At 34.3% G+C, this 58,107-nt stretch overlaps 2 protein-coding genes and 4 non-coding genes across 6 annotated transcripts; all 6 read right to left on the bottom strand.

The window, feature by feature from the left end:
• Positions 1-30,686: 30,686 nt before the first annotated feature.
• LOC129901876 (U1 spliceosomal RNA) lies at positions 30,687-30,841 on the bottom strand. The gene has a single exon (XR_008769974.1). It is a non-coding gene; the product is annotated as a U1 spliceosomal RNA (small nuclear RNA).
• Positions 30,842-32,550: 1,709 nt separating this feature from the next.
• On the bottom strand, positions 32,551-32,712 carry LOC129901869 (U1 spliceosomal RNA). The gene has a single exon (XR_008769967.1). It is a non-coding gene; the product is annotated as a U1 spliceosomal RNA (small nuclear RNA).
• A 914-nt stretch (positions 32,713-33,626) lies between these two features.
• Positions 33,627-33,742, bottom strand: LOC129901906 (U5 spliceosomal RNA). Its single transcript, XR_008769992.1, has one exon. It is a non-coding gene; the product is annotated as a U5 spliceosomal RNA (small nuclear RNA).
• A 587-nt stretch (positions 33,743-34,329) lies between these two features.
• Positions 34,330-34,447, bottom strand: LOC129901908 (U5 spliceosomal RNA). Its single transcript, XR_008769994.1, has one exon. It is a non-coding gene; the product is annotated as a U5 spliceosomal RNA (small nuclear RNA).
• Positions 34,448-49,426: 14,979 nt separating this feature from the next.
• LOC129899950 (uncharacterized) lies at positions 49,427-49,939 on the bottom strand. Its single transcript, XM_055974943.1, has one exon. The coding sequence runs from the start codon at positions 49,937-49,939 to the stop codon at positions 49,427-49,429; it is 513 nt and encodes a 170-aa protein (XP_055830918.1).
• Positions 49,940-53,066: 3,127 nt separating this feature from the next.
• LOC129899948 (uncharacterized) lies at positions 53,067-56,069 on the bottom strand. The gene has a single exon (XM_055974941.1). The coding sequence runs from the start codon at positions 56,067-56,069 to the stop codon at positions 53,067-53,069; it is 3,003 nt and encodes a 1,000-aa protein (XP_055830916.1).
• Positions 56,070-58,107: the final 2,038 nt, after the last annotated feature.

Here is a 58,107-nt window from a genome sequence, read left to right as displayed (position 1 = left end):
TACAAATAGTCTACGATTTTCCTTTCTTTAGATTGAGCCTGAATGTGTGAAAGCATGTTGAAATAGTTGGAATTTGGGTTGGGTAGCTTAATGGTACATATTAGGTGTTAGAAATCACACTTAAGACTTGTTATTAGGTTTTTTGGGGTATTTGGAAGCATGCGTGTCTTACTGTTATTTGTTAGCATTATAAGAAGAGTTGAATGAGAATGTTGCTAATATTGTGAAGTATGTTGGCCTTAGTATAGGTTGTAAACCTGCTTTAGTTGCTCCGGCGGACTTAGATACTTGTAGAATGGAGTAGCGGGCTAGTGCTTAGTAGTTGGCCTTAGCCAGGTGATACCCTTGCTTTTAATAGCACCCTCATCCATAACTCGGTATGATCATGACTTTGGGATGCGGCGGCAATACTAGAATTTGTGATCATTTGACTTCGGTTCTAGTTCAAGTTCTAGCAGCTTATCAGTTGATACATTGGGGAGGAGATTCTCGGTACTATTGTTGTCTAGTTGGAAAGGAGAATATTTGACAGCATGGGATAAATTATCTGCGAGCATCCGGGTACCTAGTCTCGGCCTCCATTCTGAATTATATGCGAGATCCTGGTACCTAGTCTCGACCTCTGTTATATATTATCGAGGAGCATCCAAGTACCCAGCTCTGTCCTAAGCCGGCTTGCTAGTATGACGAGAATCTGGGTACCCAATTCTGTCCTTGATCATATAGATGTTTTACGGCGAGCTTTCGGGTACCCAGTCTTGGCCTTAATCGCACCGATGTATTATGGAAAGCACTTAGATACCCAATCCCGACCTTGGTCACGTTAGACATTCAAGCGAGCATCTAAGTCCCAGTCCTGGCCTTGACCCGTAAGGCACCCTTTGTTCTTTGACTCTTGGAGATTTTGGGTTTGTAAATGATACATTTCTTTGGTTCCTAACCGCGCAAATTCTTGGTTCCCAGCCTTGGTAGTTGTAGTTGTTCTGTGTACTCAGTGGACTTATGGGGGTTCATCCAGATGTTTATTTAACTTGCGCACGAGTGTCTCTACTGGGCTTATGGGGGATCAATTGGGTATAGTTAGTTGTAGTTCTCATAGATAGTACTATTTTCACTTTAGATTCTTATGTTGTTTCCTATTTAGGCTTATTCCTATTTTTCATATTATTTTACCTTTTTTGCTCAGTCATCCTATGATGCCTACTAGGTACTTGTTGTCTTGATACTCATACTATACTCTGTATCTATTTTTGTGATGCAGTACCCAGCACCAGCTACCGTTGTGGATAGATCAAGCCTGTTGCAGTTAGCTTCGGAGACTAAGGTAAGCACTTGGCATTTTTGGATCATTTATGTCTCCTTTAGTATGGATGGACCATCTTTTTGCTTTTGAAACTAGCTAGTTGTTGTATATATAGTTTCGATCCACTTTCGGGACTTGTACTCGTCTTTTAGTTTGTAGTAGCTCTATACTTGTGACTTCCAGGTTTTGGGAGGGATCTTTAGTTTTTTATATCATGTTTTGGTTTACTTCCGCTTATTCTTTATGCTTATCTTTATAATTCATCACTCTTGTTTAGTTTCTGCCCTTAAACCATTACTTGAAGTTTCGGATTGATGGGTTGGCTTACCTACTAGTGGGTTATAGTTGGTGTCATCATGACCTGAGGAATTTGGTCGTGACAGATATGCTGATAATGAGTAACGACCTTGCTAACATAAATGCTACTAAACATATGTTTTCTAGTAAGTTCGATCTGAAAGATCTTGGAGTAGCTGATTTGATATTGGGAATTAAGATTCTCAAAAATTCTTAAGGTCTAGCATTGTCTCAATCTCATTATATCCAAACGATACTTGAAAAATACAAGTACTTAAACTTCAAAAGTGCAAAAACACCAATTGATTTGAATCTTGATGTTGCAAAGAATTAAGCTAAAAGTCAAGATCAATCAGATTATGCTAGAGTGTTGGGAAGTTTGATGTACATCATGAACTGTACACGACCAGACATAGCTTGTGATATAAGTAAATTGAGTCGATACACAATTAATCCTAATCAAAATTATTGGATGGCAATGAAATGAGTTTTGGGATATTTAGAACACACTTAAAACTTTGCTTTGCATTATAACAAATATCCAATAGTTGTTGAAGGATATAATGATACAAATTGGATTAGTAGGTCAACTGAAATCGATTCCACAAGTGGATACATTTTCACCACTGATGGAGGAGTGATATCTTGGAAATCATCCAAACAAACATGTATAGCTCGCTCTACAATAAAGTCGGAGTTCATAGCCTTAGACAAGGCTAGTGAGGAAGCAGAATGGCTCTAGAATTTCTTAGAAGATATCCCATTTTGGCCCAAACCAATAGCTCCTATATGCATAGATTGTGATAGTCAAGCCGCAATAGGGAGAGCTGGGAGCATTATGTATAACGGTAAGTCTCGTCACATACAACGAAGACATAATATTGTTAGGCAACTACTCTCTAGCGGAATTATCACAATTGCCTATGTAAAGTCAAAGGATAATATGTCGGATCCACTTACAAAAGGCCTAACTAGAGAGGGAGTTGAGAGACCATCAAAGGCAATTGTACTATGGCCGAGAAAAAATCATTGTGGCGGTAACTCTACCTAGAAGAATGGAGATCCCAAGATATAGGTTCAAGGAGATCAAACAAAGTCATTGATGATGGTTCAACATTGTCAAAATAATTTTTATGATCCATTCGCATGATGCAACAATGTTCAATAACAAGGATAAGGCATTAAAACCTTTTAAAGATGTTTAAGTTTGATACAGGGCATATCAAATGGTGTTTTTATGGGATAACACATTTAGATATCACCTATGTAAGTATGAATTGTAAGCCGCTTCAAGGAAAATCTGGTAAGGCTAATTTTCTACGCACTTATGAACCAGGACGTGTTCATGGCTAAAATGAATAAAACAATGATAACCAAAAATAGTTCAGGGATTAATTGTGTGACTTATGTTGTCTAGGTATACATCAAAGCTCAACGGTTCAAAGATATCAAATCTACTAATTGACCGAGTATATCTGATATATGTTCACTATGAAAAGTTTAAAGGGAAATCTACTTATCCAGATGCAATTAATTATTACTTATGAATCACATAGTTTTTCATGCATATATTTTAAACAATAGTCATTCCCCATTTATGTAGGGTATTGTTGGGTTTAAGTGAAGTGTGAATGAAAAATAAGAATGAGGAAATGTAGGAAACCAAATAAAGAGAAAATGAAAAGTCATTTCTCCCTCATTGATAGAAGAAAGGAAATGTTTTGTACTTATATAAGGAAACATTTACTTTTAACTCTTAAAGGGTTAAATAAAGGGTGACCCCTCGCGCCGTCGTTGTCGTCGCTTGGCTTTGGCTTTGGCAAATGATGTGATTGATTGATAATTTTTTAGATAAAATTTATTTATTAATCTCATTAATTGATTTCCTTTTTTTGAATATTAATTCAGTAATAATTCAAAATTATTGATTAAATAACTAATTAATTAATTCGTGAGTTAATTAATTTTGCGAAATTAACTAATTAGCGAATTAACTAATAAACGAAATTTAAATTTCTCAGATTTAGAAAGGACCTATTGCTTTTGAAAAGACGTCTCTTTCCTAAAAGACATCATGTCTGTTCTGAACATATGAGACTGTTATGAACAAGTTTATTCACAACCTTTGTTGTCTATATATAGAGAGGCCTCCTCTCAGTTTTCGACATTGAAAATTCTCCCTCTTCTACATGTATTTTCTTACAAACAAAGTTACATCTTTGTGTGATTGCGTCTTTGTGTGATTACGTTACTGCTTTCTAAGTTCACTGAAATTATCAAAATTTGAGGTACCACTACTTCTTTAACTTTATATCCGTTTTATCTTGTGTGGAAATAATTCATAACCTCGAATACAGTAAGGGGATTAAATTGCTTAAGACACACAGTGAATTGTGTGGACTCGGATACTGCTTTTCTTTACATCTTTATTGTTTCTGGTTTACTAATTTTAATACAGGAGATAACATATTTTACTTATTTTTGAGTACAAAGATGTTGCCTTCCCATTGTTTTTAGTGGCTGATTTTACCAGCCGTTGGTGGGCATTTTATTGTGAGTTATACTCCTTATTCATTGCTGCATTATTCCTTTCGAGATTAATGATATTTAGGCTTGAATGCCTTTTGGTACTGGCTAACTTGGTCAGCAATGACCATTACTACTCCTCCATTCAATCTCCATTAACTCATTCTTTATTCCTCCATTATACCTAGTAACTTATGTAATCTTTAGGCCATTTATCTTCTCTATTTACTTCCCCGTTATCTTTCTATTCATTTCTAGGAAGACTTTCTCACCTATAAATAGAGATGGTCTTCCTTTGATTTTGAGTACAAGGAAATTTAGAGTGCATAAAGGCTAGTCAAAAGAGATTTCTTATCAGTTGAAGGTAGGTGTTCTTTTGTGGAGCTTTAGACACAACTCTTGTTCAGAGTTTGTTGAGTTATACTTTATGATTAGGCTGTGGTATCCTCGAGGGGACAAGTCAAGAGGACTACTGTTGGACCGGTGAAATTATTTACTGCAATGGGCTTGAATCTCCTTAAAGAGAGTGAGATATCCACGCGTCAATCTGAAGAGATTTTATTTTTCAATTATAATTTGTAATCTTATAATTTCATCAATAATTTTAAGGAGAATCAATAATGGCAATAATTGAAAAATCCGCTTTAAGACGAGAAATCTTAACAAGCCATTTTGGTTCAATGGTAACCATTTCAAGATATGGAAGGGTAAAATATTTTTCTACTTAATTCTTCTCAATGTTTTTATGTGTTAATCGAGAAGAATCCTAATAAAGTTGACATCCTCTCTATGAATAATAAAGAACTTATTTCTCATCAAGAGAAAGTGAAACAGTACAATGATGATTACAAGTGTCGGTATTATATTTTTAACAGTCTATCTGATAATTTTTATGATTATTATGATAGAACTTACTCTCATGCAAAGAAATTTTGAAAACTTTGCAGAGTAAGTATGATACCGAAGAAGCTGGAGTGAAAAAATATGCTGCTAGCCAATTTTTTTGTTTTCAAATGGTGGACGACAAATTAGTGGTAGACTAAGCTCAAGATTTTATAATAATCGTTGGAGAGCATAGGTCCGAGGAGGTTAAAATTGGAGATAACCTTATTTTTTGTGGCATAGTTGATAAACTTCCACCTTCTTGAGAGGAATTTCAAAAAATTATATGCCACAAACAAAAGGAAACCTTTCTTAAGACGTTGATAATGGAAATCCATACGGAAGAGAAGGCGAGAGGCCAAGATGTACTTTTACAATCAGAAGAGAGCAACATCATGACGAAGGTAAATTTAATTACTTCAAATAATGCTACTCCTGATTCTAAAAAAAAATGCTTCTATGAAGCCTAAGAAGAAAAATTTTAAGAAAAATAATGGTAGACCTACCAAGAAAAACAATGGTGGAAACAACCAATCACAAAATCAACAAGTTCAAGATAAGGGACCGTTCTTTGTCTATGGAAAGAGTCGGCATATTGCTCAATTTTGTAGATTCAGGAAACGTGATCCTACACCTCAAGCAAGTGTTACCGAAGAGTTTTTTTGTGGCGGTGATTACATACATAAACATGGTTGAGAATGTTGATGGATGGTAGGCTGATTCTGGGGCAAACCATCATGTCTGTTATGAAAAAGATTGGTTTAAAAATATACTCCTTTCAAAGAGCCCAAAACCATCATTCTAGGTGATTCTCACACTACTCAATAGCTTGAAACGGGAGATGTCAAATTGTGTTTTACTTCTGGAAGGTGCTAACTTTGAAAGATGTACTTTAAACTCTTTCCATGAGAAAAAATTAATGTCTAATTTTCTTCTTAATAAAGCATGCTTCAAACATATTATTGAATCTGATCAATATGTAATTGTGAAAAGGTGTATGGGAAATAGGTATGCTTGTGATGGCTGTTCAAACTGAATGTTGAAATGAATAAAATTTCTACTTCTGCGTATATGCTTTCTTCTACTAATTTTTGCATGAACGTCTTTGTCATATTAATGATCCTTATGTGGGAATCATGAGTAGTTTAGGATTAATCCCAGTGATTAAGTGTGAGGCTTAAAATAAAGCCAAAATCACTAAAAAGCCTCATTTTCAAGTTGAAAGAAAAACTGATTTATTAGAATTAGTTCACATTGATATTTATGAACATGGAGGAATGTTAACTCATGGAGAAAATAGATATTTTATCTCTTTCATTGATGAATTTTCTAAGTTTACATATGTTTACTTAATAAAAAATAAAAGTGATGGTTTAGAAAATTTGAAATTTATCTCCATGAGTGAGAAAATCAGTTTGATATGTGTTGAATTGTGTGCCTCATAAAGAATAAATTGACACCATTTGAGTCTTGGAAATGTCACAAGCCAAATTTGGGATATCTAAGAGTATTGGGTTGTCTAGCCTTTGTGAGGCTAATGGATCCCAAAATTACAAATCGGGTAAGAAAGTTATTACTTGTGCTATTCTTGGTTATGCTTCAAATGGTACAACCTATAGATTTTTTAATCTTGAAGATAATATTATAATAGAATAATGTGATGTTATTTTTTATGAAATAAATTTCCTTTTGATTTTAAAAATAGTTGAGATCAAAGAATTGCTTAAAACATTTTTTCACTACCTAGTTCTTCTACTTCTACTTTGAAAAATAATAATATTAATGATTTTGAGTTAAGAAGTAAAAGAACTAGAGTAGAAAAATATTTTGGTCCTGATTTTTATATTTTTAATGTTGGAGATAACCCTCTCAATTTACAAAAAGTTTTATCTTCACATGATGCATTTTTTGGAAAGAAGCTGTAAATAATGAAATGGAATCACTAATTTCTAATAAAACATGAAAGTTAGTTGATTTACCACCGGATATTAAAACAATTGGTTGCAAATGGATCTTACAAAAAAAGTTGAAATCGGATGGATCTATTGATAAATATAAGGCTAGAGTAGTTGGTAAATATTTTAAGCAACTAGAAGGCCTAGAATTTTTTGATACTTTTTCTCTTGTAACTAGAATTACATCCATTACAGCTTTAGTTGCAATTTTTGATTTGCATATACTTCAAATGGATGTAAAAAATTGTTTTCTTAAATGGAGATCTTAATGAAGAAATTTATATGGAACAACCCGAGTATTTTGTTGAAGCAGACCAAGAAAGTAAAGTACGTAAACTTAATAAATCCATATATGTAAGACTCCAGAAGTTGAAAAGTGGGAAAATGGAGTCTAAAAAAACCATAGAAAAGTTGAAGCTTTTTGACCTTCATGAGCCCTTCACGGACCGTACAAGAGACCACAACCCTTGGAAAGGTCGTGGAAGTCGCTTGGAAGAGGTGAAGTTTGGAAATGGGTTATACAGACCCTTCAAGGACCATGAAAGGAACCACGGCCCGTGAACAGGTTCCGTGGGAACGACTAGGAGAAAGGGAAAATAGGTGGTGTCTACAAAGGGGTCTACGACCTGTAAACATTCCCACAGAACGTAGAATGGTCCGTGGAACTTGAACATCAAGATTTATGAAACAATCCTTCTTCATGAACCTTTCTATGACTCGTAGAGAAGACGACAACTCATAGACCCTATTATAGAAAGGAGCGTTCAGACGACTGATTAGGGGGTGTCTTCATGAGGGATTTCACGGCCCGTCGTTCTCTCTATGAATCATACTCCCTTACATCAAAATTCCCTTTACCTAGACTTGACCCCTTAGTTTCTACAGACTATTCCATGGCCTGTGAAAGGTTTCACGGACAGTAGAAGTAGGTCGTCGTCCAGTGCACTTCGACAAATTCCATTACGTGTTTTGGTTTTTTCCCAATAGTTTAATTATGTACTTGGACATTTTTGAAGATTGATTCCTAGCATATAACTAATTTCTAACACTCTTAAACCCTCATTATTCTAAATCACAAGATCAAACCTCTAAAGTTTCTCCCAATTCCTCTCCAAGTCAAGAGCTAGGGCAAAATCTCCAATCTTCCATTAAAAGGGCTAAATTCAAGCTTTCTAAGTCTATGTATGGGGTAATTCATCCATGGATCTTCTTTCATCCATGGAGTCCCAAGTTTTCATCAATTCTCTTTTCATAAATTTCTCTTAACTTATAGTTGTGATAAAATTCCATATGGGTCAACTCAATTGACCCTTTACTCAATGTTAATGGTATATTCATGTATCATTTCAATTCAATTACATGTTTTCAATGTATTTTACCATGACCTATGCATTCTCCTAACAATTTCAAGTATCATGAATTATGAATTTATGATCATGAAGTTTATGAATTCTCATGTATGATTTATGAAAGTTATGTATTATGATTCAAGTATAAAACTATGAATTGTGAAAGGTTTTCTTACAATATGTAAGTTATGATGATTTGGAGGCTTATAAAGGTAACTATCCACAAGTTCAAGTTATGATCATGGTTTTCAAGGAGCTATTCTTATGATGCATTTTATGTTGTTGGATTGGTTGATTTACCTTTCCTAGTGATTACGTTTTAAGTATTCCTCTAGGATTAACTAAGCACCGAGCGAACTTTATGGTAGGGATCCATGAGGGAACCCTAGTAGCAATTCTTAGTTCCAAAACTACGTGCCACTGTAGGTTGCCTTTATGGCTTAGCTAGTTGATATATAGCTCATGTTTATGTGTATGATATAGAGTCTACCTTGGCTAGTGGTCTCTCTCTTCTCGGTGTGAGAATTTTATCAGATTCCATGTTATAGCTGACATGGTCTTAAATATCGATTAAGGTTAATATTCCACATATGTATAAGCTTATGATGATGTTTTATGATGCATTGACCACATGATTATGATTTTCAAATGCTTTTAAGTTTTACTCATATTTTTAATATATTGGTCATGCATCACATGTTCATATTGACTATGTCCGATTATCATTGTTCATGCATGCTTATCACATACTTAGTGCATTCTATGTATTAATGCATATTTTTTATCTATATTACATCACAATGTAGGGTCCAATGAGCATTACGCACACTTCACTCATAGCTAGATATTAAGCTTATTTCCTATTGTTGGTGAGTCCTCATGATTCGAGGATGAGACATTTATATTTTCCATTGCTCCTTATGATATTTACTTGGTGAGCTAGGAGATTATACTAAGCCCCATCTATAGTATTAGAGGAATGTTCGATTATTCATTAAGTCTATCTTGTCATGTTCTTTTGGAGTTGATTTCTCCTTTATCGAGATATTAATGTTGATACTTTTATTCTGCATTTATGATTTGGTATTGATGTCCTATTTACTTTGTGTATACTCATGTATGATATGCTAAGAGTCTTGGTTTGAGTCCTTTGGGATTCTAATCGTCGTGTCACGCCTAGGGCCTAGCTTGAGTCATGACACTATATGCCTTGAAACAGTCACCAAAGTAATGGCATGAAAAGTTTGATACTTGCATGATTGAAAATTATTTTAAAAACAAATGAGTGTGATATATCATAATTCTTGAAATAATTCACATGTTATTATCTGCCTATATGTTGATGATTTATTGATCTTTGGCTCTAACGTGAATGTTATTGGTGAAGCTAAAAATAATCTTAGAAACCATTTTGATATGAAAGATCTTGGTGAGGTAAATTTTATTCTTGGAATAAAAATTTCTAGAACATGTGATGAAATTTTCCTTGACCAGTTACATTATACAGAGAAAAGTTTGAAAAATTATAACTTTCTTGATGGCAAGCATGTTTTAACTCCTTTTGATTCAAGTGTACACTTGTTTCCTGTTCAAAGTGAAAATGATATGATAAATCCAAGGGAATATGCTTGCTTAATTGGAAGTTTGAGATATGTGACTGATTGCATTAGGTTTGATATTGCATATGCAGTACGAGTACTAAGCATATTTACAAGTAAGTCAGGTAATGAATATTGATATGCTATAACAAGAGTTATGAGATATTTAATTGGGACAAAAATGTGTGGTTTGTTCTATAAAAAATATCCTACACTACTTGAAGGATTTTTCTACACATATTGGAATATTTTATTAGGTGATTCATGTTCTACCACTGGTTACTTTTTTACATTGGGAGGTGGTGCTATTTGTTGGAAATCAAAAAATCAAAATATAATGGGATAATGCATAGTATCCCCTGAACTATGACAAAAATTTTAGTGACACACATTAACTTAACTAGGGTTCTATTCCCCCCTCCCCCGAACTCATTTTTTCACATTTTCATGCACCTTTTGTGATAATGTGACACCTTCAACCAAGTAAGTTGGTTGTGTCCGTACCGTCGCCTCACTACTACTTTCATTTTTCAATTAATTAACGGCTAAGCGATTTCATAACCTGAGCTTTCCTTAACCACCACGTCACTAAATAATTTTTTTAAATTTTTAATTCTTTTTAAATCTTTTTATTTTCTTTATCTTGTATTTAAATTAAGTTAATACACATAAACAATTTGTTTTAAAAAATTCCTTGTATTTAAATTTTTTTTACCTTCATTCAATGTCTTTCTGTAATAACCCTAAAAGTTATTTTCTTTATTCTCTGATCTTTTCAGCATTTAGAGCTTTTCTGCAGCGACCTTAAGTCATTTTTAACTTGCTAGCACTGACTGTTCGGTCAAATAGTCGTTCGTTTGGGTTTTATACCTGTTTTCCTGTGCTGGAGCTTTTATAACTTGAAAAGTTGATTTCGGTCATAACTGTAGGTAAACAACCTCATAACAGAATTTTGATTATTTCATCAGCTCCAAAATGACCAAATTAGGCTAGTACTATAGTTGGCACGAATATCGAGCCAAATCGGTACACGTTTAGGACCATTTGGTGCTTTTGCCTTGGAAATTTGGCCTATAGTTGAATTTGGTCAACATTCATGGAAAACGCTAGAATGAAAATTTTGACAGCGCAGTTAGTTCTAGAATATCGAGTTTGTTCTAGAATGTCCCTTCATTCACTTTCCGAGGGTTTTGGTCTAATCCTGAGGCCTATTATGGAAATAAGCTCAAAATGGCACTTGGGTGTGGGATTCATTTTCAGTCGTAACAAACTTGTATGGAAATTTTGACTACTCTATTCAGTCTGGAACGACGTATTTAGTGGGGTGACATATATCATTTGCGCGCATGGGGTTCTGAACGAGTCTCGAGTACCCTATTGGAGCTTTTTCAAAGCTCAAGTTTGAGCTGGTGCAGCCCTTGTTGGTGCACCTTGAGTTGCACTCCACGATCGCAGGCATGGTCCCCACGTTCACAGAGAAGAGGAGGTTTTCCCTATGCATTGGTGGACCTGGTCCCCGCATTTGCGGAGAAGAATGATCCTAACTTCCGCATTCACGGACCTAGTCCCCGCATTCGTAGAGAAGAAGGATCCTAACCTCTACGATCGTAGACCTGGTCCCAGCATTCGTGGAGAAGGATAAGGTTAACCCTCTGCGTTCGCGGACCTGGTCCCTGCATTCGCGGAGGTCTGCTGAGTGATATTTTAATGAAGACCATCAGCTATTCTTCAACTCGACTTCATTATTGTTCATGTGATTTTGGGAGCTAGAAAGCTCCAAATAGGGCGATTCAAAGTCCAACTTCAACAACTTTTCGCGAGGAATCTATTGGTGAGCTCAGAATATTGAGGGGAGGTTTTGTGTGAGGTAAAATCTCGAATTTACCAACTGTTCATGTCATTTTTGAGTATGATTTGCTATGAATTTTGGAGTTTGATTTTATGAGCGTTTCAACTTTATTTTCAACGATTCTTGGGGAACAGTTGTGGGTTTTTTTGCAAGGAATGTCATGGTGTGATTAGTTTCGTTTGTTGAAGCGTTGTTCAAGGTAAATTCTATCCCTACAGGACTGCCCTCTTTCTTAAATTATCCATTAATGATAAAAATTATGCATGGGCTGTTTTCCTTGATTTTGAGCATCAGAATGTGTTGAAATTTTGAACACAAGTTCATTAAGCTCAAATGCACCTTTTCACAAAGTTAAATTTGGGATTCTGAGTGTGGGTCCCACAATCTTAGACCCAATTTTGGCTCTGCCTCCGAAAAATATGAATTTGTTATAAAACATCCGTATTGATGAGGTGGTTACTATTTTATTAGCGTGGCAGCAATTGGAGGTGTTTTCGAGGTCGGGAACTTCAAATTAGAGGATTCAGAGAGTGCGTGTTCCACTTCGAGGTAGGCTATAGTCTCCTTCTTTTAACTAAACTCTATTAGATATCGTGTAGTATAATTTACATGTGACTTAGGTATGTATTTGTCGAGATTAGCATTCTCCTCATCTGATTCTATTTTCTTGTTCTAGAGTGAGCTTTAGGCTAGAATAGTCCCGTAATATTCTTATATTAGTTTGTGGGCCTTGGTTGTGGTGTTGACTTAGTATTATTATCCCGTTTAAGATTGCTATTGATGGCCTTAGGCTAAGTTTGAGTCTTAGGCACTTTATCATGTAGTATTTTCCCTCTTAGCTAGGCATAGCTTTCGGTAGGGCTTATTATAGATAGGATACCCTTTTATGCTAGTGCCTGAGACCTCTGGAGCTCGTCGTAGCTATAGGTTTGGCTTAGTTGTGCTGGTTGGGAGTTGAGGTGGCTTATTTTAGGGTAAGGCATCATACCTAGAGATATTTGTCCCCTTTTATGATTTCAAGCCATGCCTCGATTGTATTGCTTTTGTTTTGCGGTAGGCTTATGATGCTATCTTATTTATTATCTATTATCTATTATTGGGCTTGAGGCCGTATTCGAGGAGCAATTGAATCCTAGATTAGTCCCTTGACTTGTTTGGATGCAGGTGATGGCATGCTTGCATTGTCTGAGCATATTCACTCATTTTGTGGTACAATCTCGGTATTGACATTGGAATTTTCACTACTTTTTAAGAAGTCTTTCTCTTATTTTTACTATTTAAAACTGGTTTTAATATAAGTCGTACCATATGGATACTTGGTCTCTGGTTTTGGAAACTTATGTAGGGTTGGGGACGTACTTCTTTCTCTACTTGAGGCATTAGAGGCATCTAGAATATGCTCAATTTTACATGGATATTCGACACGTCGATGCCCTTTATTGGCCGATCGATGCCCCCGATTTTACTCTTGCTAGCTGAACCATATTCCTGGGAATTTACTGGCTGGGTGGGAGGGCCCTTTTAAGGGTTCTCACAGTTGAGGCTACTAGTTTACTGATATTCGGCACTGCGACGGGCTTTCTAGATTGGCTTGGTATCTCACTCTCCGATACTACTACGGGGATGTTATTTGTCTATGTAAGACCTTGTTCAGACCTAGGCAGTGTATATGTACTTCCTGCATCCCCTATGGGCCCTTCTAGCCAATGCACCACTGAATTGGATGAGAGAGTTGCATAGGTCCCATCTGGCTGGTCGGGGTGGGTCTATACAATTGTTGTTTTTGTTCTCTAAGAGCCACTGATGATGTCACTGGTGTTTACTATAGACTTGCATCCATTAGCATAGCCTATCACCAGCATACTAGTATGGTGTGGTCACCCAATTTTATGGGCGTCGGGGGTATGTTTCTCATTGTTTGTACCTTCTAAGGGTATGGGTGACCGATCGGTTATTGTCTGATTATACTTGCTCTATTTTCAGGCTAAGGATTAAGGGTTAGGCTTACCTATTGGTGGGTGTTAGCAGGTGCCATCACGGCCTAAAAAATTGGGTCATAACAGATAATGTCGATGATGGGGCAAAAGTTTGCCGAATTGGTCAATATGGGGGATTTTATAGAGGAATGCATCAAATCTGGTAAAATTCAGTCCATGTCCATACTACAAGCTGCAAGTAAGGCCATACAATCAGGTTCCATTGGTGGCATCAAGATGAAAAGAAGGATGTTTCAGCCGTCACTTACCAGCATGGAGGACCATCCCACCGATACCCCAACAATCCCCATATTATTGCACATACTCCATACACCTCGTATTCAGTATATAATACCCAAGCACACTACAATCCACCCTGAGAACCAGCATACCAAAATCAACCAAGACCACATGTCCTAGTCCAAGTACCAATCCACCAAAATAGACCAACTTATGTGCTAAGACCACGTCGAAATCTTGAAGCTAGAAATACTCGCACCTACACACCCATTGCTGAACCTTATACCCAATTGTTTGAAACGTTGAGGATAGTAGGAGTGCTATATCAATTTGAAGGAAAACTCCCCGATCCAATCCCTCGCAACTTTGATGGAAACAAGCGATGCCCTTACCACTCGAGAATCCAAGGACATAACACAGAAGATTGTTATGGCTTGAAGAATCATGTGGAGTCTCTGATTAGAAGAGGAATAATAAAATACACTCCAACACCTTCGAATGTAAACAACAACCCTTTGCAAAATCATGAAAATGGAGAATTCACCATGATTACCCTAGAAGAAGAGTACAACTTGGGAGAAGCCATCGCGCCTGTCTGAAATGCCGAAGAAGTTGCCATTGCATCTCCAGCACAAACTGTTATCACTGTCCAATTGAGGGAACCTATGACTGTCCAAACATACCTCCCAAGAGTTTTAGTGACCACTATGATTGCTAGAAAGCCTAAGTTTGACACCAAATAAGTCACATTGGACTATAAAACAGAAGCCAAGGACGAGATGATTGACACTACTGTGGCTTATGGAATGACTAGGTCGGGAAAGTGTTATGCTCCAGAGGATCAGAATCAAGGAGTTCTTGGGAAGATACAAAATCAAAAGAGGAATGTTACCGATGCTGAAGTCACTGAATTTTGGAACAAAATGCATCTGAAAGACTATTCAATCAAAGAGCAACTGAATAAGACGTTGGCCCACATATCTATAATGTCTTTACTAATGAGTTTTGAGACACATAGGAATTCTTTGATGGAAGTGTTAAATGGAGTTGCATTCCAAAAGAGACCACAAGTGAAACTTTAGCTACAATAATTGGACGATGGTGAAAGCCAACAAAATCTCTTTCCATGATGATGAGCTACCGGCGGAAGTGACTGGACACAATAAAGCACTTTATATCGCGGTCAAATGTTATCATAAGATTATGACTGGAGTTCTGATTGATGGCGGTTCTGTATACAACATCTTCCCTTTTACAACGGTGAGAGTTTTAAGTTAAATATGGGAGATATAGAGGAAAGTCATGTGAAAGTTAGAGTTTTTGATGAAGCGCAGAGAATCTTCATTGGAGAAATCTATCTCACATTACAAATGGGGCTAATATAATTTCCCATCCTATTTCAAGTGATGGATGTGTCATCCAACTACAACCTATTTCTTGGAAAACCATGGGTCCACATGGAAAAATCAATTCCTTCGACTCTTCATTAGTGTGTAAAGTTTGAGTAAGGTCACACAGAAGTTACCATTCATGGGGAGCTCAATCACCCCATCTATTCTGTCAATTTTGTTCCAGTCACTAAGGAGTTAGATGGAGCCACTTTTCACACTTTAGAAATCATGCAAGCTGTGAGGGTTGAAGAGAAAGTAGAGTCAGTTGATGTGAAATTGTCAAGAGCAGCGAAGATAGTCGCAGACGAGATATTGAAATATTGGTATCAACCTAAGACAGGGCTTGGACCCAAGTCCAATGGTATAGTTGAACCAATCCAGCTGAAGCATCAAAAAGGTACCACCGAACTCAAATATGAACCTACATCGGGAGGAGTCCACAATGCAAGATCAAGCAAGACAACGTTTGTACCAGAATAAGCTCCAATTCTAGATCACGCAACTGATGATGACATAGTAGAAGGATTAGGAAATTTGTTCATGGCCATGATTAGAGAAGAGGAAAAGATAGATCTCAGCAAATTGACCATCCATGATTCCAAGCCTGGAGAAAGCTTGCAGAATTGGACCATCAGTACATCCATGTTTCGATAAGAGTACTAGTAGTATGGAAAGTAGTTTTGTCTTTTTAAATTCGCATGATCAAAGTCGAGGCTTGAATCATACTTGATCCATTGTTGTTGCTTGCTTTTTCTAAAAAAGCTAGAACGCTTTTAAATAAAAGTCTTTAGTTTCTTTAAAATTGTCTCATTATTTAACCTACTTATTTATTTTACTTACCTTTTATACTTTTTAGCACTCATATTAATAAAAATCCTAGTTCAACGGTTATGACATGTAATGAATCCATAGAGCAAAGTAAAAATAATGAACTATATCACAAAGAGTATGATGAAAGCATGATTCCTGAAAACCTACCACAGGAGATCGAGCAACTTGAAAGTCAAAAGAAATCTAATATGGATGAAACAGAGGTTGTTAACTTAGGAGATGAGGAAACTGTGAAGGAAACGTGAATTAGCATACATTTGGAGGCTGAAAGAAAGAAGAAGTTAATAGAATTGCTTAGGAAGCATGTCGACATATTTGCTTGGTATTACGATGATATGCTAGGTTTAAGCACTAATATCGTCTCACACAAATTGCCAATTGATCCTACTTACCTACCTGTTAAACAAAAGACAAGAAAGTTCAAGCCAGACTTGAGTCTAAGGATCAAAGAGGAGGTAACCAAGCAGATTGTGGTGAATGTTACAAGGGTTACAGATTACCCCACTTGGTTGGCCAATATAGTACCAGTGCTAAAAAAGGATGGGAAAATTAGAATATGTGTGGACTATTGAGATCTCAACAGATTTAGTCCTAAGGATGATTTTTCTCTCCCAAATATTCATATACTTATCGATAATTATGCAAAATATGAGTTGCAATCATTTGGCGATTGCTTTGCGGGATATCACCAGATATTGATAAATAAAGATGATATAGAAAAGACAGTATTCATCACTCTATGAGGAGTGTATTGCTATAGAGTAATGTCATTTGGTCTAAAAAATGCTGGTGTAACCTATATGAGGGCCATGACTACTCTTTTTCAAGGTATGATCCCAAGGAGATTGAAGTATATGTCATTATCAAATCCAAGAGGATTTCGAAACACCTAGATGACTTGCAAAAATTCATTGAGAGGTTGCGAAAGTATAATCTAAAATTAAATCTATAAAAATGTGCATTTGGAGTACCCGCAGGAAAACTGTTAGGATTCATTATTAGCTAGAGAGGCATAGAACTGGATCCCTCAAAGATCAAGAAAATCCAAGAACTACCTCCCCATAAGACCAAGAAGGACGTGATGAGTTTCTTAGGAAGACTTAACTACATTAGTCGGTTCATAGCACAATCCACAGTAATTTGTGAACCATATTTAAATTACTAAAGAAATACGCTACCGCAAAATGGACGGAGGAATGTCAAAAGGATTTTGATAAAATCAAAGAATACTTGTCCAACCCGCCAGTATTGGTTCCACCTGAGCCAGGAAGGCCGTTGCTACTATATTTATCTGACTTAGATAATGCATTTGGATATGTATTGGGACAACATGATGAGACAGGTAGAAGAGAGCAAGCCATTTACTACTTGAGCAAGAAGTTCACACAATATGAGGCAAGGTATACCTTGAAGGAACGAACATGTTGTTCTTTGACTTGGATAGTGCAAAAAATTATGCATTACTTATTTGCATACACCACGCACTTAATCTTAAGAGTAGATCTACTCAAGTACATCTTTCAGAAGCCAATGCCAATAGGTAAATTGGTAAAGTGGAAAATTTTATTGAGTGAGTTTGACATTTTATACGTGACATAGAAAGCCATCAAAGGACAAGCCTTGGCTGACCACCTCACAGAAAATCTTGTGGATCAAGATTAGCTACTCAAAACCTACTTCCCTGATGATGAGGTATTGTTTGTAGGAGAAGATATATCAGAGCCATATGATGGTTGGAGGATGTTTTCTGACGGAGCATCAAATTCCAAAGTAATCAAAATAGAAGTAGTCTTAATTTCAGAAATAGTTCAATATTACCCAATCTCAGCCAAAATTAGGTTTGATTGTACAAATAATATGGAAGCATATGAGGCTTGTATTCTCGGCCTTAGGATGGCCGTAGTCATGAACGTCAAAGAGATTTTGGTCATAGGCAATTCTAACTTATTGGTTCATTAGGTGCAAGGAGAATGGGCCGCTAAGAATGTGAAGATCCTTCCTTATTTGAATTACATAAAGGAGTTGAGTAGGAGATTCACAAGGATTAAATTCAAACATGTCCCTCAAGCTCAAAATGAGTTTGTCGATGCTTTGGAACATTATCCTCAATGATTCAGCATTCGGATAAGAATTACATCGATGCTATTGGAGTATAGTTACATGATTAACATGCATATTATTTTCATGTTGATGGGGAATTAGATGGAAGACCATGGTACTATGACATCAAGAGATTGATAGAAACACGAGAATATCCCAAAATGCTACAAGCAAGCAAAAATAGACTTTAAGAAGAATGACCAATCATTGTTTTCTTAATGGAGAAATCCTATATAGGAGGACTCCAGATTTAGGATTGTTAAGATATGTTGATTCCAAAGAAGCGACAAGGGTTTTAGAAGAAATACATGCAGGAACATGTGGACCTCACATGAATGGGTTCACTCTATTTAAAAAGAGTTTAAGAGCTGGGTATTTTTGGATGACCATAGAGAGAGATAGCAATCGATACGTGCAGAAGTGTTATTAATGCCAAGTGCATGGAGATTTTATATGAGTTCCACCAAATGAGATCAATGTTATGGGTTCCCCTTGGCCATTTACTGCTTGGGGCATAGATGTAATTGACCCATAGAGCATCTCGCATCAAATGGACACCGTTTCATCCTTGTAGCTATCGATTATTTCATAAAATGGGTCAAAGATTTAACATACAAGGCAGTAACTAAGAAGTTAGTGGCGGACTTTGTTTGCACCAATATAGTTTGTCGGTACAATGGCACGAGAAGCTACCATATGCACTGCTCGGTTATCGCACCACAATCAGAATATCCACTAGGGAAACTCTTTATATGTTGGTTAATGGTTCAGAAGCAGTAATACTTACTGAAGTGGAAATTCCATCTCTAAGGATTATTCAAGATCCAGTTTAGATGATACAGAATAGATTCACAGTAGGATTGAACAGTTGATACTCATTAATGAGAAAAGAATGGACGCAGTTTGTCATGGTCAACTCTATCAGAAAAGAATGACCAAAGAATTCAATAAGAAAGTCAAACCTTGACAGTTCACACCGAGACAATTGGTATTGAAGAAGATATTTCCTCACTAAGGAGAAGCTAAAGGGAAATTTGCACCAAACTAGAAAGGTCCTTACATGGTTCATAAAGTACTCTCTAGAGGAGCAGCTATCTTGGCAGAAATGGACGGCACAGAGAGAACGAAGCCCATCAATTCAGACATCATCACGAAGTACTACATATGAAGACATCAAGACTAGCTCTCATTTTTATACTCTTACATTCCATGTAATAGATTTATGTCTCGACCTGAATTCCCATGGTGGGTACGTAAGCAACCCACACCGGGTCCGGTCTCCCTTAGAAAACCCAAAAACATCATTTCCATATATTCAGAACTACGCTCAACCTCACTTCCCTCGATGGGATATGTAGACAATCCTTGTCAGATTCGGTCCCTTCATATTTTCATTTTTTTATTTTATTTGAACTACGTCCTGACCTGATTCTGCTTGGATACGTAGGCATCCTTAGTCAGGTCCGATCATTGCATTATTTTACTTTCTTATTGTACTCGAACTACGCTATGACCTGATTCTACTTGGATACATAGGCATCCTGAGTCAAGCTCTGTCATTGCATCACATATTTTTATTCTTATATTTCTCCCTTTGTAATTGAACTACGTCTTGATCTAATTCCATTTGGTTATGTAGAAATCCTAAGTTAGGCTCGGTCATTCAATTACATAATGTTCACCTTTTATCCTCGAACTACGTATAGACCTAATTTCCATTTGGGGATACGTAGGCAACGTTAAAGGTTCGATCATACCTATAGGAAACCCTCCTTTAGTTAGGTATTATTAGAATATGAAGGATCTCGCGAACAAGTCAAGATAAGCGTCATCAGAAGACAAGACTACAAGAAAGATTACATTTGGATATGGAGAAACTAGATAGATTTTGAAGCATGTCATAATCTAAAAATGATAAAAATTTACTCTATATATACATACCTAATATATACATAATATGCTCCTTTGCTAAAAGCAAGCCATTATTTTTAAAATACTTCTCTACTATTCCACCTACCAAGTCTCTAGGGTAAGATGCAACAGATGGACTAAAGAAATATTGGAGGTTTTCGGTGATGGCTTGGATCCGCGGGTCGATACAAATCAACACCCCCTCCCAAACTAAATTATTTTGTTTTGAGCATAGGAAAATAGGAGATCAAGAAAGACAACCTCAAGTCTAGGGGCATGACTGAAGACGTCATTCGACTTCTCAAAATCATAAGCCAAAATATCCTTTCCTTACCTTATTTATCGGCAGTACTTTATACTTGGATTTGCTATCTAAAATATTTCCTTTTAAATCTTTGTAGATACCCTCAAGATCCGGATCAAAATACTGAAGACAAAGGGGCCTTATAGGATAAATAGGATAGTTTTCTTTTTGTCAAAGATATCTCCATCAATCAGAGCTTCTCATCTGATATCGTGAAGAAGCTTCACCAATTGAACACCACCATCTCATTGTGTCAAATAAGTTTCATCCATTGGAGAATATCGTCTGACTGTGTCAAATAAGCTCCCTTAATTAGAGAATGTCATCTAACATCATTCAAACTCCACCGCCTAGAGGTTGTATATTGCAAACATCATTTAAACTCCACCGTCTGGAGGATGTACATAGTAGACACCGTTCAAAATCTACCGTCTGGAGGCGTACATAGCAAACATCATTCAAACTCCGTCGCATGGAGACTGTATATAGCAAATATCGTTCAAACTCCGCCGCCTGGAGGATGTACATAGCAAACATCATTCAAACCCCACCGACTAGAGGATGTATATAGAAAATGCCATTCAAACGCCGTTACATTTCAAGCTTTACACCATCGGATATAGGCATTACATTACAAGTTTTACACCGCCAGATACAGGTGTTAGATTACAAGTTTTACACCGCCAAATATAGGTGTTATTACAAGCTTTACACTGCCAAATACAGGTGTTACATTACAATTGCTTCGCTAGTCAGAGACTTTACATTACAACATTTTTACCACCGGATACAGGCGTTATATTTCAATTGCCCCGCCAGTCGAAGGTTTTACATTATAAGTTACTTTGCTTATATCAAATTCATCCCACAAAACAGATACATCAACAATCGTTTGGACATCTACACTTTACTCTTTATATTAATATTTTAATTTATTATTTTTGAACTGCGGCACGTACTTTTCACCCTTTTACCTATTTTACAAGACACTGCATTACAACGTGAAACTCCCTCTAAGCATCAAACTAGGGAAAGCAAGTGGAATGTCAAGCATCCCTAGCTACATCAAGGATTCGCTTTCAGAACTCAATTCGACTCGATTTTCAAAAGTTCAAATTCATCTTATTTATAACTCCTTCACGTCTCAGTGTCACCATAAGTCGATACTGGGGCAATTTTTGATTATTATTGTTGTTATTTTTTTCTCTACCATAAGTCTTCAGTAGAAATTGCTACGAAGAACTTCTCGTTCCAAGTTACTCTTTAGAATTACATCCGACCTGATTTCTGCATTTAAGGATATACAGGTAATCTCAACTTGAGCACGACCGTGTTCATTCTATTCGTGCTAATATCTTCAGATCTCATCACCCTAAAAGTCAGCATTACCATAATTTGATATTTGGGCAAATTTTAAATTCGATCAAAATTTTCTATGATACTATCCTCTCGAACCACATATGTCCTGATTTCTCATTAAACCTGAGATATCTAGGCAGCTCAAGAGCCAGAGTTCGACCATGACTCCATAAAAATAACTCGCATGTCAAGTTGTTGCTCAAAAGATGTTTTGGTTGGCGACCCAAAATTAGTTTGTCTCTCCATATTTAATTAATTAAATCATTCGTAAATAATAATAATAATAATAAATAACAAAACTTTCATAAAATATGAAAATATTTTTTTGATAAACTTTCTCATTTCATTCGGCAAATTTATTGCATAAATATTATTTCTTATATAAAAATAATATATATATATATATATATATATATATATATATATATATATATATATATATATATATATATAAATATTTGCTACATGTTTTATCATTTTGAGAAATTCATACCAAATAATATTATTGTTAAGGGTTAAATCTTTTTGATTAAATATTTTTTTTATTGTTGAAATAAATATTTTTTGTATATTATTCAAAATTAGGAAGCTTAATTAATTAATTAATTACCAATTTTACTTTTTTAACAAGAACCAATTTTTTCAAATGAGTTAATCTTGTAAAATATTTCTTTTTCAATTTAATTAATTTTGGCCATTTAATAAAGATAAAGAAATGGTATTAATATTCAAAAGTAAGTTGGGGGTTCATATGTATTAAAAGAGAGTAGCAATAAAAAAGACATAAAATTAAAAAACGTGAAATAAGGGTCAAAAATGGTCCCACATGCATAGAAAATTGAGCAAAATTTCTGTTCTTGCTTAGAAAATTTTATTCTATGAGAAGCTCAAATAACATGGCAGACAATACTTTCTCATACTTTACCATGTGAATCCCACTACCATAACATGGGCTAAAAGCTTTATTTCTCTATCTTCCAATATTTTTATTTTTTCTTTTTTCGTTTCTTTTTTATAAAAAAAACTTTATCATTTTCTTATTAAATGTATTTATTCATCAAAACTCAGAACTCAATATTTTTAGTAGATTTATTCATGACTTGGTTTGGGTCAATTATTTTATTAAAATACAATAAAATAAAATTAGAGAAATAACGATTTACCCTAAAAAATTAATGTTTGATATTTTTTATAAACGACCACTAATACGAATAACTCAACAAAAAGGTCCAAGTTCTTATATTCCATATATATCATTCTATAAGATAGACAAATCAAAGAGTTAAATTTTATGAAATTAAGATGTAAAATTTTATGATTTTTTAGTTTTTAGTTTCACTATCTTCAATTCCTTCAAACTCATTTAAAATTTAAATTGAATTTTTCTCGACACATTAACTTTAATTTGTCCTCAAATAAATAATATAAAGATAAAATAGACATACTAGACATTGTGGCTGAATCTAAAATATAAAATAAAATATTTTTTTATGCTCTCAATAAATGTAACATTCAAAAAAAAGTTTAAAATGAGTCAGAAAAAGTAAGATGAAAGAAAGTGAAATTGGTAAGGTATGGTCCCATATTGTGCATTTAGCGGTCAAAGAATTCCTATAATAAGTGTGTCTCTCACAAAATAAAATTTTCGTAGATAAGAAAAAGATGGCTTTTATGTCCAAACAATTAAAAAGCACAATTATCAAGCCCTCAAATACATTGTTTCAACTTAACAATATCGAAATACCAATTATCAAGCCCTCAAATATATATATATATATATTACTCTTGATTTATATAAACCGTTTGATCATCCAATGATCGGACGATTCAAAACAAATCAAAAAAAATTTTCAAAACTAAAATACTCCACCACCTCCTCTTTCTTTCTCTTTTCCCACACCTATACCCCACGCTCCTTTCTCCTATTCAACTTTTTTTAGAAAACAGCAAAAGAAACACTACCCCTACACACCCCTATTCTCCATTTTCCCCATCCACACACGCTCCTTACATCCCAAAACCAAAATTTCAATGGTTATTCTCCATTTTTCCAAAAAAAATAATCATAGATCCATGACTTTTTTTCTTCTGCATATCTTTCTCCTTGAAAATCTGGCTTTCACCTCACCACGACCGCCTATCATTATCGGCGAAAATTCCACTCAAGCAATTGGTCAAAGACAAAGAAAAATGACAAGATTTGTAAAATCTTTTTCTCACCTTCTCCCTAAATGCCTTTGTTTTTCAGTTCAAATCTGAATTTTTCAGTACGAATTTGTCTATAAATAACTGTATTTTTTACCTCCAAAAGAACACAGAATTCACATATGAAGACACACAGATTCACGAATGTACTAGTTTTACTACTTTCTTTTGGTCTTCTCTGATTTTCGAGTTTCGGGTTCCTAGACGGAATATTTGAACGTCAAAGTCTTAGTTTGTTACTCAACATAAGGTAAAATCTTTCTCAATCTTGATCTGTTTTAGCTAAATATGTCTTTTTCTTTGTCTGTAGATTGAACTTCGTATTAATTCTTTAGTATTTTATTTTCTGTTGATTTAATTTATTTTGGATGTCTTATGCATTTTCAATGTTTTTGTCTCTTCAAAACTTGGTAGTTTGCTTGTGTTGCTGTAGTAAAAAAAATAAGAATGTCTTGCTATGGTACTAATGTGATGCAGTAGCTGTTAAGCATGCTATTCCGAATTTTACGTTGAAGAAATTATGTATTTGAAATTTTTGTTTTGACGCTATGATGTTTCTGTCAAGAGTATACTTTAGAGAAAATTATTTTTTAGTTGTTTCCCTGTTTATTTTCAGCTTTTCCTTTATTGCAAATTTCCTAGGAATAGGGGTAATTGGCACATTTTCAGCTCTCTATTATAATTGTTCAACTCTGGTCATGATATGGTCGTTCTATTTTTCTTTTGTTGTAGTATGATGAATCTTATATTAATTTGTCGAATCATGCTCGATATTTTAGCTCTATTTTGATACTGTTTGTAAATGCTTGAAGTTTAAATTTTGTTCTAATTCTAACATGATTGCTTACGCCAATGGTTGATCTATTTTGTTTAGGAGTAGAACGAATGATTGTTTTTTTCTCTTTATGTTTACCTCTCCGAATGTGGTCTTAAGTCCTACAAGTGTTGCCTTCACTTTGATTGGTATATAGCTTGATTTATCTACAACATGTCAAAATAATCTTTAACTACTCATTAAGCATGTTAGCCTAAATTATTTTGCAGTCCTCATCACGATCTGTTATTTACATTCCTTTAGCATGATTATTAAGAGGATAAGAAAATTTAGTGCTTAAGATTTTTTTAAATCTGTTAGAAACTAGTTTAAAGGCTAGGAGATATATTTTTTTTTAATCAAGAATAGATATGGCTTCATATCATATTTCTACAAAACTAATATATTTATAGAATGAATCTCAATCGATAGGCCATCTTAGATTCTTTTAATTAATTTCCTTATAAAAATAATTTGTTATTATTAGTTCGAGCCACTTGGGTTATTTTTTTAAAAAAAGTGATTTATTATTATAACTTTTCAAATCGAATATATGGCCTAGGTACTTTACTTTTGAACTAATGTATTATTTCAAGATTTCAGATTTGTTAACAGATTCAAAATACAAGGTACATACATATATATGTCATACACACAAGGTATATATTTTATTTTTGTACTAATTTTTTCTATACTTGATGTATTATTTTGTTATACACAACATATTTTTTCCCCATATCTACTATCCCTTTATCAATGCTATTTTCCTTCTTTTTTTTTTGTAAATTCCTACACATTAGTACACACATCATTTTACTACACATGTATCTGTCGTCATTTTGTAATAATAAGCTCTCATATGTGTAAGCAACATACATATGCATATTTTATTTTAAATATGTGTAAGATCACAAACTATACATAATATTTTAACATTTTGTATCATTATTATTTTTATTATTTTTGCGAAAACTCTATTTTATTGATTTTTTTTATCAAATCATATTCATTATACATCACACATATTGCTATATATTTACAACCTATTTATTATTCTATTTTCTATACATCATAATTCTATATATGTTAATAAAGTTAATAATTTATCATATCCTTTAGAAACTCAACATTTATATACAATAGGTTTATATAAGCTCATTTATTTCATGTGAATTTAACAAAAATCTATATTTTCATAATACATAAAATTGTCGTACACTTCAAGTACATTTACTTATTTATTTTATCATATGATAAATAGACTACTATTAAGTTTGTTTCACACGTATTATAGTTATATGTGGCATATCTTGCATTTTTACCATTTTTCTCAAATTAATAAAAACTTCTCTTATCAACATTTTCTAAAGCAAATAAATGAATAAATTATTCCTAATCATTTTCTAAACTAAATTTAAGGACTATCTTCGGATAGACTCTGAGGAATGCTTAACACCTTCCCCTCGAGTAATCAAAATCCTAACCTAGAATCTCACTAGTTTTGCAAATCAAAACAGAGTTTATATTTACATTTATTAAAAATGGTTTTCCTAGTATTTTCCTTAAAATCAGGTGGTGACTCTAAACGATTTTCAAAATCAGAGACATAGCCATTTTATGTTGCAAACTATTTTGACCAGTTCGAAAATAGGGTCCTACAGGGAGGTGTTGTCTTACTATTTGCGAACTTGTGGCGGTATAAAGGGTGGTCTCTTGTTTGAAGTTAGCTATTGCCCTTGTTCTCATTTATCAAACTTTTGTGCCGGGATTTAGTTGATACGATCCTTTGGGCCTTTACGTGAGATATGTGTTTACTTATTTTAGTAGGTTGTCACTTAGTTGCCCCCTTCGTAGTGTTTTTTCGTGTTTAGGTCTTGGGCGCGCTGGCGCCACCAGGTACGTCCTCAGTTACTACTGATTTGGCTATCGTGCAGAGAAGCTCTTTGATTTTGGAGACTTGGGCGAGCTCTTGGCGTTCAGAGTTACCTATCTCCTTCTATTTTGGCCTGGACTAGTCTTTATTTGGTATTCAGAGATATTTTGTATTATTATTACTATTATCGTACATGTATAAACTTTGTACTTCATTATTTAGTTTAGTAGTTCGACTACCGACTGATACCACGTCTTGGGATTTATCTTGTTATTTTGTTATTATTCTTCTTGTCTTATTCTTATTCTTCTTCTTATTATTATTCGCTTCTTTTCTTTCACTTGTGATGGTTCGTTGCCTATGGTTCCAGAATGTGAGGTTAGGCTTACCTACTGGTCGGTGATGGTAGGTGCCATTATGACACTTTCTCTTTTGTTTTTCTGTTCATTTTATCTACTCTTTTATTTTCTTTGTCTTTTCTTTTAATTTAATTTCAAATGCCTTGTATTTAAAATAAGTTAATTTTGAATGGATATCAAAATAAGTGAAGAATATCAAATAAAATATTAAAAAAATAAACATTAAAATTAAAGGACACTTTTTAATTATTTTTGAAGAAATATACATAATTTTTTAAAAAATAATTAAAAGTGAAAATATAAGAAATTAATGAAAGAAAAGATTAAAAGTTTAAAGTGAGGAAGAAATTAAATAAACATTTTACATAGAAAAAAATGAAAAAAATTAAATATATATGTTTTAATATCAATAGTTATGTGTATTAACTAATTATAAAGTTCTCAATTAAAAAAGAATATGTGTCAAACTCTTTTACTCATCACTTGCCTTCAAGAGAGTGTTCGCACTCTCTATACCACGTCAACTTTTAAGATGTATTTATTCCATTGTAAAATAATTTGGGGGGGGGAGGGGATAATAGGACCCTAGTTAAGTTAAGGTGTGTCACTGAGATTTCGGTCATAGTTCAAGGGAGTACTTATGCATTAACTCTACCATGGAGGCTAAACCAATTGATTTAGCTTTAGCTAGTGAGGAAGCGAATTAGTTGAGAGATTTATTATTTCAAATACCTTATTTGGAAAAATTAATTTCTCTTATTTTAATTCATTGTGATATCACCGCTGTAATTGGCAGAATTCAAAACCGTTATTATAACGGTAAAATTCAGACCTATAAGGAGGAAACACAGTAATGTGAGATCAAATTTGACAAGTGGTACCACTATTGTTGATTATATCAAATTTTGTGATAACCTTACAGATCATCTTACTTAGGTCTTAACAAAAGAAAAGGTCTTGAGCATATCGAGGGTATGAGATTGAAGTCTATAAATTCATGAGTTATATATGAGAAAACTCAATCTGAAGACTAGAGATCATATAATCAGATTCAATAGGAAAAACGAATCTTATGATGACTTGTTATGAAAAATGCATTATTTTTTATTCCCTCCCTATGATGTGAGTGCATTATTTCCTTTAGTGATCTATGGAGGTTGGGTTTACAAAACTCTTAATAAAAATTTGTAGCCTGTATGGGAAGGGTGTTAAAGTTACAGAAGCATTCTCAACAGAAAGTGTGCACACTCTCTATACCAGGTCAATTTTTTTTCACTCATCACTTGCATCCAAGAGAGTGTGCATACTTTCTATGCCATCTCATCTTTTAGGGTGTATTTATTTTATTTTAAAATAATTGGGGGGGGGGGGTGAGGAATATGACCCTATTTAAGTTAAGGTGTGTAGCTGGGATTTCGGTCCATTTTTTCATGCATCACTTGCCTTCAAAAGAGTGCACACTCTCTATGCCACATCAATTTTTAGGGTGTATTTATTCTATTTTATAATAATTTGAGAGGGGGAAAGGTACTAGGACCCTATTTAATTTAAAGTGTGTCATTGGGATTTCGGTCATAATTCAGGAATACTTATGCATTATCTCGATAATAATGGAGTGAAGTGGCTTTAAATTATCTGCGTGTACAACATATCTACAACACATCATTACAATATTCCAGCAGGATCGCGAGTGATTACTCATTATTATTTTTTCTGGCAAATTAGGGTGTATGTAGGTTCAGCTAGACAAGTGTACGAGTGTTTTAATTATTGGGCATAATTTGGGATTGAAATAAAAATCCATGTCAAGTTCAAGGTGTTTTCACCTCTTCACTCAAAAAAGAAACAAAGGAAAAGACAATTGGAAGAACTGAATAGTAATCAGAGCAAGACTTAGAGAGAAAGTGTTTCTTCTAGCCAAAAACCCTAATAGAACGAATAGACCCAAAAAATAAATTTAGTTTCGTATTAATGTATCAAATAAAACCAAAAGATAATGTATAAGTATCCCCCCCCCCCCCAACGATGACTGAAATGTCAGTGACACACCTTAACACACACATGGAGAAGAACGAGGAGGAGTACCGGTCCCTACATGGTGATATCATGTAGGCAAAAGAGTATGTGTTAGTACTTTGAATGTACTAAGTATGTAGGTATGCATTACAAATTAAAACATTTAGGACATTTATAAGGTAAAGTACATAAATGAGTGCATGCATGGGTAATCAATTAGATATCATTTAAATCATACATATGTGGATATATACATGCATGAATAATCATGTAAATAACATTTGAAACATTCAATTTGTGGGATGTTGACTATAACCGACATTAAGACCATGTGAACTATTACATGTAATCCAACATAACCCCCTATGTTGGCCGGGGAGTCTACTTGCCTAGGGTAGAACTACTTCAATTTTACATTCATTCTTTAACTTTAAGGGCTTTCATGGATCCATTAGCCTAAGCCTACAAGGGCTCCTATGTTTGCACATAGTTAATGAGACAAGGAATTGCTACTAGGATTCCCTTACCGAATTCCACCTCAATAACTCATTCGGTGCTAAGTCAATCCCACATAATAGTTTAATACTTCAAAATACTCATAGCATATACCTTGAGAATTCAAAACATCACAGTCGATTAAGACTCCCTTTTGATCATAGAATTGTCCTTATAACATAAAGAATCCATTATAAGACTCCCTTTTGATCATAGATATTGCTTTCATAAATATTTATTTGGAGTCAAAGTTTTCAAATCAAACTTCATTGAAAATATAGTAAAAGTAGGTGGGTTTAAATCACTTCAACTTTCAAACATGTATGTAAATGAAATTATGCATAAATACTTTGAAATTCATTAATTAAAAATCATGTTTTAAATAACCCACTATGAATTTTAAGAACCTTTAAAAAGATAAATAGAGAAATTACTTGCAAACCATCAATTCATACATATGAAATTATTTTGCATCAAAATAGACCAATAATTATTAGTTTAACCATGATTCATGCTATTAAGTAGAAATAAGAATTACCCATAAGAAAATATTATTTGAAATCAAGAGATTTAGTTGAAAGAGTTTTGAACTACATGGGTAGAAGAATCCATGGATAAACACATACATACCTTAGAGTAAAGCTTGAAGAGAATTGGGTAAATAAATATAATTTATCATATAATCAAAATACTTTAGGCATGAGAGTGGAAGAAATACTTTCATTGAGGCCTTACATATCTGGAATCCGAAACTTTACTCAGAATTGAAGGACTTAATGAACACTCTTGAAACTTAACATTTTCTCTTCGCACTTAATGAACACTCTTGAAACCTAACATTTTCTTCTCGCCGGAGCATTTTGTGTACTACCCGAAATATATGAATTACCAAAATAGTATTTCTACACTACTAAGAACTAAAACTATATTTTGAGAATGAGTAAAGAAGTGTATAGGGAGAAGAGTTGTTTGAGAAAACTTCTTTACCAAGTTACTTCTTTACCAAGAAATTATACGTTACCAAAACCAAAGAAAAATTTGTTGAAGAATTGGGCAGGGGCAGCACGAACGCAGGCCCGGACAATCACAAATTATGACATAGGTTTGATCACTTGAACTGACCTTAGGTGGGCACACTTCCAAAGTGCAATGGAAGCCGCCAACCTAGGCCTTTATTGATGGTCCACTGACCCTGTCCAGGTAAGCATATTTCTTGTTGCTCGTTCGTGTTCTTTTATATCCATCCAAATCATTCTTTACCTTTGTGGTAACCGAAGAGGGACATTTTACTATAGTAAGTTTAAATCTCATAACATTAATCAACTTTATTATAGGAGTATTATACTACATCATTTAGTCCTCGTGAGTTGTGATGACTCTTAGAGAAAAGTCTTGCTCCCATATAAAAAGGTTGAAGATTGCTCCAGGGGCGGACATACATGGGTGTCAGAGGGTCACCCGAATCCCCTCAACAAAAAAATACATTGTATATATAGGGTAGATTTTCTATATTTTTGTATATATAGGAATTTTGAACCACTTAAATCAAAGAGAAGAGATAGCCCAATGGTACTAGATTGTGCAATTTGGGCGGCGAATACCATCCCCAGTTTGCATGCAGGTTCAATAGTTCCTGTTGGGTGTGACATTTATATTTTTATTTTTGAACCCCTGAGTGAAAAAATTCTGGATCCGCCATTGGGCTTCCTCTATATCATTTCCCTCATGTTATTTTGTTCCTTCCTGCGCTTAGAGATTCAAACTATGTGAACTTTGACCAATGTTTTAAAAAATGAATATACATTTTTATGACATGAGAAGAATTTTTATTTGTAGTATTTTTTATATGATTTTTGATTATTTATATTATAAAATTTAAAATATTGAGTTAATTTAATCTAATATAACTCCAAAGATTAGTTACAAAACCAAGTCTACCAGCTTTGTCCTGTTCAAATATGTTATAAGCAAAAATTGCAATGTTTTCATCGTACATATTCACTCAGTAAATCCAAAATAAATCAATAACAACATGTTAATTTCTAATTGAATCCCAAGTTTGACGAGGAATCCTCACTTCAGAACCAAGTATAAGTCTGGGTTCTTGGACCAACCTTAGGCGGGCATCCTTCCAAAATGCAATGGAAGTCACCAACCTGGGCCATGGGTCTTATTAATCACCCATTTACCCCCATCCACTGTCTTTCTTTTTGAAAAATGCATGACCAATGTTCGGAAAATGCATCATTACCATTAGTCGTGTATGAAACTATTCAAAGAATCAATACAAGATTATTTTGCACGATAAGAGGCAAACGTTTCTTTCCTTTTTATACGATAAAATGATACTCTAGCCAAAAAAAGTTCGCAGCTTGAATTTTGCTCATATCAGTATAAAATAGCATTACTATTCAAAGAATCAATACAAGATTATTTTGCACGATAAGAGGCAAATGTTTCTTTCCTTTTCATACGATAAAATGATACTCTAGCCAAAAAAAGTTCGCAGCTTGAATTTTGCTCATATCAGTATAAAATAGCATTACTAAAAGACACACGTACTAGATTTGTTGGGGTACTCAAAAAGAAAGAACCCCTGGAGTATGCCACGAATTGCATCGCACACAGAATTCTTTAGTAAAAGGCGAAGGAATAATTCGATTTGTGCTTACTTCATGGCCAAGTGGAGTTTTTCAACTAATCCGTGCTGCACCTGCACTTTATTATTGGGACAAAGTTTGTATTTACTCGTTTTTATTGATGTGGTACTCACTCACTCACTCCTTTAAAATATTTTCATTGTTTATCGATGTGCTGAATTCTAATGCAGGTTCGATTTTTATGTGTATAGTGAAGGGCCCAAATTACAAACACCAAATTTAAGTAACCAGAAGATGCAAATTTTGTTTAAGAATTGGTAGGGACCGCGCGAACGCAGGTGCCCCGCTGCCACAAATTATGACGTAGACTCAACCACTTGGGTTGACCTTAGGCGGGTGCCCCTCCAACGTGCAATGGAGGTCACCAACCTAGGCCATGAGTCTGATTGATAGCCCATTGACCCCGTCCAGGTAAGTATGTTTCTTGTTGTTCCTTCCTGTTCATTTATATCCATCTTGAGCATTGTTTTCCTTTGTATCAGCCGATGAGGGACATTTTGCCCTTCTTTTTTTTTTTCATTATAGCACACCAATTAGACAACAAACAGATCATTTTAGCTCCTTTAAATGAACCATACTGATTTATTTAGGTTTAGTAAATGAGAAAATCGTGAGTCTTTGCCTATCTCAACAGTATGCGCAACGCGTCCAACCTGTTTGTTTCAGTTAAGCTAGCAAGAGACAATCCGTTACAATTGGTTGTCATAAGAGTGTCAAACTTCTTGGCAATCGATATGTTCGCAGGTCATAGAGGACACTGGATATGGACAGTGGCTCTTGAGGAGATCATATTTAATGGTATAGCAAATATAGTTGCGACTTATCAAATGTTTTTAGATATTTCCACTTCCTATGACCGTGAATCCACTTCATTGATAAGCCTCACACCTGCAAAAACGCATGGATTTATCGGTTTCTCAAAATCGGGAAAATGTTTTGTAGAGGTTCATCGATCTTATTAACCGCCTGAGTGAAGAGACTATATTAAGTTTGGCGGTTAATAAGCTTGAGGACATGAAAGAATGGCTTTATCAGATTAACGATGTTTTGATAGACAAAAGCATTAGGTATAAGGGCACTCGTCATCAAGAGAGTTTAGTGCTGAAGAAGTTGGCTAAGACATTGAGCCTCGTTGCCATGTGTGTTTACGCTTCATCTTTATCGCCTTTGTCCCAAAATAAGTATCATTTTAGCAACAAAAACAAATATATATATAATTGTTTCTAGGGGACTTTTATCTCCTTCATCTGCCAATACCAAATGCACTATTATCATAAAAATTTTAACCTTCAATTTGTAGTCCTATATAAGTTTAAATTGAGAATTGTTGGGGCTACTCTAAAGAGAGAACCCCTCCAAAAATTAGCGTATGCCATTGATTGCAGCGCACACACGGTATTCTTTAGTAAAAGGCGAAAGAATAGTTCGCTTTGTGCTCACTACATGGCTGCATAATTTTTAGAGCTTAACTGTCCTTCCATCTTATATAGTAACAAAGTTTGTATTTTCTCTTTGTTTATCGATGTGGTACTGGATTCACTCGTTTTTTAGTATTTGGTCTCTTCTTTTTCTTCACCAGTCCTTCAAATATCTATATGATCGAATATCAACACGTTTTTAAATATAAATGACTTAAGCTGTCCCGTGAACTTTCTCGTTGATTTGGCTTCAGTTTGTTGTACTGGGATAAAAGGTGTTGTCGAACCTGATGTTAACAAAAATGTGTGCTTACTGCAAAAGTTGCTCAAATTATAGGATGTGTTCCGTACAAAGAAAAACACTTTTCCTGAATACTGAACACATCATAATGTTGTTTTTTAAATCATTTTTTTCTTCATATAATTGTGGTGTCTTAGCCAATATGTGTGCAATTCGACTAATTTTATAAACTTCGACTAATTTTATGAAGTACCTTGCTACCTCTCACCAATATAAGTATCAAATAATTTTGTCTATAAGAACCAAATACAATAAACCACACCCAATTCAAAATTAAAAGTACAAGTTAAAAAAAAGATTGAAACTAAAATTGTTGGGGTACTCAAAAAGAGAGAACCCCTCCAAAAATTGGCATATGCAACTAATTGCAATGCGCACACGGTATTCTTTAGTAAAAGGCGAAAGAATAGTTAGCTTTGTGCTCACTGCGTGGCTGCGTGAGTCCTTCAACTAATATGTGCTTCCTTTTTATATTGGGACAAATTTTGTATTTATTCGTGTTTTATCAATGTGGTACTTACCTGACTCACTCCTTTTAAAATATTGCTCTCTGCTTCTTCCCCTTCTTCTTCACCACTCATACCTTCAAATATCTTTATGATTGAAAATCCAACATTTTTTTCAAATAGAAACAATTTAATTAAAGTTTTCCTATATACCTTTTCGTTTTATTAATTTAAGATATGATTTACTTTGGTTTCTTTGTGATTTTGAGGAAATATATGCTCATCAGATGATCGATGAAATGTCGCATAGGATGTTTTCGACTGAGTATCTTGAATAGCTGAATTCGAATGCATGTTCAATCTTTTAAATATGTATAGTGAACAACCCAATTGGTAAAAGCAGAAGCAAAGTGTTGTTAAAATTGCATCAGTGGTGGAGTCGCCTTTATAACAACGGCTTTGGTGAAGTTCAATAGTTTTGGCTCAAATTCTATTATATCGAGTTTCAAGTTAAATATGAAACTTTATTGATCAGACTCGCTAATTCTACAACTCGGAAAGAAAGTTCAATTATTCAAGTAAATAAAGATAGAAGGGAGATGTTGTTGAGGAATCAGAATGGCATTTGAATGAAAGCTCCCTTACATCAATCAGCCAAGTGGTTGCTCGCATTAATGATTATACAGATTCTAAAAATCCAAATAAAAACATTGCTCAGCTGAAATCTAATGTTTTCCTTTTCATTTTTATTTCCTTCATATAAACCGTGGTGTCTTGACAATTATGAGTACACTTCCACAAATTCTACGCTCGTGCGGAGTCAATTATAGCTTACGGGTTCGGTCGAATGTAGTAGCTTTAGTCGAAAATTTATATTTATCTTTAGAAATTTATTGCATATGTTCAAAACATCAAATTATTAATTTAGAACCTTATTTTGCAGGGTAAATTCAAACTGTATATTAGTCAACAGATTATTTAGAAATCGAATTAACGCCGACAACGACTATATTCACACCGACAACGGCTATATTCAAGCTTCCTCTTACGCCGACAACGACACTTTCATCGGAATCCACCAGGTATCTCCCTCATCCCTCTCTCTCTCTCCTCTCTCTCCCTCTTCCTCTCTCCCTTTCCTCTTCCTTGCTCGACGCAACCACAGGCAGCAAGCAGGAGAGTGACGGCGGTAGCACTGTCTATCTCGTCGGCGACCACCATATCGGAACAAAAGCACCCAAGCAGCACCAAGCTCACTCTCATCTTCAACGACTTTCCATCTCGACCAACTCTTCCTCATCTCTTAGCGTCTTTCGGCGAAACAAGTTGTCCAGATTCCGGCAGCTCCAAGCAGATTCTGGCGACGTCCAGAGATTTAATCAGATTCAAAAGCTCAGATTTCTTCGCTGCTAAGTGTTTTCCGACGTGAACAACATTTTTCAGCGGCAACCAGGTTCATTTCAATCGGAGTTGGTACCTCCGATTTTCATATCTATTGTTTGTCCATACACTTGTAGTACATTTTGTATTTAGTTCATTTTACATTTAGTACATTTAGGAAATTTTGTATTTAGAACTTTGAGGTATTTACAAAACTTTCCTTTTGGGTTTCATCCTTTTTTGCAGTTTACTGGTTTTCTGATTTGTGGGGTTTGGTTTTCTTGAAGTTGTTTTGTTCTATTTTGATGTGTTTGAAGTTTGGTTCTTGGTAGTTAATACTGTGTGTATTGAGTTGATTTTGGTTTGTTTTTGGCAGTTTATTGCATTCTGATTTGTGGGGTTTTGTTTTCTGCAATTTACCTCTCATTGGTATTGCTAACCCATCTTCAACAAGTAGAAATAATTGCTTTCTTTCTTTTGAGGTTTTTCAGGAGAAGAAGGACTGTCATTTGCAGATCAAGTGTTTGAAGAAAGTACCGACTGGACTTCTTTTTGTTAATCCAAGTTACAGATCAAGACATTGCCGCACATTGATTTCCTGAGCAGGAGAAGCCACTAGTTTTGTGTCTGGGAACACGGCTGGTCATATCTGTGCACACCGAGGAACTCACTTTCGGCGGGGTCAGGTTCATTTTCGATTGGAGTTGGTACCTCCGGTTTCCACATCTTTTATCCCTTTTATATCTATTCTTTGCCTATACACTTGTAGTTACATTTTACTGACTTGACCTTTGAATAATTTATTAGTTCATACGCGTCTTAGTGGCTTTAGGTAGTGATGGTAGACTAGGGTCATGTTCTCGCTCGGGGATGGGGACAGGGACGGGGATGGGGATAGGGCCAAGGGTAAGGAGGGGTAAGTGATAAAGGAGCGTCTAAACTGAGAGTAGGTTCTTGGAACATTGGAACGTTAACAGGAAAATCCATAGAGCTAGTTAAGATTCTAAAGAAAAGGAAGATTAATGTAGCATATGTCCAAGAGATCAAATGGATAGGCTCTAAAGCTAAGGAGGTAGATGGGTATAAGCTTTGGTTCTCTGGTAGATCAAAGTACAGGATTGGGGTAGGCATTTTAGTAGACAGTGATTTAAGGGATCGGGTGGTGGAGGTTAGGAGAGTCACTGACAGGATGATGTTGATTAAGCTGGTCGTTGAAGGGATCACGTTGAACATTATTAGTGCTTATGCGCCGCAAGTGGTCTTAAGCGAGGAGGATAAAAGGCACTTTTGGGAGGATTTGGATGAGCTAGTGGGAGGCATACCGCCTACTGAGAAGCTTTTCGTAGGAGGGAATTTCAATGGGCACACTAGGTCTATTTCGGAAGGGTATGATGATGTGCATGGAGGCTTTGGCTTCGGGGTCAAAAATAGAGGAGGAGTTTCACTTTTGGATTTTGCAAGAGCTTTTGGGTTGGTGATAACTAATTCGATTTTTTCGAAGAAGGAGGACTATTTGGTAACCTTCCGTAGTTCGGTGACTAAGACTCAGATAGATTATTTACTCCTTAGGAAGAATGATAAAGGTCTGTGCAAAGACTGTAAGGTCATCCCGATCAACAAGCTTTCAATCCGACATAAGCTCTTGGTGATGGATTTAGGGATCAAGATAACGAGGAAGAGGAGGGTGGGGATGACCGTCCTAGGATCGGATGGGGGAGTTTGACCACGGCTAGTGCCTTGGAGATGGAAGAGAAATTGAACGATATGGGGGCCTGGGATAGTAACGGGGATGCGAACAGTATGTAGGATAGGACAACTAATTGTATTAGGGTTGTAGCAAGGGAAGTGCGGGGAGTCTCGATAGGTAGTCATAGCCGGCATCGAGGGGACTGGTGGTGGAATGGAGAAGTGTAAGGGAAGGTGGAAGCAAAGAAGATGGCGTATGCAAAGTTGATGGAAAGCAAGGATGAGGTGGAGAAATGGACTAATGGGAAACTGTATAAGAAAGCAAGGAAGGAGGCAAAGTCGGCGGTTGCGATGGCAAAAACGGTAGCTTTTGAACACCTTTATGCTGAACTAGAAGAGAAAGGCGGGGATAGGAAATTGTTCAGGCTAGCTAGGCGCCCGGGAGAGAAGGGCACGCGATGTGGATCAAGTGAAGTGCATTAAGGACGAGCATGGAAAAGTATTGGTAGACGAGACTGTTATACCCCATTTTAACTCGAGGTCAAACGGTGTACAACATATTGATGATTCCTAAATTATTCAATTTTAAGGAGTCGCCACCTAATTATTTAAGGTAAATTAGGATACCTAGATGATTAATTAGTTTAATGTTAAAAATGAACTTCAATTAGTGGTCTACTTAACTTATGTGATTCTAGGTAAGGGTTCTAGTTATCCTAAAGGGAACGGGTTAAGCATCCTTTAAGATTCGTTAAAAAACGATTACCGACCAAACTTAGGATAAATAATTAAACTAAAAAAAGGTTGCTCAAACTTTTGAAAACAAAGCTAAATTATTAAGTAAAAAAAGATTTTCGAACTTGAAATTAATATACGAATATTGTTTTACACAAAAATAAGTGCATGTTTAAATAAAATGATTTTTACTAGTAGCTTAGCCTAAAAATATTAGTCTCTTTTATATACAAAAAAAATGGAAGGTTGTCATTATAGTGACCTATTTTAATTAGAGGTACCCAAACCCAAACAACGTATATAATGTTAGCTATTGCATTCAAGAGTGAAAACATATTCAAATCATATATGCAAGTTTAATGTGTAATAGTTATAATAGTACTAATAATAGTAGTAGTAGTAGTAGTAGTAGTAATAATAATAATAATAATAACAACAACAACAACAACAACAAAAATAATAATAATAATAATAATAATAATAATAATAATAATAATAATAATAATAATAATAATAATACCAATGATAATAGTAACAATAATATAATAATAACAATAGCAATAAAATAATAATAATAGCCATAATAATAATAAAAGTAATAATAATAATAATAATAATAATAACGATAATAAGAAAAAAAAATAATGATAATGATAATGATAATAACAATAATAATAATAATAATAATAATAATAATAATAAACAATAATAATAGAGATAATAATATTAATAATGGTAGCAAATATTATTATTATTAATAATAATAATAGTAACACGAAATAATACTAATAACGAAAATAATAATAATAATAATAATAATAATAATAACAGTAAAGAAAAAAATACTAATAATAATAATGATAAAGAAAATAATAATAATAATAATAATAATAATAATAATAATAACACTAACAGTAAATAAATATACTAATAATAATGAAAATAATGATAATAATAATACTAACAGTTAAAATAAAAATACAACTCCAACTACTAATAATGTTAATAATGAAAATAATAATAATAATAATAATAAAACGGTAATAAAATATGTATACTAATAATACTAATATTAATAATGGTAATAAAATATGTATACTAATAATACTAATACTAATAATGGTAATAAAATATGTATACTAATAATAATAATATTAATAATGAAAATAATAATAATAATAATAACAATAAATAAAATATACTAATAATAATGATAATAATAATAACGAAAAATACTAATAATAACAGTAAATAAATAACTACTACTACTACTACTACTACTACTACTACTACTAATAATAATAATAATAATAATAAAACAGTAAAAAATAAATATAAAATAACAACAATAATGATAAAAATAGTAGCAGCAATAATAACGACAATAATAATAATAATAATAATAATAAACAAAAATGCTGAAAATATAAGCAAGCGGAATTGGGTCCGAGTGAGATCATCTTGTTTTGTTTACTATTTAAGAGGTCTAAGATATCGGCTCCGTGTGAGGGAAATGATGATTTCATCGAGTCTTAAGGACTCGAATTTCTTAGAGTCCTAAATCAAGACTCCATTGTTTTGCTCCCGAAGTGTTCATGCAAATAAGAAGAGAGTGACGAAATTAGCACGACAATATTTTTAGGGACAATATTTTATCACAATGACAACACAAAATGGAAGAACATGGAGTAAATATTACCTGTTGTGGGACAGTGAACGGAGATATTTTGGTCACAAATTTATCCTTGTTCTCCAAATAAAATTGAGTTCAAAGTGAGGGAAAATTTAAAAATTCTTTTGCAAGAAAATACTAAAAATCAGAGAATAAGATTTTTGTTTTTCAAGTGTTCTCCCCCCCTCTCTGCTCTGTCTAATCCCTCTATTTATAGGGATATGGAGAATAAAACAAATGGCAGAAAAAATAGCGGATGAATAAAATAATGCGGAATGTTAAATTAATTCAGCAAATAAAAGACAAAGTTAAACATATACCAGATTTACAAATTCCCCTAGAAACAGACTATTTAATAGTACAAACTGATGGAAGTCAGTTAGGATGGGGAGCTGTTTTAAAAACTAGACCAAATAAATACAGTAGTAAAAATGAAGAAAAAATATGTGCATATCAAAGTGGTAAATATAAAGAAAAAGGAAATATGAGTAGTATAGACGCAGAAGTATTAGCAATAATATACGGATTAAACAGTTTTAAATTATACATATTAAATAAACCAGAAGTATTAGTAAGAATGGATTGTGAAGCAATAGTAAAGTTTCATCAGACAATCAATAGTAAAGCAAGTAGTAAAAGAAGATGGCTGAATTTTATGGATGTTATATCTATATACAATAATATAGTTTTTGAATATGTAAAAGGAAAAAATAATGATTTAGCTGATAAGTTAAGTAGGTTACAACTAAAGACTAATTAAACAACTATGTTTCAGCATGAGACCAACTGACCAACAGCTAGCGGACAAAGGCAAGGGAATAGTTCCAGCAGACTCATACACCCAGACATTACTTGGTAAGATTAATTTTAGACCTCAGGGAACCATTAAGATGATGGAACGAATTATGGCTTCAATTTTATTATTTTTTTCTTTTTTATGGCCATATTTCTTTTATAAACACTAAATTTAACCTTGAAAAAATACCTACTAAATCAGAAATAGAAAGATTAATAAAAATAATTCTAGAAACACCTAAAGAATTAGAAATACAAAATACCCAGATAATAACAAAAATTACAGAACAAATAGATTATATCATTTCTGAAATAAATAATTTAAAGGAAATAATAAAAAGATTAGAACAAATTTCTCTTTCATGAACGAACAAGAACAAGATATAAACTATCTAAAAGCCATAGAAATCTCAAACAAATACCATGGAACTAAAAATCCTATACCGAGAGTACAAACAGTTAAACAATTTGTCTTTACCGGCTACCGTTTGGAAACCATAGAACACTTTAGATCATGCTAAGACCAAAACGGATAACTTTAGACTAGAACAACTGATAGACATAATATCTAGACTAGAATACAAGTTTATTACTCAGCTTAAAGCTAGACAATTTTTATGAAAAGACATCCTACTCATAGAGACTGTAGATCGAGATATTGGCTATTATATAGAGAATTCAAGCTAAAACAGACAGCTATAAAATTGAAAAAAGCATTAGAAGACTATCTTTATATAGTAGAAACTATAGATTCTATCGATAAAATATATCAAATTAGAGAAAGACGATTAGTTAGAGGAGACCTTATTAGTGCTCTAAAGTGGAAAATCCAAAGCCAAGAGAGTGATCTAAAATATAGTAGTAACAGAATTGCTTGGTGTCGTAAAAGAATTAGTGAAAAGGCTTATCAATTAGGATAATTTAGGTTATGCAAAATCAACCTTTGTTCCAAAGATATAAAAGAGTATCTAGTTGGCTACAAGAAGAATTGAGACATTACTCAGAGGTTAAACAGTCAGAAAAAGAACTACGATTAGTCATAGATCAATACTCTTCGTATCACCCAGACCAGCATACAACATATCTGCAAACTCAATTAAACAATCTAGGAACACAAATAGTATACTCTAAAGTTAGAATAAAACAATATAAAAAGATATTAGACTCTATTCCACTAGGATAAGTATTTTAATGCCTTTAGAATATATAAAAAGAATTAGATTAAGAAAAAAGTGTATACACGAAGAACAAAAATACAGATCCCAACTAAAAAGAAACCTTAAGTGGTTGAAAGAACAATTAGAAAAAACTACATTTAAAATAGAGTCATATACCTCTAGGAGTACTGAGTAGGATTTTACAACAATCATTCCTAATGTTTCTTCTTTGTCTTCTATCTTTAATTTACCTTTTTCTAAATATATTAATCTTTGTTCTAACTCAATCTGAATCCTCTGATTCAGAAAAATGGATACTATATTTGGAGAATATAAAAAATCCTTCTTCTTGTGCTATAGTACTTTCTATGTCTGTGTCATCTACTAGGTTATTATGTTAATGTTGATATCATCATGTAAATGTTTGTACATTTTTAATTATGATAATGTCATAGAAATAGCAAAAGAATTATACAAAGAAAATAAACAATAAACAAGACACTAAACATTTTATTGCAACTAATAAGACAAATCAAATCCGTTAATGGCTGTCACTTTGCCCAAAAGTGAAGAAGAGGAATCTTCTTCCTCACGAAGAAGATTACCTAAAACCTTTTACCAAGACAATTTTAAAAGAAATATGGCCATAAAAAAGAAAAAAAAAAAATTGAAGCCATAATTAAACAGACCCTAGAACAATTCTTCAAAGATCAGGGATGTGACAAGCATGTTATTAGTAAAGACAGTCCAGATCCAGACAATGAAAGAGTTCAATCAGACGAAGACACAAATGCAAGTCCAATAAGAACACCCAGCTCAGAAGAAGGCTATGGAAATAATAATTACCAAGATGCCCAAGACCCGTACGAAGACGATGACTCGGGCATGAGTTTTGACTCTATTGCCCTTCATAATCTAGATACTTAAAAGCAAAGGCATCCAAGAAGATAAAGACGGAGAAAGAAAGACAAAGACATAAAGATAGATATGACATAAGGATAAGTGTGCCATGTGGGTATGCCCACTAATATTATGTGAGTGCTGTCACTTTATCACTACCCTCCAAAAGAGGGAAAAACTGTTGACAAAAGCACGCGTCTGTAGATAGTCAGTCCAAAAAGATAAATTAATAATGCATGTGACGATGGGACCCAATGAGCACCCGACGCGCATTATTAAATTTTATCAACAAGTGTCGGCCATCTAAAATTAGGCCACGTAGTAACGTTTGTATCCTTTCATTATGCTATCTCTACCTCTATATAAGAGATAGTTGTGTGAATTAGAAAAATAGATTTTTAGAGAAAGACACTCTAAGTTTAAGTGTGAGAAAACCCTCCAACATATTCCCCCTCTCTTGTAAAAACACCAAACCCTTTTCTCAGAAACCTTTGTATAAATTGTACTAAAGAAGTTTATATAATAAGAGGTGTGCTAGTGTGGTTGTGCTTTAAGTTCTATCTCAGAGACCTTCGGGGTTCCCGAAAGGGAAACCTCTCTCAGTCTAAGTCTGAAGTACTAATACCTCAACTTCCTAACAGAGAAATAGATGATTTAGTAAAACAATTAAAAAGAATAGAAATAACCCCCCACAAAGAAAAGATACAAGTTGTCAAAAAACCGCAACTATGGACCTTTTTTCACACAAGTCTAGATCAACAGACGAAGAAAATATCCAAAGAAGCAGGCCAAGCGTAAGCTACTCAGATAATAGAATAGGAAATAACTTTATATCAAGAATACTATCTAGGAGAAGAAACCTTACTGAAGAACAAAACCAAGAGCTAAATGAAATAGTAGACGTAGATAAAGATCTACAAATTTTTCAGCAAAATCAATTAAAACTTCTAAATCCTAAGACCTTATACAAAGTAGGTTGTTTCTCAAAAGACAACCAATTATATAGACATTATAGAGAAGAACAAATTTCGGCCTTAGGCAAAAATTGCGCTGTCTTAAACTTAGTCACTCCAAATTTTTTAAAGACAATAAAAAATCCTGAGTTATTAGTCTTAAATCTGTTACTGAGTCTTTTGCGATTGTTTTGTTTTGTTCTTGTTCCTTTTGCTTTCCTATTTTTATCCTATTATGGATTTCTTCAAGTCTGTCCATCGATCTAAACTTCTCGCTCTGATACCAAATTAAAATGATAAAACGATAAACGAGATAAATGATATTTCGATAATTTTTATTCTCCAAATATAGTATCCATTTTTCTTTGAAATATAGGCGGTGCAGTTTTTAACCCGAAAGGCATGGCTAGCCATTCAAAATGTCCTTCTAGACATGTGAATGCTGTCCATTCTATACTTTCTGGGTGCATTTTTACCTGTCAATATCCTGACTTACAGTCAAATTTACTAAAGAATTTTTTACCTTGTATTCTATTTATTAATTCATTTTTGTCTGGTAATTTGTATGCATCTGTTTTAGTGTTATCATTTAACCTTTTGTAATTAATTACCATTCTTGCTTTTCCTCTTACCTGTTCACTATGATTTCTAACCATGAATGCGGCTGATCTATGTTTAGAAGTGGATTGTCTTATTACTTCTAACTTTAGTAATTCTTTAATTTGTTTACTAAATTCTTCTGTATCTTCATTATTAGCTTCGATATCAGCAGTCTTTATGGTATATTCTGGGTTAATTATTTCTAATTGACACATAATCTTATTATTATCCCAATGTAATAGGGGTCTTTCTCCAATTATTTCCATTTCATCTAGTATTGAAATTATTTTATCTAAATCTTTAGGGTTATTTATTTTTCCTAGTGCATTTATTCCCTTTTGGAAATTATAAAATTCTGTTTCTATATTTATTAATGTATAATCTTTTTCTATATCTTCTAAGTATGTATCTTCTAGGTATTCTTCTTGTTCTTCATACAGATTTTTTGTGGTACATGTATTGCCTTTTTCGTAATCTGTACAACAGGAATTTTCTTCTTTTGGTTTTATTTTTATCTGAGATCTTCCCTTTATAAGAAATGTACCAGTCTGTACTGGGGTATAAGTGGTATTTTTGAATAACATTATTCTGTCTCTAGAAAATAAACAACTTCCATTATTTTGTATGAGAAAATGTAATCCTATTACTAAGTCTGTTTTTATATCTAGTTTTTTAGCTAGTATTTTGTACATATTATAAGTAGGTTTATAGAAGTCATTACAAGTATTAATGAAACTTATTTGGGCTTTTTCGATGTAATGATTATATATATATATATATATATATGCGGGCGAATTTTATTTTATTATTATTTATATTATTATTATATATATATTTTTTTTAATTCGGATGAAGTATATATATATTTTTATATTATTATTATAATTTTTTTTTAAAACAAGGGACAAAGGGGTATGGGAGGGATTGTTATTATATATATATATATATATATATATATATATATATATATATATATATATATATATACATTGTCTTATTCTTGTTTTATTTCATTTTTTTTATTTTTTATTTTAATTGTTTATTTATTTATTTATTTTAAAAAAGTAATTCGGATGAATATATATAAATATATATTTTTTTTTAAAAAATAATTCGGATGAAATAGGGGGTGCATGTGTGGAAATAAATTAATGCACACGTTATCTGATGAATATAAAATTAATACGGGGATATGGGTAGGGGGACAAGCATGGAATAAAAAATGGTATAGGGATATGGGAAGGGGGACAACGCATGAGTAGTATATTATATATATATATATATTATCTATTTTTTATCGGAAGAATAAAACTATTTATTTATTTATTAATATTTTTTGAAAAAGAGGGGACAAAAAGGGAGAGGCGGAATTATATATATTATTATTATTTTTTTAAAAATTATTTTTATCTTAAAATAGGATTTTGGATATATATATATTTATGACAATGGGCATATATATATATATATATATATATATATATATATATATATATATACGTTTATTATAGCGAGGTGTAAATTAGTTTATGTGCAGTATAAAGATAGAATGAGATGTGAAAATTGGGTGATGGTATATATATTATTTGCATGTTGTAGTATTAATGGAAGAATTAAAATGTTGTTAATATAGAATTAATTGTGTATTATTTAGGGGAAGAAATAAAAACGTAAAATTAATTAGTGAATTTGGTTATCAAATAAGTCGAATTAATATCAATTAATTAACGAGATTCTTAATTTTTAACAAAAACAAAATAATTAACCTCATTGTAACTAATTATTAATTTATGAAATATTTAATAATAAGAAATAAATAATCTTTTTTATAAGTCAATTTTAAATATTATTAAAAGGTAATCACTATATAGCAAAAACTGTATATCTTATGAACATGACAAAATTATTTAAAAGTAATCTTGAAAATATTTATGGTTTTATAAACGCCAATTATTTTGATTTACTTAAAATTGAAGAAGTCTAGAATTAAAATAAGATGAGTATGCATTAATTAATTAACAAACCTCTTATTTTTGACAAAGTAAATAATTAACTTAAGTTTAAATAAATTAGCTTGACATATGAGTCTATTAATTAAGTCAAACTAATTAACAGAACTATTTATTTTAAAAATAAAAATCTTTTGAGACAATTTTTGAATAAATAATAAAATATATTATATTCAAGAATTATTTTATAAATAAATATATATATATATATAGCGAAATTAGTTTAAAATAATGATAACATATATGTATATTTCATTTTATTATTATTATTATTTTTTGTAAAAACTACGTTGTAGAGGGTAAAAATTGGGTGTCAACAACTGTCCCTCTTTGACCAAAAATGATGAAAGAGTTTTTGGGCAAAGAAGTTGACAAAATAGTCAATTTTGTCCCGACCATTAACGTCGAAATGAAGTTTATGAAAACACGGTAACAAGAAAATTATAAAAAGATTATGGTTGACGTTTTATGAGTTGCCACCATGTCTCAAGTTGCTCGAGAATCAAGCTCAATGCATCTTTGAGGTTATGTCAGATTAAGATGGAGTGAAATGTAAAGTCCATCGTTTATAAAACCGTGTCGGTATTAGTGAATGATAATAAAGACTGTCAAGGAAAAGACTAAGGTTGAACGAGTGAAGAGTTATTGAGAAAAAATGAAGTGAAGTAAAAATGAACTTTTAAGATGCTTGAAATTCGGACTCCACAAAAGGTAAGAATAATTGGAAGAATGAAGTAAAGCCTAACCAAAAACAAATTGTCCCAATAACGAGCTATGGCGAGACTAGATTTTAAAACCCGAATAATGGGCGTAGGCTGAGTAGAGTTTGAAAGTAGATTCATGACCGTTGTTGGTAAGTTTAACTTTCCAATAAATATTCCTTGTTCACTGCTTAGAAACAGTTCCACGTTGTGCTGCGGTTTCTGCAAAACTTAAATCTGATAAAACAATTAGTAAATATTAAATATAAGGCAATATGCAATAAGCTTATGGGAATGACACCTCTAGGGGCGAGTATATGAAAATGCGGCCTTGCAAGCCGTAATGATTTAATAAAATCAAAGCATATTAAAAATGGAGTTGGCCAATGATTCATGAAAATGGTGCATTTCAGCAATGATTAATGAAATGAGGCCTTAACCCAAATGATTTATGGAAAATGCGATTTTTAAGTCTGCGATTTATGAAAATGAGGCTTTTCAAGTCAATAATTCATGAAAATGACGTCTTTGCAAATATTGCACTTTTGCAAGCATTTTGTGCAATTGTATTTAAAGCATTTATGCAGTGTATTTGATAATATTTAAAAGCATTTGTGCAATGCATTTGAGTATATCAAAAAGCATTAGTGCAGTGCATTTGATAATATCTGAAAGCATTTGTGCAGTGCATTTGAATATATTGGAAAATATTAGTGCAGTGCATTTGATAATATCTGAAAGCATTTGTGCAGTGCATTTGAATATATTGGAAAGCATTAATGCGGTGCATTTGAATATATAAGAAAGCATTTGTGCAGTGCATTTGATAATATCTGACAGCATTTGTGCAGTGCATTTGATAATATCTGACAGCATTTGTGCAGTGCATTTGAATATACTAGAAAGCATTAGTGCGGTGCATTTGAATATATAAGAAAGCATTTGTGCAGTGCATTTGATAATAGCTGAAAGCATTTGTGCAGTGCATTTGAATATACTAGAAAGCATTAGTGCGGTGCATTTGAATATATAAGAAAGCATTTGTGCAGTGCATTTGATAATAGCTGAAAGCATTTGTGCAGTGCATTTGAATATACTAGAAAGCATTAGTGCGGTGCATTTGAATATATAATAAAGCATTTGTGCAGTGCATTTGATAATATCTGAAAGCATTTGTGCAGTGCATTTGAATATACTAGAAAGCATTTGTGCAGTGCATTTGATAATATCTGAAAGCATTAATACAGTGCATTTGATAATATTTGAAAGCATTTATCCAATGCATTTGAAAATATTTCAGGGCATTTGTGCAATGTGTTTGAAGATATCTGAAAGCATTTGTATAGCGCATTTAAAATTATTTGAAAGTATTCGTGCAGTGCATTTGAGAATATTTATGCGGAGCATTTTAATATCATAGATAGTGCCACTGAAAATATTTGTGTATCAAAATATTTGGAAATTTCGGAAAACTTCATTTATGAGTTTTTCTAGAATATAAATATGTAAGTAATTCAAACCATTCGACGCATGATCCTTTTGAGGCTGTAAGCATTATTGACTTCTTTGTTGATCGATAATTCTGACAAACTTGCATTCAAAGAAAAATTATGAGTTTCGGGGAAGTTGATTCGCATTGACTTTGATGCTCTGACTCTTCATACTTCTTCTTTCTTCAACTTTGTTTGGACTTGCAATCTCCGTCCCTTCTAGATCTTGGCTAATGAATAACACGAAAATATTTGATTGAAAGGTTCATATTAAAAGTAATAATATAAATTATATAATAGTAAAGAACTTCTGCAAAGTTTTAGATTGTGACATGTTGTGAAACGAAGCAAACGTCATTTTATGGAGTCTTTCTTCTGCTTGATTATTCAATTTACCGCATACTCCTCAACTCTCTTGATGTCTTCTTGTAATGTTACCCGCAAAACTGTCCCAGTTTTAGTGGAGAGGGATATCGACATCCATTATGATGAGACCAAATCGTATATAAACTGCCTATTGTCCTATCAAGCCTAATTCGTGAATACATTTTCTTTGAGAATTTGAAAATAAAAGGGATCGAACCCTCCGCGGGCTACTCATGTATCCAACATGAATAAAATCATACTTAATTACTAACATGCAAAATAAAAGAGGGGAATAAAAAAATTTCTCATAATGTGATCGAAGCCGATGTAGGCCGCCTACGTATCCCACCAAGGGAATCAGGCAAGCGTAGTTCATAACATATAACAATGAGATCTTCTTGATAATTTCTACTAAGTGACCAGACCCGATGTGGGTTTCCTACGTATCCCGCCAAGGGAATCAGGTCAGAATGTAGTTCTTCAATACATAACAAAATATTACATGAAACATAATATAAAAGCTCCTAGACATAGTATTTCTTAATCGCATCTGAATTGATGGCTTTCGGCCATATCTTTCTGTCCATTTCTTCTAGAATCAATGCTCCCCTAGTCAACACTTTGTAAACCACATAAGGCCCATGCCAATTAGGCGCAAACTTCCCCTTAGCTTCTTCTTGGTGCGGGAATATCCGTTTTAACACCAATTGTCCCGGTTTAAACTGTCTAAGTCTCACCTTCTTATTGAAAGATTTGGCCATCCTATGTTGATAAAGTTGTCCGTGACAAACTGCATTCATTATATTTTCATCAATAAGCATCAACTGTTCATATCGACTTTGTATCCATTTGGCATCACTCAACTCAGCTTCTTGGATTATCCTCAAGGATGGTATCTCAACTTCCATTGGTAATACTGCTTCTGTTCCATAAACCAAAAGATAAGGTGTTGCCCCAGTCGAAGTCCTAATCATGGTGCGATAGCTGAGGAGGGCAAATGGCAAATTTTCGTGCCAATGCTTATAATTATCAATCATCTTCCGCAATATTCTTTGATATTCTTGTTGGCAGCCTCAACTGCTCCATTCATCTGAGGTCGATAAGGAGTGGAATTACAGTGAATGATTTTGCACTTATCACATATCTCATGCATCAAACCGCTATTGAGATTAGCTCCATTATCTGTTATAATCGAATGAGGGATGCCAAATCTACAAACTATGTTATTGCGAACAAAATCTGTCACCACCTTCTTTGTCACAGACTTATGTGAGGATGCTTTTACCCATTTTGTGAAGTAATCGATAGCTACTAAAATAAACCTGTGTCCATTTGATGCGGCTGGCTCAATAGGACCAATGACATCCATGCCCTAGGCTACGAACAGACAAGGAGAACTCGTCACATTGAGTTCATTCGGTGGAACTCGGATCAAATCACCATGAATCTGACATTGATGACATTTCCTCACGAAGCGAATACAGTCTGTTTCCATAGTCATCCAGAAATATCCAGCCCGCACAATCTTCTTTGCCAAAGTAAAACCATTCATGTGTGGCCCGCATGTACCCCTATGTATTTCTTCAATTAACTTGCTCGCCTCTTGGGAGTCAACACACCTTAATAAACCTAAATCTGGAGTCCTCCTATAAAGAATTTCTCCACTTAAGAAAAAGTGATTTGCAAGCCTCCGTAGTGTTCTATTTTGAATATTGCTTATGCCTTCTGGATAATCTCCTTCTTTGAGATACCTCACAATGTCATAGTACTATGGTTCTCCATCCATTTCTTCATCCACATGGAAACAATTGGCCGGTTGATCCTGCACATTGATTTTGATTGGATCTATGTAATTCTTGTCTGGATGTTGAATCATAGAAGACATGGTTGCCAAAGCATCTGCAAACTCATTTTGAGCTCTAGGAATATGCTTGAACTCTATCTTGACAAATTTCTTGCATATTTCCTTCACACATTGCAAATAGGGGAGTATCTTCACATTCTTGGTGCTCCATTCGCCTTGTACCTGGTGAATCAATAAGTCTGAGTCACATATAACCAACAATTCTTGTATATTCATATCAACAGCCATTCTGAGTCCAAGAATACAAACCTCATACTCCGCCATATTATTAGTGCATAGAAACTTGAATTTCGCTGAGACTAGATAATGTTGACCTGATTCTGAGACAAGCACTGCCCAAGCACCGACTCCTTTAGAATTTGCAGAACCATCAAAGAACATCCTCTACCCAGAATATTCTTCTAAAATATCCTCTCCAATAAATAACACTTCTTCATCCAGGAAATAAGTTTTAAGAGGTTCGTACTCTTCATCCACAGGGTTTTTGGCAAGATGATCAACAAGCGCTTGTCCTTTGATGGCCTTCTGAGTGACATAAATAATATCAAGTTCACTTAGTAAAATTTGCCATTTTGCCAACTTCCCCATTGGCATAGGCTTCTGAAATATGTATTTGAGTGGATCCATCCTTGAGATGAGAAAAGTGGTATATGCACATAAGTTATGTCTTAACTTTTGTGCAACCCAAGTCAAGGCACAACAAGTGCGTTCCAATAAAGTATATCGGGCTTCATAAGGCATGAATTTCTTGCTCAAGTAGTATATAGCCTGTTCTTTCCTCTCAGTTTCATCATGTTGTCCCAACACACATCCAAATGCATTGTCTGATACCGACATATATAGTAGCAATGGTCTCTCCGGTTTTGGAGGCACCAAGACGGGCTGACTAGATAAGTACTCCTTGATTCTGTCAAAAGCTTGTTGACAATCTTCAGTCCATTTAATAGCAACATCTTTCCTCAACAACTTGAAGATTGGTTCACAAATTATAGTCGACTGTGCAATGAATCGACTAATGTAATTCAATCGACCAAGAAAACTCATTACATCCTTTTGACTTTTTAGAGGGGGCAAGTCTTGAATAGCCTTTATCTTTATAGGATCCAATTCTATGCCCTTCCTACTCACAATGAAACCGAATAATTTTCCAGTAGGGACAACAAATGCACACTTTGCAGGATTTAATTTCAGATTATATCTCCTCAACCTGTCAAAGAACTTCTTCAAATTTGTGAGGTGATTTGAGCTCTTTTGTGACTTGATAATGACATCATCTACATAGACTTCAATCTCCTTATGGATCATGTCATGAAAAATGGTAGTCATAGCTCTCATGTATGTTGCTCCTGCATTCTTGAGTCCAAAAGGCATTACTCGATAGCAATATACTCCCCAAGGTGTGATGAATGCTGTTTTCTCAGCGTCTTCTTCATCCATTAGAATCTGATGATAGCCTGCAAAACAATTAACAAATGACTACAACTCATGCTTTGCACAATTATCAATAAGTATGTGAATGTTCGGAAGAGGAAAATCATCTTTTGGGCTCGCCTTATTGAGATCTCAATAGTCTACACATACTCTGATTTTTCCATCTTTCTTTGGCACCGACACTATATTAGCCAACCATGTGGGATACCTCGTGACTCGGATGACGTTGGCATCGATTTGCTTAGAAACTTCTTCCTTAACTTTTAAACTCAAATTAGGCTTGATCTTCCTTGGTTTTTGCTTGACTGGAGGACAAGATGGATCAGTCGGCAACTTATGTGAAACAACGTCTGTTCTTAGACCCGGCATATCATCATAATACCATGAAAATACATCTATATATTGTCCCAAAAGATCAATAAGTTCCTTTCTTTGAGACGGAGTTTGATGGATGCTAATTCTTATTTCTTTCATTAGTTCTGAATCTCCCAAATTTACCGTCTCAGTTTTATCCAAATTTGGCTTTATTTTATTCTCAAAATGTTCAAAATCTTCAGTCATCTCTTCAGGCTACACCTCTTCTTCATATTCCACAAAAGATTGCTCGGTATTTGAGATTTGTTTGCTCGTTTTATTACATGTCACATTCTCGGTATTGGCAGATTCATTAATTTGCTCGCTAAAAGGGAGTAAAAATAAATAAATAAAATTTATAATTAAGTACAAAATTTTGAAATTTAAAGCAGAAAATATGGCTTAGACGTGGCATTTAAGATTTCAAAAGTGGAGGCAAAACATTTAAAGATTCTTAAACATGATTCAGGCCTCAATTTTGAATCATGTTATTTCATTAATTCTAATACAAACATCTACCAAGATTCCCGAGGAAACGGGGACGGGTTACAAGTCCAATTGTTCAAAGCATCTCCAGGCTCCACATCCCATATGGTCGAAATCTCGGTACAATCCTCCAAGATCATGTTGCATTCCACTTCTTTAATAAATAAGTTTTTGAGTCCTTCCATGAGGGTGTCTTCAACGGCTTTCTCTGATTCCTTTATAATATATGCCTTGGAAAATGACTGATTCAAGTGCGGGATGGGATGGGGCAATGGAATGTCACTTTTCCTTTTGAGATCGGCCAATGAGACTTCTTCAGGAGTAGGCTCATATCCTAAACCAAAGGTGTATTTCTGGCCCGGCAATTGAATTGGTTCCACTATTCCATCCAAGTTCACTCCAAGACCTCGACTAGGTATGAAACCATTCTTCAACATTTCCCAAGCCACCATCATAAGCACATGTGGCAACTTTACCCTTTCGGTTTGATGGACACACATAATCTCTTTAGTATGGAACACAAACCCATCCAGTTCTTCTATACTTTCAACAACGGGGATTGAATTACCAAGATACATGGAATTACTACCTTCTCCATGAACAATAATCTCATGGTGGTTCCAAACAAATTTTAAATTTTGGTGCAGGGTAGAAGGGACCGCACCAGCCATATGGATCCAAGGCCTCCCAAGCAATAAATTGTAACTAGCAGATATGTCCAATACTTGGAATTCTACCACGAACTCCTCGGGTCCAATTTGCAGTGGCAAATCAATTTTGCTAATGACTCCCCTTTTTGTCCCATCAAAACCTCTAACCTTTACATGACTTTCATGAATTTTCCCGATATCAATTCCCAAAGCTCGAAGGGTAATGAAAGGACAGATATTGACAGCTAAACCATTATCAATCAAAACTCTAGAAATAAACTTGTCCCTGTACCTAACAGTTATGTTCAACTCTTTGTTATGTCCCAAACCTTCAGATGGTAATTCCTCTTCATGAAAACAGACTTTGTTTGCTTCCAAAACTTGCCCTACCATGGCTGAAAGATTCTCACTTGTGATCTCGGCCGGAACATAAGCTTCACTTAGAACTTTCACCAAAGCGCTCCTATGAGTTTCAGAACTCATCAATAATGACATCAAGGAAATTTGGGCAGGAGTCTTCTTCAACTGTTCAACAACAGAATATTCTTTTGTTGGCATTTTCCTCCAAAAATCCTCTATTTCAGCTTCTTTCATAACCCTCTTTTGGTTACTCTCCTTATTTGATCCGGCTCGTACAACATCTTCAGGGGCATAACATCGCCCAGATCTTGTCATTCTGGCAGCAGCAACTTCTACAACTAACCTTCCTTTCCCTCTGTCCCTTGTGTCAGTTGAGTAACTCCAGGGAACCGCTTTAGTGTCAAAAAGAGTTGATTGAACAATCAAAGCCGTAATCTTAGGTTTAGGAACCAGAACTTCCACTTCAAATGGCGCTCGCGCTTGGATTATGATAATGGGAGCAATAAAGGCTGATGTCATGACATTTTTATGTTCTTTGACTGGCACAATGATCCCTTCCAAATTACATTCTTCATCAATGGTGATCATATTCACACTCCCATGGTTTGGCAAAGGATTTTTATTTACATTAGGGGCAACACCTTTGAGTTGAATGACTCCTTCTTTGATCAACGCCTCAATCTTATCTTTAAGAGTAAAACAATTTTCGGTGTCGTGTCCAGCAATTCTAGAGTGATAAGCACAATGCTTAGTTCCATCGTACCATCCTCGAAGGGGATTGGGAATTCGTTCTTGGATGGGTTGGAGTATCATTGTGGTTCTCAATCTTTTATATAGTTGGGATAAAGGTTCGGCTAAAGGTGTATAGGTTTTGACTGGTCTTCTTTCAAAATTTGGGCGAGGTCTGGGTGGATTTGATGGGCAATTTTGTGATTGATAGTGGAATTGAGGCGGGTATGAAGGTTGGTATTGTGAGAGATTTGGATAAGTAGGTGCTCTGGGTGGATAATATATTGGTTGAGTGGTGTAAACTGGGTAAGGGGCGGCAGAAGGCTGGTAATACGGTTGAGGAACTTGGGTATACTGACTATAGTATAAAGGTTGGGGTAAGGGGTTTTGGTATGTTAACATTTGGTTTGGCCTACGTTCCTGGATAGTCATGACAGCGGACACTCCGTCCTTCTTTTTCTTAAAGGCTCCTCCAATTGAATCTGACTGAATCGCCCTACTTGTTGCTTGCAAGGCTGTCAAATTAGTGATTCTCCCAGTTTTAATACCTTCTTCAATGAATTCTCTCATCCTTATAACTTGGAAGAACTTTTTTCCTACCACGCTTATCATCTTTTCATAATATGTAGCATCCTTTTGAGATTGTATGAAAAGAGTGGTCATTTCGCTTTCCATCATCGGAGGTTGAACTTTTGCAGCGTCTGCTCTCCACCTCATGGCATATTTCCTGAAAGACTCTATCGACTTTTTTTCTAATTTCATCAAATAGAACCTATCTGGTATAGCCTCAGTGTTGAACTTAAACCTATCCATGAACTCATATGCCATGATACTCCAGCTACACCATTTCTTTGGATCCTGACTTGTGTACAAGTCCAGGGCTTCTCTTGTTAAACTCCTTATAAATAACTTTATCCTAATAGCCTCATCTTTCCCCACTCCGACTAGCTTGTGACAATATGATCTTAAATGGGCTCGAGGATTTCCCTTCCCATCAAACACATCAAATTTTGGTACCTTATATCCTACAGGCAACTCAACATCGAGATGAACACATAAATCCTCATACTCAAGCCCTTCACATCCTTTGTGAACTTGGATACTTTTGAATGCTTCTTTCAAATTACGAATCTCCCTAGCTACACTTTGATCTGTTTTTGATCTGTCCTTTCTCTCCATCTCTTTATATGGATCGACTTCTGACATGGTTGGCATTGGAGTAACAAAAGGTTGAGCTTCCGCTACATATACTTGCGGCACATATTGCATGTTAGGAGTTGCAGTATGTGTCATCAGTATGTGCTGTGTTGCTTGGTATTTTTAGGTAAGTGAGTTGGTTTGGGTGAGTGGGGTATTTTGGGTAAGTGGGATAGTTTCGGTGAGTGAAGCTTGGGTAAGTGATGTAGTTTGGAGGACTGGAGTTTGGGAAATACATAGGGTAGTGAAAGGTAATGGATTGGTTTATTGTGAATTAATATTTGTAAAAGTGACTTGTGGTTGGTTGATGGGTTGTTTGGGAGCAGTCAGATTGGTTTTGAGAAGGGAAGGATTTGGTGGAAAGCCTTGAGGTGAGGGAGAGTGAATAGGTGGAATAGTTGCATTTTCCCTATGTTCGGGAAGTGGGGTATTTTGGCTGATGGATAAATTAGTCAGGTTTCAAAGTTGATCGATTTCACTTTGCATATTAGCCATTTGTTGTACCAGGTTAGCAATGTGTTCATTATAAGGAATTTGATCCTTTCCTTCTGAAGTCTCAGGTTCGTCTCTTGGGATAGTGACAAGTCCTAAACCATCTTGATCGAATGCATTTGAATCAGTCATATCGGTGGATGATCGAGCTTTTGATCTAGTGAAGTATGGATGGTCCGCCAGTTCACAGTCAATGCAAATCAACCTTTGGGGAAATAAATCAAAAAGAAAACTCTGTTAAACAAGAGAGAAAAATGTTAGTATAAAGTGAATAATTGTTGCTTTAATCAATCAATTAGGCAAATATTATCGACAAAGAAGGAAGCATGTAACACATAGCAAATAAATCACATAATAAGGGGAGAAATCAATAACACAAATGAGTCCTAATGTGCACGGGACCTCTTTTATGACAAAGGTGGGCCTAAATGCCAAATAAACGAGATTATGATAGGTTGATCCAAGCCATTAGATTGAGATAATTCGAGTTTGGAAAAACAAAACCGAATTTTCATTAAATAACAATAGAAGGGTACAATAACAACAAAATACATGGAAAGATGACATAAAAAATAAAGACTTGGCGAATTCTTGCTCTTAATCAAAACGGTGAAGTGGATGAGGATAATGCTCCAACACTGTTAGGCCCTGCTCTCGCATTATCCAGAATTTACATTATATTCGCCATTTGATCCCACATTTCTGATGTAACTGTTTTGGTTCCAAGATGACAGTATCGTATCCAAATTGTTGTCCTAATATCTTCAAAACCTTGCTCACCTTCTGGGCTTATGCTATTGCGATCCTCTCGAAGCCATGCCTGATATTTTGGAATTCTTCTTACTAATCCATCTCCTACTTCCAACGTGATAACATTATCCCATTCATGAAGAATCTCATCAACTCTAGGGACTTTAAAGTCTGATTCGAAGGAAATTTCAGAAAATTTCATGTTTGCTTGTAGAGGAATCATTTGTGCTTGACCGAACTGTTAAAGCACACGTATCGGGGCATATGGCTGGAGACCTCCCAATCCGATGAGATCAATTTAGTAAAAAACCTCTACATCTTATGTAGGCAATAGGACATGAGAGTAGTGGATATTTCCATTGAATTTGGTCACTAGTGCGGGAAATCAAGAATTTGTACCAATCATTAGTACCAACTGGAGACACAAACCTTTTCATCCTATCATAAAAACTGTTAATATGGTTTGTATTACTAAAACATATGTCTACCATGTCATCATGTTGATAAAAATGTTCTATTGCCCACATTTGCAAAAGAAGATTGCAACCTTCAAAGAAATTTGTTTCTCCTCTTTTACACTTTCCGAGGGCTCAGAGTATTTCAGCCAAAATCATAGGAACCAAGGAGATTTCCTTTCCGTCGAATCCTTTGAAAAGTGCTTTAACCACATAGCATATACAAGTGCTAATCTTCCCATGTTCTCGTGGGAATACCAAGGTTCCAGGTAAAGCCACAAAAAATGCAATATGACGGTTAACTTGCCAATGGGTAGAGGTGCAAGAGAATTCTTTTCTGAATAACTTGTAACTGTCCGAACATCCATACCTCCCATATAAGTAATCCAAGGAAACCTAATTATGTTTGAAGCACCCGAGTTTCCTAGTGTTTTTCA

This window comes from Solanum dulcamara, chromosome 8 (assembly GCF_947179165.1).
Source record: "Solanum dulcamara chromosome 8, daSolDulc1.2, whole genome shotgun sequence".
NCBI lineage: Eukaryota > Viridiplantae > Streptophyta > Magnoliopsida > Solanales > Solanaceae > Solanum > Solanum dulcamara.
Note: the sequence above shows the minus strand (reverse complement) of the source record. Positions and strands in the feature narration are given on the sequence as shown.

Excerpts from the sequence above, each read along its gene's own strand:
- LOC129899948 (XM_055974941.1), bottom strand. The coding sequence starts at position 56,069 with ATGACACATACTGCAACTCCTAACATGCAATATGTGCCGCAAGTATAT.
- LOC129899950 (XM_055974943.1), bottom strand. The coding sequence starts at position 49,939 with ATGATTGATAATTATAAGCATTGGCACGAAAATTTGCCATTTGCCCTC.